We start from the raw sequence: 64,493 nt of genomic DNA, 5'->3' as shown, positions 1-64,493 counted from the left end.
GGAGTGGATATAGGGAGTAGGTGGGGCTACAAAGGAAACCAGACTGGCCAACATTGAGAGGGGCTACGATATGGTCCTCTCTTGCTCTTACGCTTGAAATTTTGCACAATTAAATATTTAAAACAATCAATACAGAGGTGAACAGTCATTTCTATAGAGAAGGAGAGCTAACAGTTCACAGAGAACACACACATACAAATTCCCAATAGTATTTGACAAGATGCACAACACCTGTCATAATTAAAGAACTACAAGTCATTTTGTATCTAGAGCTTGGCTTATGTTGATAAGTCTGATAGTACTCAGTACTGGCAAGGACACAGAAACAGACCTACTGACAGTGGCTGGGACAGCCTCGTGGGGGACAATTCAGCAGCATCTATGATCATTTTAAAGACAAAATTCCACTCGCAGGAATTTATTCATCAGATATACTCACATAAATGTACACAGAAGTATGTTCAATGATGTTTTGAAGCAAGATTTCTGAGAGTAAAAATAGGAAACAACTTGAGTGCGCATCCATTAAATAGTAAGTGGATTCACGTGTACTGGGTATCTCTGATAACCTAGAGGTATCCTAAAGAGATTATTAAAGGGAAAGACACCAAGTTTCAGAATGGTGTGCACAGGATGATCCCTAGATATATATGTCTATATATAGATATATAGGTATATAGACGGTAGACAGATTATATATATATATATAATATCTATATCTATCTATATAATATATAACACATATCTATATAATATGTATATTACATATATTAATAATATATATATCTTTTAAGGCAATAGTCAATCGTTTCTGGAGAATACGGCTGGATAGTTGGGGTCATGGGGAGTAGGAAGGTGGCTTATTTTTCACTGTGCACTTCTGTATTTTTTTTAAACATGAGGGTGTGTTCCTTTTACAACTTAAAGAAGTGTCAGTTTTAGAGAAGTATTTCCAACATCTTTAAACTCCTGAAGCCAATCAGAACAAATCAAAGTGCCTCTCCTGCACTCCAAAGAAAAGTGGGCAGGGAACCCAGAAGGGAGCTCACAAAAGTGGTCAAGAAGTAAATGAAATGTCTACTCACAGCACTGAAGTAAAGTCTCTCTCCTCCCTGGATCCCAGTGCACTGGTTCCCTTCTGCAAGGCACCATTTGAATGTTTACCCTCCTAGAGATAATGCAGTTCATACACCAGCACAGGGCCCTTGCCCTTTATTTTGCAAACCCATAACATATCACATATGGCATTTCACCATGCTTTTTACTTAACACTCTATCTTGAGGTGTTCTTCTGTGGCTGCAGTGTTTCACTCTGTGGATGCATCCTAATTTATGTAATTAGTACTACTGATGGACACCTAGGCCGTTTCCCTGTGCTAGAAACAATGGTGCAGATGGTTGCATGGTGACCACTGTGCACAGGGTGTGCAGGTCAGGCACATTCCCAGGTCTGGCCACTGGATCAAAGTCGAAATTATGAAATTTCCCCTTAAAGCTTTGCATCTATTCAATACTCAATTCCCCACAGTATGAACCATACTGAAACTTTTTCATCTTTGCCAATCTGGTAAAAATGGTCTCCTGCTACAAACTTTCTGGTAGCAAATATCAAAAGGCTTACTACACTTATGCATCTCCTTGGATCAGAAATTCCACTTCTAGGAATGTGCCCTAAGGAAATAAGGGAGAATAAGGGAAAGTGGGCATGATGTTCACTGCAGCCAATCTGGTGGACCAATGCCTAAAAGTGAAAAATGAATACATTCTCTCTCCTCTTCTTCCCCACCCCTTGGCCCTCTCCATGGCTTTCAATCACCATTACTGTTTAGCATGTCTCTTTTGTTAACTTTAAAACTGCCAGTTATTTACCAACAAAAAATGGGTTTATCTGGGAATAGTAGGGAACTGTAATCCAAGACAAGCACGATCGGTCAAAACCATAGGAAAGTCCAGAGAACAAAGGAGAGGAATGGAATGCTCTTTTACAGAGGAAAATGGGAAGTTGGGAGGGGTGCTCTAAACAAAAAGTCCATGCAAATAAACTGGGAGTTCAAAGTATAGTGGCTTTTCATTGGCTGAGTTGTGACTGTCTCTCATTGGCTGGGCTGTTGCCAGGGTAGTAGAAAACCTTTCTCCTGCAAGAGGATGGTGGGGAATAGCAAACCAGCAGCTAAAGTAGCAAGGGACTTAAAAGGTTTTTCTTCCAGTTGGGTCTGCAGTTAACAAGGAATGGTTGGGGGTGAGAACACCCCCTGCTGGCCTATTAACCTCATTGTATCTGAAGTTACCTTTTATTTTCACACCTCAATTTTTTTGCTTGAAGATTTTCAATAACTTAAAAATATGCTTTAAATAACAACAGAAGGCATTTTTAATTATTTTCCTTTTAAGCCTTTACTGTGAAAAATTTGAAACATACAACAAAGTAGAAAGAATGTAACAAACCCTCTGCTAAATATGACAATTAGTATTTTGTTTTAGCTACTTTTCCCCCCTCTCCTGAAGCATTTTCAAGCAAGTTATCCAGCTGATATTTCACCTCCAAATACTTCACCATGTCTCTAAAAACTAACGAAACATTTTCTAAAGGAACTCCAATATTGTCATTCAATAAGATTAGCAGTAATTCCTTTAAAACTTCTACTTTTGAAATGTCTCATTTATATATAAAAGTTACAAGAACAGAGCACGGATCTCTCATGCCCTTGACTTGGATTCGCCACATGTTATTATTTCTGAATATTGAGAAGAATACTAGAACATGAAGATCAGTTGCAGACATGAAACGGCGTTTCCTGAGCCCAACAGCCCTCTGCTCTCCCTGGGCCACTGCTCCCTGGCCAGGAGAGATGCTCCAAATGGTAGGCACCAAAAGCCCACACCCACTTCTGCCTCCTCTCTTGTCCTTCACATTTCAAAACTGTATAATTTATTAACTGATTTTCTAGAAAAGTCAAACAAAAGATGCACAAATATCCCTTTAATTGCTGTACCATGCGTCAAATTGAAGGATCCCTGAGTCCTCAGATATTATCTGTGCAATACACAAGTGCTACAGTGGACGTTTCCCCTAACTTGTCTCTTGCTTTATTTTAACTACTGTTATTTTATTGACAAACTTTACAAGCTCCCCTGGTCAAACATCCAGGTAAAGCTGTCCAGGCCTAACATTCAGGCCTAAACTGTCCTCAGCAGCATCACAGGGACCATTTTTGACCCTAGCATGGTGACTCAAGAAGTAGAACCACATTTTAAATGCTAAGAAACCTACCAAACTGCCATCTGAAAAGACTTTACTCACAGGTTCTTCCACCAGCACAGTATGTTTTTCCAGGGAAAACAGGACTTAACATTAACTTGGATTATCCCCCCATCTGCAAAGACCTTTTTTTCCCCAAATAAGGTCATATTCACAGGCGCTAAGAATTAGGCTGTGGCCATACTGGGGGGGGAGGGGAGAGGGAGGGGGTGCCATTCAAACAACTGCGTGTCCTCATGCCTCACCTTCAGTAGGTGTGGGGCTCCTGCCCTTCCTGTTTTCTGTATCTCCCTGTACCTCTTGCAGACATGGCAGGCCCGAGGAGGATGCCTCCCTGCTTACTGAGTATCCTCCATTAACTTGGATACTTAACATTACAAAAGTTAACATTTATACCACTCATCCCAATGGCTGAATGCAGCTGATAAGCAAAACACACACCCAATGGTCTAAAGCCCTCCACTACCAGTGAGCCTGTGTGGATTTTCTCAGGAACTTGAAACAATTACACTTGAAGGCTAATTTTAGCACAAACTCACAATGAAGGGAATACTAAATACTTTGCATCTTATTTTCTGCCTGTCCCTGGCTGAAAATTGGCCCTCAGCACAAAGGCAGCTGTTCTAAGTGAGACTTCTGTGCTATTAAAAAATAAGGAGCACCTGGGTGGCTCAGTCCGTTAAGCATCGGACTTCAGGTCATGATCTCATGGCTTGTGGGTTTGAGCCCCATGTCGGGCTCTGTGCTGACAGCTGAGCCTGGAGCTGCTCCGGATGTGTCTCCCTCTCTCTGTCCTTCCCCAACTCACGTTCTTTCTCTCTTTCTCAAAAATAAATGTTAAAAAAAACCCTTGATTTTCTGATGGGCTATAAATCCAATGACAAGTGTCCTTATAAAAGACACAAAGGACACGGACAGTAGAGATCATGTGAAGACAAAGGCAGAAACCACAATGCTGCAATCACATGCCAAAGAACACTAAGGATTGTTGGCAGCCACCAGAAGCTGGAAAAGGCAAGTAACGGAGGAGGGGTTGAGAATACAACCAACACCTTAATCTGACTTCTGGTCTCCAGAATTTAAATGAATTTGTTGTTTTAAGCCACCCAGTTTATGGCAATTTGTGACAGTAGCCCCTGGAAACTAACATAAAATATTATACTACTCTGCTTTGTATATATTTTGGAATTTCTGTAACTTACACAAAAACTTTAGTGGCATATTCTTCATGAACCGAGGCGATGGCAAGGTGAGAGAGGCTCCAGAAGCCTCTGGATTCACGAGTGGAGGCAAAAGCCACAAACATCACGTGAGGTCCTATCACCAGCCCCCCTCAAGCCCCCCCCCCCCCCCCCCCCACTAGGCCACTCCTGCTCCTGGGACCCTCATGAGTACGTCCAGCTCAGGGTCTTTACACGGATCATCCAGATGGCCCCTGCTGCTTCACGCTACCCTGTAGCTCTCCACTCTCCATGCCCCTGCCTGACTTGTTCTCAGGCCGCCCCATTGTGGTTTGATGGATTTCTCTCCGAAGGTTGTTGCTTGGGTGCATGCTGTCTTCACGAACATTCTGTGTAAAACCCGTACCACTGTCCATCCCCAGTCTGAGATGAGTTCTCAGAGGGCCTCTGACTTTCCAGTCACAGCAGCATCAAATCTCCCAAACCTTCCCTATGGCTAAGGTACAAGCCAGCAGGATGGGCCTGCCTCGTCCTACACACAATATCAATACCAGGCCTCAAAATGTCCCTGAGCTGTCAGGTTCCCCCCGAGGGGACCCCAGGAACACTGTCCCTCACATTCAGCCTGACAGTGGGCTTGTCCTGACCACACAGAGACAAATGTGGTAGTGTGGCACACAGACTTTATTCTGACCCCTCCCTTCCTCCAGGATCCAGGTCTATGTCCTTTTCAGTGAGTGGGCTCACTCAGCACTCAGAAAGACCCTCTTGCGTGCGGTGTTGGTATACGGGTGCCAGCGCCACTCCACATCTGCGGTGGCCTCCTGCTCCAGCGTGCCCAGGCGAATCATATACACTGGGGGGATGGAGATTGGAACATTGTCATCTATACTGCCAGACTTCCTCCCCATCCCTGACCAGAAGTAGAGTAAAGCCCCAAACTCACACTTCAGTTCAAAGCGAGGCCCAACCTCAGTCAGCTCCACACTGCGGTGGTTGGTCTTCCTATATACATGGTGCCTGGGGCGAGGGGAGGCAGGGCAGGGATGAGGGGAGACACGAGGCAGATGTGGGTCGACAATAAACAGCAGAGGGACACAAAAGTCAGGACACCATTCTAAGGCCAGCCCATGGACCCACCGGAAGGAGATATAATCATCTTGGTTCGCAAAGGTGATGACCCGGTGGCTGTCATCTTTGGGCACAGGGAACAGGTAACGGAGTATGTCAGAGACCTGGGTCAGAGGGAAGGAGAGCGGCAAATGCCCAGCCTGGAACTCCCTGCCCCCAGCCCTCACCCTTTGGACCCAGACTCACCCGCTTGCCTAGGCGGGAGGAGAAGCCATGCATGATGAGGTGAGGCTTGGCCTCTGACACGGTTCCCAGGTCAGGGATGTCATGCCGCATGACCACATTGCACAGTGTGAAGTAAGCAGTGGGGCCGAAGGGCAGGTGGCTGACAATGAACCCCACTGGCGGGGCCAGGCAGGCCGTCAGAGACCCACTCTGCTCTCAGACCGTCACCCCAGCAACCCCAGCAGACACCTTGGTGCCTGCCCACCAGACTTACCAGGTGTGCCTCGATGCTCATGGACAACCAGCAGGTCAGTGACCCCGTTGGCTTTGCAGGCTCGCACCAGAGCCCCCACCTCATGCCGGCCACGGTTCATGCGCTGGGCACCCGGGAACACCAACTTCAGCTCCTGCACACGAACACACTAGAATTAGGACTGGGACCACTAGTGCCTTAGCATCTCCCACTTGCTCCCCACTACTGGTACCTTTGCAAACATCTTCAGGCGAGAACTGGGATCTCGAGAGGTAGTGATCATGACCTTAGGATCCTCAACCCCTGCCCATCGATATTCATCATCCATGTGGTTGGTCACACCTGTCAGGAGCATGAGGGGCAAGAACAGTACATCGCCTTGGGAAGTAAAACGCTAACTTGAGGGAGCGTGAATCTGTCTAGAGCAATGCTGTCTGGTAACACCTTCGACAATGAAAATGCTCCACACCTGCACTGGGCAGGAAGGTGGCTCCCCAGCCACACTGATCACAAACACAAGTGTGACTGAGGCACTAAGTTTTTAAATATGATTTAATTTTAGTTCATTTTAATTATATTTATCACACAGGGTTAGTTGCTACCATACTAGCACAAGTCCAGATTGTTAGGCCAAAGGTAACAGACTCCTTTCCTTCATAACAAAAATTTATGTCTTTGATACCTTTAATATCTGTTGAATAACGCAACGAATGAAACATGTGGATGCCAAGGAAGTACCAGGAGCCGGGGACATGGCAGTGAACAAAATGGACACTGTCTTGCCCTGGCAGAGTTCCTATTCTAGTAAGGGAAACAACAGACAAAACAGAAAGTGGGATAATATTGTATGTGTTACATAAATGGAATTGGGAGCAGTAAAGAAGAGCTGTTCTGAGGTGCCATCTGTGCAGAGCCATGAGGGCACTTGGGAGAGTTTTGGGAGCAGGAGCTGCAGAGCCTTTCCTTCAAGGTGTCTGAGGAATGACATGGAAGCCAGCAGGCTCAAGTGCAGGGAGAAAAGCTGGCCCAGTGTCAGGACAGTTCACCTTCACCACCGGCATCATCAAACTCCAGGGATCCCTGTAAGGCCAGAGCCTCCCTGCGTAACTCCGTAGGAATCAGGCGGTTCTCTGCAGGGGGAAGACAGAGGGGCTGAGTAAGACACAAGCATGGATCCTTTATTTGAACAACACCGTGGCTTACAAAAACTGTACAGACTTGATGAAAAAGTACCTTTTTTACTCCTTTCTGTGCAGAAAGAAGATTCATGATTTTTTGGCAGGAGGAAGGGAAAGACAAAACAATTTGTCTTACATGCCAACCCGTTAACAATGGTTACAGGTTGTTTCTTGTTCCTGAGTTTCATGGTTTGAGGGCTTTCTACAAATATTTAATCGCAAGTATATACTGTTTTTGTAATTAGAAAAAAATTAACAAACTAATTTTTTTAAAGAATAAATCCAGAGTGCTCTGTACAAAGGTGGACCAGAAATCCTGAAACCCTCTGATAACAAAACTGCTAATCTTGCAGGGTCTGCATACTCAGTGTAGAGCCTGAGGTGGGACTGGAACTCACAGACTGTGAGGTCATGAACCGAGCTGAAGTCGGATGCTTAAATCCGACTGAGCCACCCAAGTGCCCCCAAACTGCTAATCTCGATGCTTTGGGTCAGAGGTTTCTTCTGTGAACTAAAGCTGTACTTGGCAAAAGGGCTGGGCTGTAGGCAGAGCTGAAGTACAGAATATGAACATGCCCTTGGACCCAAGATTTCTTTCCAATATGCCCTGGAGAAATTCTTGCACATGGAAGAAAAGGTTCATAGCAGCAGTGCTGTTCTTAACTGCCCCAAACTAAAAATAAGCTCAATACCAAGCACAGGGAAATGGGAGCCCCCACTACACTCAACTGATCTTAGAAACAATGCTGAGTGAAAATATAAAGCTGTGAAAGAATACATACAACCTAAAAATTACATTTAAAACTAAAAATCGAGCCATATGATTTAGGGATACAAACAAGTATGACATAAGCACAAAGAAAAACAAGGAAATGGTTTATTTTCAAACACTATTCAATGTTGTGGTTATCTGAGTTGGGATAAATATTCTTGAATTTCAATATATTGAGCATTTTTAATTTCTAATGTGGGCAGATAGGTCACAAGTGTTTAACACAATGCTTAATGCAAACATATATATACCAAACATACGCACTTTCTGTCTAAACCATAAGAAAATCAAAGTGAATTTAAAATAATTAGAGGTATTAAGCTAAAGTACTATCAGAATAGAAAACAAAGTTCCATCCACACAAGAACCAAGAAAATAGGGATGGATACGGGACTTCCCATTAGGCATCTGTAACACTCTTCATTAGTATGACAAGTAAAAAGCAGAGAAAATACTTTTTTAGAAAAAGTGGAGAAAATACTGCAAAGTTAGATCCTAATTAACAACTCAAATAAAATTAAGTTCTCTGCAATTTAACAGTTTTAAAAAACAAGGGAATCATAACAATACTAAGACAGTAAGATATTCTTGCTACCTTGTACTGAAGGTAGCAAAAAGAAAAATAAGGGCGGTGGGAGCGGGAGGTAAAATATCTATAGGACAACGTAAAGAATTTAAATTTGGTAAGAACACACTGTAAACAAAATTAATAGGCAAACTGTAAAATCTGGATACTGCAGCACAAATGTAAGTAATTCATACCATCACGGAAGGGGCATCTGCAAACCAACAGGAGACCCAACAGGCAAGGAAAACGGCCCAGTGTTTTAGCCACACTAAGAAATGCTAATAAAAGGGTTTTATTCCGTTGGGTTTTAAAATGCAAACCAATGGTCTTTATAATGACGTGTTTAGAGCTGCCTAGGGGCGGCGACCGGCATACCTTCGAGCGCGCGCCGAACCTTCTCTTTCTTCTCCTGGGCGGCTCGCTGCGACTCCTCGCGTGCCTTGCGGTACAGGTACTCCCGGCGAAGGCGGGCCTCACGACGCAGCTAGGGAACAGCGGGTCCGGTCGACCTCTTTCTAGCCACACACGGCCGGGCCCCGAGAGCCACCCGCCCCAAGTCCAGGAACCATCCCCAGCCCTCCGCGAACCCCCAACATCAAAAACAGGAGCTCAAACATTCCTCCTACCATTCTGAGCGCGGCTTCCACGTGGGTCCCGGAGAATCTGCCGGCTCAGCCCGCGCAGCTCCACCCTCGATTCTGCCCTCAACCAAGAAGGTAGCCAGAAGCTTCACTAGACTCTGCTACTGCTAGAAGCGCCCAATGTTAAGATGGTGAAGGGTGGGGTGGAAGTCGCAAGGCGATTGGCCAGCCTGGAAACGCATGCTCACTGGAGCAGCCAATAGGCTGGCGTCAAAGTGTTGTCCCACAGGATAGCAGTTAATAAAGATGTCTGTGTGTGGCTTCGCTACTTTTCACTGCTGTGCAGGATGCCCAGTTTTAAGATGACGAACCGTTAAAATATTCATAACTGGCGGCCTTAAATGACCCAGCAACTGTAAAAGCAGCACAGCGGTAGACCAGAGGCTCGCCTCCGGGTTCCGGGAATTGAAACCCTTCCTCCCTTAAAATGGCTGCCTCGTCCATCGCCACAGCTATAGCCCTACTTTTAAAATGCAGCCGTCGCCAGAAGGAACTCAGAACTACCCATAATTCTAGCCGGCTGTTCGGTAGGCTGGCCTACTTCAGAGAAACCGGCTAATCAGTTCCGTGCCGCTGCTCTAGGCGCGCTTGCCTTTAGAAGCGACTACCCGGCGACCTCTAAACGTCGGGAGACTAGGCCCACGTCTGGGAACGCCCCTTGAAGGTGGGTCTCGGGGGCCTATTGGCTGTCATGCCGGCATGGCGAACGGCGATTGGACGACCTGGGAAGAGGCTGGTTCCAGACCTCAGTAGCTTGGGCCCATGGCTGCGCCGGACCTACGAGCGGAGTTGGACTCGCTGCTTCTGCAGCTGTTCCAGGACCTGGAAGAACTGGAGGCGAAGCGGGCGGCACTGAACGCTCGGGTGGAGGAGGTGGGAGGCTGGGGAGGGAGGGCGAGAGGGCATGCGGAGGTAAACTGAGTTTCACCGCTCTCCTCTCATCTCAGGGCTGGCTCTCGCTCTCCAAAGCTCGCTACTCTATGGGTGCCAAATCGGTAGGTCCCCTGCAGTATGCCTCCCTCATGGAGCCCCAGGTCTGCGTCTACACCAGGTGAGGAGCTGTGCATGCTGGAGCGGGTGGGCGCTGGGGTCCAGGCTGGGTCCAGGCTGGGGCCTCCAAATGTCGACCCTACCTTCTCGTTCTTCAGCGAGGCCCAGGACGGACTCCAGAGGTTCGGGCTGGTGAGAGCCAGCGCCCAGACTCCAGAGGAGGTGGGGCCCCGAGAGGCAGGTGGGTCCCCCTCCCTCCCCCGCTTCTTCCCGCCTGGGCGCTCTCCAGATGTCAAAAACAAAATGTACAGGATAATTGAGGAGATGATTTTATTAAGGGTGTTGCGATGGAGAGAGCGGCCCAGATTGGAGGATCAGAATGTCTCAGCAGGGTAGACAAGTTTTAGATGAGGTCCTTTACAGTTGTGATAGTTTTGCAATCAGGGTAGGTTTCAGTCAGTTGGACAGAAAATATTTATATGTCTAACTACCTTAGAGGGACAAAATTCTAATCGCAATCACTTATGAGAGGAATGGGGAGTTGGAGGTTCTGTCTGGCCTTTCAGCATGTTCAGGCAAATGAGAAAAGTCAGTGTGTGGTTCTGTCACAGGTTAACAAGGGGGTCATTTGCTGATGTTATGAGAGTCTTGAGAAAGAGTGGTCAGGGCCTCTCATCTGAGTCACAAAGGGAAGGGTTGTTCTTTATGGTAAGCTGCTTTCTGGAACATAAATGGTTGGGGGAATTTTCCAACCATCGGTTTTTGTCAGGATCATGAGCTCAGATCAAGTTCAACGTTGTCACTGAGAAGACAAGGAATACTTAATGAAACCCCCAACCTCCAGTCTTTCTTTACCCAGCTTTGCGAAGACGCAAGGGTCTCACCAGAACCCCAGAGCCAGAGTCCTTCCCAGCCCTCCGGGACCCTCTGAACTGGTTTGGAATCCTGGTTCCTCACAGCCTACGGCAGGCCCAAGCCAGCTTCCGGGAGGGTGAGTGGATCCTCTATCTACTGGAAGGACTTGAGCACTAATGCAATGACACGGCTGCGCTTAATCTGCAAAGGGTTTTCCAGATTTTCTCCAGCAGACTTTTGTTGTACACCTGCTGTTTTTTCAAAAAGCATTTGCTGGCTGTTGGTAGTGTTCCAGGCCCATGCTAGGTGCTGGGGATACAGCAGGAAACAAAAGGGATAAACACCCATCATGGAATGTTTATTCTGTTGAGGGGAGAAAGAGAACATGCAAGTAAATAAGTAAGCCCTATACATAATACCAGGTAGGGGATTGTTATGGAAAAATAAGATAGGGTACAGTGGATGGAGTTGGACAGGAGTGGGTAGAGGAGTTATTTTATGAAGGGTGGTCTGGAAAGGCTTCTCTGAAGAGATGGAGAGAACTTTGTGGGTGATCTGGGGGACTGGTGTTGTTGGCAAAAGTATTAGCCAGGGCAAATGCTTTGAGATGAGATGGTGTTTGAGATGGCAGGGAGGAAGCCAATAGGTTGGAGTGGAATTAATGCAAGGGGTAATGCCAGGAGCTGAGGTCAGAGGGGGGCTGGGCCAGGTGATTTGAGGCTGTGTAGACCCTGATGAGGACTTTGGCTCTGAACAGAGGGAGGTGCACTGGACCCACAGAGTGGTAGGAAAGTTGTGGGTACTGGGTGGGAAAAGACAAGAGCAAAGGGAGGAAGCAGGTGCCAGGGAGCAGCCATGCTTGAGATACAGGTGAAGGCTGTGAAGGAGGGGGTAAGTGGTGGGAACCTGTATGTTTTGAGAGTAAAAGCCATAGGATTTGCTGATAGATCAATCTGAGAGTAAGGGAAGGAGAGGAGTGAAGAATGAGCCCCTAGATTCCACCTGGGGATTCCACCTGAGCCAGACCACCTGGGGACTGAAGCTGCCCTCACCTGTTGTGAGAGGGCTGCAGAGTTGCAGCAAGGGTAAAGTCAGGAGTTGGGTGTGAGTGTGTTCCCAGTGCTGGGTGGTGGAGACTTTGATCAGGTGTCTGGGCACACGCAATCTGGAGTCTGGAAGAGACCTGGCCTTGAAAGAGCGATTTGGGAGCCCACTGCATGACACTGGTGTTTAAATTCTCAAGCTGCTGACACATGGCATTAAAGCTGAGATCAGCAGAGGGCCTTGGAGTGTGGAGAGGAGATGGGAAGAGATAGGGGAGAAACCAGATGAGGAGACTGAGAAGCAGTGGTGAGGCAGGAGCATCACCCAGAGGGTAAGGGACCCCAGAAGAAAAGAAGAGAAAGTGCTTCCTGGAGGGAGGTGATCAGATGCATGGCCAGCTCTGCTGTTAGGCAGGTAGGCTGAAGACTGAACTGGCCAGTGGACTAGGTAGCATGGAGGACCCAGATGACTTAATAGAGGCGTCAGGCAAAAGCCACCTCGATGTGGATCCAGGATGTGGAGCACTCTTGGAGGCAGAGAATACAGATAGAGGGAGAGAACAGTGAAGTACTGTGATAATGAAGGAAAGAAGGAAGGAAATGAGGGCATGCAACAGTGTTATGATCTGTGAATTTTTAGTTCTTGATGGGTGATAGTAAGGGGGTCAAGGAGGTCTGTTGAAGAGGTAGAATTTTGTGTGTCTGGTGAAGTTCTGAAGTAGCCAATGCAAGGCTCTTCCTGGAATATTTTAGGAATAGCATGGAGGCCAGAGTTCTGGAGCCTTTCCAGTCCCTGGGGATGTCCCCTGAGTCATGTGTCACATCACAGATACCATGGTGACAATCGTATCTCTTCATTTAGGCCTGCAGCTGGCTGCAGACATGGCCACCCTTCAGATCCGCATTGACTGGGGTCGAAGCCAGCTCCGGGGGCTCCAGGAAAAACTCAAGCAGCTGGAGCCTGAGTCTGCTTGACCTGTGACCAGAGACAGAGGAGTGAGCGCAGCTGTTCCTTCATGTGGCTGGCTACCTTATCTCAGGCCTTCCTCCTTCACAGATTGCCCCTGCCCCTATTCCCAGCTAATCCCTACTACTTAAAATTTCTCTGGTTTGCATGTTTTCAGCTTTGTTAGATGTGAAAGTTTGAAGAGGCAAACTGATTAATGTTGAAAGTCACTACTGTGAAACCACTTCTAGGCTTGTATTCTCCTAGGACACAGTCATGTGGGGCAGAGGGCAAAGCTGTTAGGTTAGTTCATATTAGTAAATAACCAGAACATCCTCGTGGATATATCAGCTGCAGTTTCTTTACAAGATGCAATACTATCCAGCTAGTGGCAGGGAAGGGCAAAAAATAGGTGCTTCAGTTTCACTAGATTCTCAAAACTGATTTTGATGTAGGAAAAAAAACCAAACATGGATAACAGATCAGGACAGCATGATTCCATGTCAATAAAAAACACAAACACCTGACTAGATAGGCAGTCCTTGACAGGTTTTAAGCCAGAAAGTAAAAAAGATTTGACTTAGATTTTCAAGGGAACTCTAGGAAGGGAACTCCAGGAAAAGACCTTTCAGATTTTTAAAAACCTTCCTTTATCTTTACAGAAGTGAGACCAACCCTCTTAATTTTTGAAGGTCCAGTTGTATTTCCTGTGATGGGAACTGTGTCCATGCTTCATTTTCCTGCTGGGTTGTTGGTATTTTTAGCAGTTTCCAGGAGGTAATCTTTATGTTTGGGGAAAATTAATCCTTTGTTCATATACGAAATATAAATATTTTTCCCAATTTGTCTTTTAACTTTGCATATGGTGTTTTTTTAAAGCCTTTATTATAAAATAAAACACATTAAACTGCACAAAATAATTGAATAGCTTAATGGATAACTAAGGTGAAAGCTGTAGTAACCATCACCCAGCTCTTGTATTTTTCTTTTTAGTCAGTTTTCTTAATAGAGTTGAATTGATCAATCAGCTGTTTTATGATTTCTGGACTTGGGGTTGTAATTGATGTGATAAAGGAATTCTCCAGTGTTTTCCTCAAAAACTTTCAGTTGAGGTACGGAGTGAATCTTGCAACCAATTTGTCTTTTCTACCATAGGTCTACATACATATATACATTATGTTGATTAATCTACCCCTACCGCTTTGAGATGCCACCTTTTATTCTTTCACTTAATCCCAGTGTATACCCCTACCGTATTTTGGACTTGTATTGTTTCATTGATCTTACTGTCAGTTAATAATCCTTGAGCCTTTCACATATACTTTAATCGCAGTGGTCAGATTTGTGATTGGATTGGGGAGAATGTTTTGTTTTGTTTTTGTTTTTGTCACTTTGAGCTTAAGCTGTCCGTGAAAAGCCTGTTGGAAGCACTCAAAAGTAAAGTAGAGAAATTTCAGAACAAAATACGGCTGCTACCAACGAAGAAGCTAAAATAAGATACCATAATCCGTTTTTGCTTTTCACGGAAAAGATATCAACGTGGAACTCCGGTCCTAGAAGGGGTCCTTTATTTTAGATGTCAGTAAATGACCGTTTATTGTTTGGAGTTGGGCTTCAGGTGTGCCTGCAAACGCGGACTGTGAAGACCTAAACGCTCGGCAATCTGCCCTGGCCCTAGTCCTTTAGATTTCCGGGACCAGGAGTTCCCGCCCCTGAGGAGGCCCGGATGTTCCCACCCGGGGGCCGAGTCTTGAGAAAGGGGTCTTGAAACTGGGGCTGGTGGAGCTGCGGTCAGAGCGAATCTCCATGGGCGGAGCGAGCCCGGTGGTGCGCCGCTGTCGTGTGGGAGTGCACATGACAAATTGACAGAAGTGATGTATACGAGATGAGAAGCAGGCTAGCGCTGACTCCCATATGGTCTAGCGGTTAGGATACCTGGTTTTCACCCAGGCGGCCCGGGTTCGACTCCCGGTATGGGAAAAGAGGTGCTGTTTTGTTTCTTCAATTGGCTGGAATTTTGTTTCTTCTCCCAGTGGAACACCTCAGATAGAACTGGGCATTTCTCTCTATTTAAACCTGGAGAAATTGAGGCCCAGGGAGCTCTGGGCCCCAGCTTTCTGTATTTTGAACGAAGTGTCAATTTTCACCATATCAGTAACTGTTTTCTCTATCAGCAACTTATTAATTATAGAAGATACCATATACATTATAGAAGTGAATACTATTATATTTAAATATTAAATAATATTTAAAATATTCAAAATTTATTGCCAATCTCGGTGGAGGGTGACCACTGTCTGGCCCCTCCCACACACCTCTGGGTAAGGACACCCTCCAGGAGGAAGGAGGGGCTGGGTGGAATCAAGACACTTGCAGCCTCTGCTCCAGAGACAGTCCAGAAGCTGGGCTGCAAGGGTTGGAGCTGAGTCTCTGGAGGAGCACAGGATGAAGTGCATGAATGGACTGGAGAGAGCCAGTTGGAGGAAGCCTCTGACAATTTAACTTTCTCTGGTCTTGTGGCCGCTTCGTTTGCCGAATGGTCCAGTGGTTAGAGTTCCGTTTTTTTTTCACCTGAGCAAGCCGGTGTTCCCCCTACCCTTTATGAAAGTTACTTAAAACTTTAAAATAACCCCTCACTCAGCCCCCCCCCGCGCACGTGCACAATTCCCATCAAAAACTACAAACATGAGTCACTAAATGCCTTCCTCAATTTTCCACCTCCTTTTCTCTGGTTCACTTAGTCAATCCAGGGAGGTTATGTGCAGGTCCTGCCTTCAGGAGCAGACCACTAGACTAGTTTATTCATTCACACATTTTGGGGGGAGAAATTATTTCTATTATCATATTACTTTAAAATATTACATGTTAAATATTAATATTATATATAAATAAAAATATATAATTAATATAATATTAACATATTACATGTTAAAATAGATACAATGGAGTTTGGAAGTCATCACTCCTGTCTTCACAAGAAAAAAAGCTGAAGAAACTAAAATTTAACAACTCTTCTCAGATCCATGAGAAAACTGAAATCACAGGGCAAATTGCTGCTTTGAAACCTGGAAAGAAGAGTGAATACAGAGAGTCATAGTATACCAGGCTCGGAAGCCGCTGCTGGAGCCAGCAACAGGTAGAAAAACTTAAAGGCTAGTTGACCCTGCTGAGAAAAAAACTCTCTAAAGGCCTGATATACAAGGGAAGCCATTTTATTTTATTTTATTTTATTTTATTTTATTTTATTTTATTTTATTTTATTATTTTAAATTTTATTATTTTACTTATTTTGACACGTTTAATATTTATTGTACTTTTGCAGAACAAGAGTCCTAGGTAGTTGCTACCTTGGTGGCTTAATTTAGACAAAAATAGCCAAGAGGCATCAATTTATTACTATAGCAGATTTAACAGTGACTCACTAAATTATTTAACGGAAGCATTTTCTAGAAAGTATGGATCTAGTCACACGCATACTAGAATAGGTGAAATATAAGAACACCATATACATTTTGTACAATGCGCTTTTAGTTCTCCACAGTTTTGTTTGGTATAAAGCAAATGTAACTTGGCTCTGATATAGACCATTATTGATATGATTTTCAAGTTTTTCAGTGTGGGAAAGTGTGGCCCTCCTCAACATGGAGCCCATAACACCCCCTGGGCAGGTTCAGATTCAACTCACATATCTGTAAATAGACTAGAAATAGCCAATCAGGTGAATGCTGGTTTTCCTCAAATGAAAACTGAAAAGAAGAAGAAAAAGATTTTGCCAGTTGCATCAGTTTGCTACTCCATTTGGAATTTAGGCATGGATCCACTGGCCATGAAACTCAGAGTCAGAGCCCTCAGGAAAACTGGAAGAAATTCTTTAGAGACAGCAAAATAACCACACAAGTCCCCCCCGTCACACACACCACAGACACTCCTTATTTACCACACTCACACACACACATGCACACACACACACATACACACCATATGCACTGCCCAGCTCATACATGTCACACAGAAACACACGTTCACCACACCCACACCAGACACATACCGCATATACATCACATATATACCACACACATGCACACATACCCTGCATATCAAACTTCCATCACATATACACATACATATAGTACACACACTCTTACTAATACACACCACACATACTGAACACACAGGCATACCATACATATACTAGAAACACACCAATATATACCACATATATACTACACAAAATAGCACACACTCACCAATCATGACACATATACACCACAAATATTGCAAATAGCACATATATAACACATGTACCACATGTATGCCAAACATTCACATGATATACAACTCACAAACAACAAATACACACACAAATGCACACCAGCAAATCTGCAAAACAAACATCAACACCACACATATCCACACACCATACGTAACACACACACACACCACATATGCATGGCACACATACACAACACAAACACCACACAAATACCACACACAGCACGCATGTCACACAAACACCAAATAAACACACACTACATATGGAGAATAAACACGCCAGAGATACACCACCATCACAACTCACATCCCATACATACAGCACACATGAACACACATAAACCTTCTATATAGCACTGATACACCATGCACATTCCACACGCACCACACAAATACCATTAGCACACACACACCACACATATGCCACACATATCATACATATAAAACACAGAAAAACACTTAAATCACAGCCACTTTAAACAGACGCCACACACACCACACATATAACCATACACCGACACGCCACACATTTACCAAATGAGATATCACATAGATATACCACACATACATCACACAATAACCACACATACAGAACACTCACTCCACAAGTAAAACACACCAAATAAACTTAACAAATCCATACCACACACTGCACATGCCATACATATACTGCAACACAGCACACACATCACATATACACCACACCTATATTTCACACACACATTCTGCATACTTACAACACAAAAGGAACTGTTACATCATGTGTATCCTGCACACGCACCACATAGTCTGCCTTCACACAACATGCATCACAAATATACTAAATATACAGACTACATCTATACTACAACAAGCCACACATATACCACACACGCAGCACATATCACACCTTCACCACACATACAATACACATATGCCACAAATACACACACAAACACACTTCAAGTACAACACACTCACACTATCCAGAGATACCACAAACACACCCCACATTCCCCACACAATAACCAGGTACTTATAACATTCACACACACACACACACACACACACACACAATCTTCCACATGCAAATCAACACACAACTCATACAGCACTGCCACACCACCCATATACCCCATACACCACCCATATACCCTTCACAGACCACACATAGACTCCACACACACATACACACACACACTCCAAGCACATACATGACACATGCACTACACAACCCCCAACATATAAAATAACTATGCACCCAACACAACCCACACTTGACAAAAACACCATAAACACACCACTCACACACACATCAGAGACACAACATCTACAGCATACAGACCACAGGCTGTACATACCATACACACAACACAAACCAGAAATACCAGAAACAACCCCACGAAACACAAATCAAATACATACCATGGAGACAACCACTATTATCATGCATATGCCACACTCAATGTACACACACATGACACAGAACACACACAGGCCAAATGTACACCACACAGATAACACACACACGAGATATATATTACACACTCTGCACACGGACCACACATTTACCCCACACACAACCTACACATACACCACACACAGGCAATGTACATATTACACAAAGACTGCCACAAAACACAGCCCTCACAGTCACCACAGACACACTACACATATTCCACACACAAACATACACCACACAAACACCACTCACACCACACATATGCAAAACTCACAAGAGGATACATGCCCCAAACACAACATAGCTACACTATTCATGCACAACACATGTATCATACACACGCACTACACGCACACGTAGAACTATTAGGATGCACACACCACATATGTGTCACACACACAACCTGAACCCACACACCAGGTAACACTGCACATGCAGCACACACAGACTCCACACACCCTGCACACACAACACACATCAACAACATGCCCACATGCAACACATGAACACATGCGACACTCACACTGCATACATAACACACATACAACACACACCACGCACACACGCCATGGACCCCCAAGCCAAGCATACACCACACACACACCACATACAACACCCTTTCACTACATACCACACGTACATTACACATTCAAGACGCATATTTCAGAGACACCACACACACAAAAGACGTGCAGCCCTTACACCACACGTACCACATGCACCACGATTTCCACACGTATGTGTGACACATCGACCACGCACACATACCTCACATGCACCGATCCTCACCACACAGATACTACACGTACCACATATACCACATACGCACACCGCACATAAACCACACACATGACATACAAACCACTCAACACACGCAGAACACATATTCCACACAAACTCCCACACATATTTGCCACCAAAAACTATACATAACCACACGAACGCCACACATCAGCCACCTGACACCACACATACACCAGGCAAATATTAGCACATGCACCACACACTCACCACACACACTGCACTGCTAACACATACAACACATAAAAGACACAAAAAACCTCACACATACACTATATCCAAGTGTATACCACACACAAATCATAGACCAGCTTTTAACCAAAAATATACTGGGCACACAGAAATAGCACGCGCACACTTCACATACACCACAAAGACCACTCATGTCTCACACGCCATACGCACAACACGCATATTCCACACACACAATACACACATATGTGACACACATTTGCCATGCGGACGCTACACATACATGACAAGGAAGCCACATACATATCTCACAAATACCACACATACCACAGTCAAGCCACACTCACATGACACGCACATAATACACGCACCATGCCTATATCACACACCCACACAAACACATACACACACACACACACACACCACAAGCCATATGGCACATAATGAACTCAGCACACACACCACCCTCACACAAACATAAGCACTAACGACACATATAATGCACATATATCACACACGCTCCCCACCCACACACCACATAAACACCACAGCCATCACAAAAATACCAAACACACATACCAAATATACACCACACATAACAAACACATTCATCTCTCACACTCACACCACACATGCAGCACACACCCCAAAGACACAGACCACACATACAACACACACGCACAGAGCATGCCACAAAAATACCACCAACACACACACAAAACAGATACTTGGCAGACGCCTCACATATAACACTTCCACAAACACACAAGTGAAACCAAAGGAATATGTCACACACACACACCACGCATATGCCAAATATATACCACACATGCCACACACACACACAAAACAGTCAACCCACAACTCCACACATATACCATACTCACAGCGCACTTTCACAACACCACACACTTACCATATACACACATAGTAAAGGTATATCGCACACTCAGTCACCACAGAGATACCCACACACACCAAACATACACCACACACAGACACCAAACACCATACATACATCACAACTGGCATTTAAATAAAAACTTTAAAAAACATTCTCTACTAGCCATAGGGAAAGGCCCCATACTTAAGTGCCCAAAGCATTATTGTGCTTCAAGTGACAGTCTTGTCCCTCATAGACATATGGAGTAACACTTTCCCCACCGCCTCTCTGTGTAGATACTTGTGCTTTACTGCTGAAAAGTACCCTTTGCTGCAAGAGGGTTTTAGAAAGCTTCTTGGGGATGTGTAGTCAGAAGTATTCTTAAACACTTGTGTAGAAGCACCAGGAAATGGCCTAGTGTTAGGTGCCTAAAAGTACAGTGGCATTATTCATGCAGCTTTCAGTGTAGATCCAGTAGGAACTTTTGTTCAAACCCTCTATATTTGCACAAGGCAACGTCCATGTTCTTAACTCACAGAAAAACACTTTTCTTAAAGCATTTGTGAATTACCTTCTCAAAGGCAGGAAGAAGTGTGCTTACACCCATCTGTTCAAGCACTAGGGAATGTCCATGTGATGAGCTGCCTGATAGTTGTGTTCTAAGTGAGTATTTCAAATTCCTTTTAATACATATAATTACAAGTGTTCTTCCACCTGTTTGGATAAATGCTATGGAAGAGACTTCTTTTTGACCGCCTAACTATGCTGTGCTTAATACATCTTTCATTTGGCTTTCAACGTGCATCTAGTTGGGTATTTTCTCTAAAATCTGTTTATTATCATAAGGGAATGGCCATGCACTTAATTGCCACAACACCATTGTGGCTAAGGCATCTTTACATTAGTCTTTTAGAGTCATCCAATAAGAGAATGTGCTTAAATCCTTCTAAATGATCACTAGGGTGTGTATAGGTGCTTAACTGCCTGAAACAGCCATGCACTTGGTGAAATCTCCAAATATTTTTAAAATACATGAAGTGACAAGTGTTCTTAAATCTCTTTATAGAAGCACTTAAACTTAATGGCTTAAAACTACCCTGTTTCAAGACTGGCTGATGACTTTCAATATATGCGAATAAACTTATCAAAACATTCTATATGAGGAATAGGAAATGTATGGGAGATGCAGGAGAGAAGCATCAAAGGAAAAGACTTCCAAAGGGAAGGGCTGGAGAAGGTGCAAGGCCTTAGGACACGTTTACACAGCAGAGGCTCATAAGGAACGCCCAGAGCCATTAACATTGTCCAAGGCCGGATCCTCCTTCACACCTGACCCTTCCTAGTGTTATAGAAACCATTTAACTCGAAATTCAATCTTTAAAGGCTGATTAACACACTTGCTTAGCTGACTTTATGCACATAATCTTTAGCAATTATCCTAATAAAAAGAAGCTTCATTCTGGAGTCGGGGCCTCATTCCGACTCCATTATGAGGACCTTCACTTAACTGCACTTTGCGGACTCATCTTTTGGGACTTCGGCCATACTCCCTGCAACAGAACTGGCCAAGTGCTTCACTGCTTAAAAGTACAGTGTTCTTCAAAGGGCTTTCATGTAGAATTTCATGTACATGGAATAGGACCATTTGTTTAAATACTCCATATTTGCGAGAGGGTAATGGATCTGCATGTATCTTCCTAAAGGTAGAGGTTGTGTTTCAAGTGCCTTGCATAGGCCTTTTACACAGAAAAGATGTGCTTATAGTAAGGCACTAGAGGATGGACATGGCCTTAACTCCCTGAATCTGCAGTGTGCTTAAATTCAGTTAACGTTTTTGGTCAGTGTTGGAGGAAGTGCTCCTAACTCCTGTGTATACAAACTAGGGAAGGGCCTACTGCTTAATTGCCTAAAGCTACTCACTGCTGAAAGTGTCTTACATGTACCTTTTCACAGACATCTCATTGGAACATCTGTTGCAAAAGTGTATACGAGCAATAGGAATGGCCACGTGCTTCACTGCCTAAAACCACACTGTGCTTCAAGTGGCTTTCATTCCCCCCCTTAAAGGTTTTTTTTTTTTTTCATTTTCTTATTATTACTTGAATTCCCTTAGTTAAAATACAATGTGATCTTAGTTTCAAGCATATAGTAGATTGACTCAACAATTCCAGGAGCACCACTCAGTGCTCATCATGACAAGCTTACTACTTAACCTGTCCCTCCATCCTGTCCACTCCAGTAACCAGTAGTTTGTTCTCTATAATTTAGAGCCTTTTTTTGGTTTTCCTCTCTCTCTCTTTCCCCTTTGGGGGTTATTTATATCTGTTTCACTTAGATCTCTGCTTGTTCTTTCATTTGGGATAAATTTCTCTGTCTTCTCACTTTCTCCAAGTCTCCGTGCCTGTTTCTGTGCCAAAAAGTATGTGTTCACAATACAGAAAGGCCATGTGCTTAACTGCTGGAAAAAACTCTACCAGAAGCATCTTTGAGTTAGTTTCTTAGATTTTTCCCATAAGGAGGGGGCTTAAATAATTCTGTATAAGACACAGGAAATGCCTATGTGGTTACCTGCCTGAAAAAGCTGTGTGCTCACTGAGGATTCCATTCACTTGTAAGTTCATGCAGTAGCAAGTCTTGCTAAACTTCTTTGTATACACAGAATGGAAGGGCTTTATGCTTCATGGCCTAAAACTACACTGTGTTTAAAGTGTCTTGAGAGCCTGTCTAGACATTGTTCCAACGGCCGTGATCATAAGAGCCTAAAACTGCACTGTGCTTAAAGCAGATGTCAATTAGTGTTTCAGATGAATGTAGCAAGGAGTGTTTTTAACCTCTCTGTAAACTCTAGGGAGGGGGTTTGGGCCTAAGTGTCTGAAACTCCATTGTGCTTATAGTATCATTCATGTAGCCATCACATACACAGCATAGGATCTCTTGTTGAAACACTCTCTATTAGCAGCAGAAAATGACTGTGTTCTTAACTGCCTTTTACAAAAGGAGCTTTTGTTCAAACATTCTGTTAGCAAAGGGAATGACCATGTGCTTCTCTGCCTAATTGTGTTTTGTGTCAAGCCTAGTTCAAAAAGATTTTGGATACACAGTCATAACTATTCCGATTCTGGTGTAGAAGCACTGGAAATGCCCTAGCTCTGAAGTATCTAAATCTACATGGTGGTTAATGCATCTTTTGTGTCACTCATAATGGACATCTAGTATAAACTTTTGTTTAAACCCTGTGTTTTTAGCCTTAGGGAATGTTTTTATGTTTAATTGAGGACAAATGCTCAATTAATGCTTAAAGCATTTTTGAGTTAGTTTCTTGTATTTATCCAGTAAGAAGTGTGGTTAAATCCTGGTAAGCACTAGGGATTGCCCATGTGTTTGTTTAACTACCTGAAATCCCTGTGTTCTCAGTGAGGGTTCCAAATGTCTTCTGAATAAAATGTTCTTAAACTTCATTAGATCAACAATAGGGAAGGGCCTTCTATCCAAGTGCCTAAAACTACACTGTACTTCAAACATTCTTTATTAGCCTTTACACTGATCTCATAGGAAACTTTGTTGAAACACTATACATTAGCAATAAACAATGGCCATGCACTGAAGTGCCTAAAACTATACTGTTTTTCTTGTCACTTGCATGAACCTCTCACCATTTAGTAAAACGTGCACCTGGGGTGCCTGGGTAGCTTAGTCAGTTGAGTGCCTGACTCTTGATATCAGCTCAGGTTGTTATCAGTTGCTGGGATCAAGTCCCACATCAGACCCTGCACTGATAGTGTGGAGCTTGCTTGGTATTCTCTCTCCCTCTGTCTTTACCCTTCACACCTTCCCACACTTGCATGTGCCCTCTGTCTCTCCCTCTCTCTCTCAAAAATAAACATAAAAAAGTAAAAAATAAGTCTTTGTAAAAAGGTGCTCCTTATGTGTACTCCATAAATATTATAGAAATGGCTTGTCTTTTTTTAAGTTTACTTACTGAGAGAGAGAGAGAGAAGAGAGAGAGAGAGAGAGAGAGAGGAGAGCATGCACCCGTGGGGGCAGGGGCCGAGAGAAAGAGACAGAATCCCAAGCAGGCTCCACTCCGTCAGCACAGATCCCAAGGCCATCAACACAGAGCCTGATGTGGGGATCGAATGCTTGAATTGTGAGATCATGACCTTAAACAAGATCAAGAGTCAAATGCTTAACCGACTGAGCCACCCATGTTCCCAAGAAATGCCTTGTCTTAACTGCCTTGAACTACAGTGTGCTTAAAGCAGCTGTCAACGAGCATTTTAGATGAATGTAGTAAAAAGTATTCTTAACCACTCTGTTTAAACCCTAGGAAAGAGCTTTGTCCTTAACTATCTGAAGCTACATTGCACATTAAGCATCTTTCATGCAATGTCTGAAACAGCCAGCTTGCTAGGAGAATCCCTTCATCCTCACCATTGTCCAATTCTCATCTCTCATAAAGAACGCTGGTCTTCCATGTATCCATTGTCACCACTTTGCTAAATTTACGGGGGAAGTTATCCCTAGGGTCCATTCAGAGTTGGGCTCTGTGAGGAATATCCCCTGCTTGGAAGTGGGGAGTCTGGCGATGTCCCTGTAACTGTGGGGTAAATGTTGCACAACAGTCCCTTTGAATTCTGTTTCAGAACAATTTGGACATCCAGAGGCCTAGGCCATGTGAAGGTGCCTTGTGTAGGTTTGTGGGTAGGGTGAGCCAGAGGTTTCGGAAGGGAGCTGGTCTCTTTTCTGGGGTGAGTGGAAATTAAATTAGACATCTTCTTTCCAGTTTGATTCCATTCCCATTGAAAATGTAGAATATTGGCCCTCCTGGGGGCCCTCCCTTCCCATCACTGTTTTTTCTAACTAGGTCTTTGCTCACACTTAGGAGCCATGGGGCTCTCACACACTCAGCCAGCACCCAGGAAGAGGCAGGGAGTTTCTACGTTGGTCCTGTGTTCAGTGAGAGTGACCAGTGACAAATATCCAAAGAGAAGATGGTCTGTTAGTCCCTGAGCACGTGGTGCTTAGCCAGTTGTGCTATGGAAGGTGAAGGAGAACCAGTTTGCTTCATTCCCCTGGCTGCTTGAGATGCCCTAATTTTCACTAGCAGACAGTTCACACATGGGCAGTATGCTCCAGAAGCTGGTGAGTGCAAGAAAAGCCCTTTCCAGGAAGACAATACCAGGTTCTGGTTCCAGATGCCTGAGCAACAGGCAGGAGCACCCAGCAACTACAGCTCCACCACTGCTGTTTCCATCCACTGATGGCAAAAGTGGGAAAAAGAGACAAAGCCAGGGATTTCAGGGTCCTGCTGCAAGAAGAATTCAGGACAATTGCTGACAGGGATCCCAGGTGTACCTTGTAGAGGGCTCGCTTTGCTTAAACTCTCAGGCTTTTAGTATTGGTAATACAGTCATACTGCTAGGATATTGTGCTGGGTACTTCATTTTCAACATTCCCCCATTAACATTTCTAGGGAAGAACTCTGGCCATCTGTGGTTTCCCTTTATACACCATTGTCTTTTCTCGGGAAACAACGTTCTGCATGGAATCCAAACAGAGATAGTGTCTCAGAGTCATATTTTATGCTTCCAACTTGGGAGTCTGGTGGTATCCTTGTGACTGTGATATGGATTTGGCATTGGGACTTTCTCAATTTGGTTTCAGAACTATGTGGACATACAGAGGCCTAGGGCATTTGAAGTTACCCAAAGGAGAATGTTTGTATGTAGTCTAATTCAGAGGTCTGGGGAGGGAGCCAGGATTCTGCATGGGGTAAAAAGAAATGAAGATATATATTTCCTTCCTGAAGGAGTATATGGACATCTAGAGGCCTGTCATTGAAAGAGGTCCAGTGGAGAATGTTTCTATGCTGGACCAGAGGTTGCTAGAGAGAGCTGACCTACTTTATGGGCTGAAAGGAAATGAAGTGAGACATCTGCTTTCCAGATTGATCCTTTTCCCATTTGGAATGTCAAGCTTTGGTCTTCCTCCTCCTAGCAATTGCCAACCCATTGCTGTGTTTCTAAATACAGTTTTATTCACATATAGGAACCATGGAATTGTCACTGACTCAGGTGGCACCCTGGGGTAGGCCACATACTCCCATTCTGTCCATGTGCAGAGTCTGATGTCCCAGAAGACAGGTATCCCTCCTGTCTCTGAGCCTTCCATACTTAGCAGGCTAGATATCATGGGAATGGGTAACCACATAGAGCTCCTGCCCCTAATTGATGGTGATACCCTCTTATGGAAGAACAGACAGTCTGTGCTAGTGCAGCATGCTCCATGACCTCATCAGTGCACAAAAAGCCTTTTGAATAAATGGTGCACTTGGACCTCGTTCTCAACTCTTGATCATCAGATGGAAGCATATTCTTCATATCTCAGAACACTGCTGCCCTTACATGCTAATAGGATGGGGAGGAGCACACCAGAAGCCAAATTCCAATTCTCATCCTTCATGAATGACTATGGCCCTCAGATTCATGGCATTGCTTTATTTCCCATCACGGTTTGACATGTGGCCCATAGAAACTCAGTCCTTCAGGGTACTACCTCTGTCTTCCTAATGTCCAATGTGGACTAGCCATTATGACTGTGGGACAAAGGCAAAGGGGCCCTAGCATTTTGGTGTCAGGACCACATGGACATCCAGAACCCTAGGGAACTGGAAGGGTTCCAGCCAAGACCTGCCTGTGTGGAGGCTGTGCCAGACATATAGAAGGGAGCTAGCCCCCTGGCTGGGCCTAAAGGAAGAGAAAAATCTCCTTTCCAAATTGATAACATGCCCGTTAGATGGAAACATTGAATGCACTTTGGTCCTTGCTGCAGCCATTCCCTCTCCCTTACTGTGTTTCTGACTGCCTCTTCATCCATCCTTAGGAATGATGGAGCCATCACTCACTTAGCTAGCAACTCTGGGTAGGCTGCAAACTCCCACGCTGTTCCTGTGCTCAGTGAGAGCTATCAGGCTCTACTCTACCAAAGGAAAGGGTGGTTGGTGCTTGTCCTTCTGTGCTATGGAGGGTGAAAAGGAGCCTGCTTGCCGCACCCACCTGGATTGAGTTGCATTCATTCTCAGAAGCAGACAGTATGCACATGGGCAGTATGAACTGGGAGGGGGTCAGCATTGGAAGAGCCATTGCCAGGAATTAGGGAACCAAGAACTTGTTGCAGATTCCTGACCAGGGGCCATCAGGACCCAATAACCCCAGGTCAAACATTGTTATCTTCCTCAACTGATGGGAAAAGTGGCAGGGATAGACCAAGCCAGAAATCACTGGCTCCTAAAGAATGAATGCAGGCTTCTTGCTGACAGGGCTCCCAGGTGTAGTCCCTCAGAGGGCCTAAGCCCACAGGTCTTTCTTATTCCAAATACAACCTGGTTGATAGGAGACTGCTCTGGGTAAGTCACTGTCAACTTTCTCCAGATCACATGTGTGATGAAGAACTCTGGCAGTGTGTGTCTCCATTGTCATTCATTAGCACTTTTGATCAAAGAAGGTAAAGTATTCTGAGACAGTGTCTCAGAGTAATATATTCTTGTTTCATCTTGGGGCTTTGGTGGTGAGCTTGTGATGGTGATAGAGGTACTGCATAGGGCCCTTCTCAATTTGGTTTCAGGATTATGTGGCCCTCTCCACACCCAGAGTGTGTGAAGGTGCCTAGGAAGAATGCTTGTGAGTAGGCTAAGGCATAGGAAGTGGATGGATCCCTGTGTGGAACATGTGTGGAACATGGGGAAGGGAAGGTTGGGATCACCCTTCCCGGTTTCCCTCGTGCCCATCTGAATGCACTGTTTTGACTCGCCTTGTAGTCATTCCTCTCCCATTGCTGCTTTCCTAACTTGGTCTCAATTCACACACGGAGACCCTGTGTCTGTCCCCTGTGCCAAGTGAGATCCCTGGTTTGGAGGTGAGTTTCCAAACCTTTCCTGACCCAATGCAGGGCTCTCAGAGGCTGATGTCCCAGAGGACAGTTACACCCCCTGTCCCTGATCTTCTGGTGCTAGTCAGGATACAGTATCATGGGAATGAGAGCCATGTGGATCCCTGCCCTTAACGGATGGAGCTACCCTCTATTGAAAGAACAGACACTCTGTGAAAATACATCAGGCTCCATGACCTGATAAGTGTACAAAAAGTTTTTTGAATAAATAGTGCACCAAGGCCTCGTTCCAACCTCTTGATTGTCACATGGAAGCACATTCTTCGTATCTCAGAGTCTCTGCTGCCCCTCTCGATGCATGTGATGGGCAGAAGCACACCAGAAGCCAAAGATCCCCTCTATTTCTTAAGGGAAAATGTGGGCCCCTTGGTCACAGGGCTCCAAAGGCATCCTTTTGCAGCACTCCTGGAGCCAAAGCCCACAAAAGGTGCTTCTGATACCTGAGCAAGCCAGCTTGCAAATACATTGTGCTAGTCAGATTCTTCTAAACATGAAGAACTATGACCCTTGTTGTATCCAGTTTCATGACACTGCTTTATCATCCATCAAGGTTCATTTTTGTGTCCATACAAATTCGGTCTTTCTGAGTACTATCTCCACCTTGCAGATTTCTAATGGGGACCAGCCCTTATGACATTGGGACAGGTAGAGCCAAAGTGGCCTTGGCCTTTAGGTTTCAGGACTACCTGGACATCCAGAGTCCTTGGACATCAGAAGGGGTCCAGCTGAGAGCTGTGTGTTGGGGGGCTGGGTCACACGTTTTAGTGGGGAGCTGGCCCCCTTGCTGGGCCTAGGGGAAATGAAGATAAACATCTCCATTCCACATTGATCTCATTCCCATTGGATGGAAATATTGAACACCCTTTGGTCCTGGCTACAACCATCCCCTCTCCCTTCCTGTGTTTCTGACTGCCTCTTCTTTCACCCTTAGGAGTCATGGAGCTGGCACTCACTCAGCAGGCACCCAAGGACAGGCATCATATTCCCACTAGGACTGTAATCAATTATAGCCATCAGCATCAGATAGCCATCCCAAAGGAGTATAGCCCTCCTGTCCCTGAGATTGGTGCTAGTCTGTTTGTAGCAAGAAGTGGGGGGTGGGGTGGGGGGAGTGGAGCCAGCTAGCCTCTTTGGTCTGCCTGATTGAGGTGCCTTCCTTCTGAAAATCAGACAGTTCACACAGGAGCAGTAGGCTCCAGAAGCTGGTCAGCACAGAAAGAGCCTCTTACAGGAAGAGGACATCAATGCCTGTCTCCACACTTTTGAGCCACAGCTGGGGCATCTCCCAGCTACAGCACTTTCACTGCTCACTCCATTGAAAGATGAGAAAAGCAACAAAAGTAGACCAAGTCCCAGGGCTCTCTAGGTCCTTCTGAAGGAAGAAGGCAGGCCTGGTGCTGACAGGGCTCCCAGATTGAGTCCCTAGAGGGCGCTATTGCCTAAACCCTCTGGTGTTTCTCCCCACATCCAGCCAGGATGCCAGGAGCTGGTGCTGGGCACTCTCTTCTCCATAGAATTCCCCTTCCAAGCAATGAAGAGCCCTGGCCCTCCTCTTCTACCTTGACACGTCATTGCCCTTTTGTAAAAACAAGGTTCTTCACACATCTCTTTAGAATCAGTGTCTCTGATTTAGAGGCAGTGTCTCTGCCTTCCACTTGGGAGTCTGGTCCAGTCCTTGTGACTGGGGGAGAGATCTTGCCACAGGGCTCCTTCTTCATTAATTCTCTGGGTTTCAGAAGTATGCAGCCATTCTGAGCTAAGGGATTTGAAGGGGCCCAGCAGAGGATGTCTGGTATTTAGGCTAGGCCAGAGATTTGGGCAGAAAGTAGGCCTCCTTCTGGGCAGAGACAAATGAAGAAAGCCATCTTTCCAAGTGTATCCGTATTCCCACTGGAAATGTCAAGCTTTGACCCAGTGGCGCCCATTTCCTTTCCATCATTGTGTTTCTCACAATGAATTTTTTTCTCCCTTAGGAGACACTGAGCTGTCACTCACTCAGCTGGCACCCCTGGGTAGCCTGCAAACTCCCACTCTGCTCCTGTGCTCAGTAAGAGCTATCAGGATCTGCTCTACCAAAGGAAAGAAGGCCTTGAGTCCCTGGGTGCTTGGTGCTTGGCCTGCTGTGCTATGGAGGGTCTAGGGGAGCCAGCTTGCCTCACTGACCTGGATGACTGAGGTGCCTTCATTCTGAGAAGCAGACAGCTTGCACATAGGCAGTATGAGCCAGGAGGGGTCAGCATTGGAAGAGCCCTTGCCAAGAATGAGGGAACCAATTCCTTGTTGCAGATTCCTGAGCAAGAGCCCTCAGAGCCCTATAACTACAGCTCAAACAGCGCTGCCTCCCTCAACTGATGGGAAAGTGGCAGGGATAGACCAAGCCAGAAATCACTGAGTGTAAAAAAGAATGCCAGCTTATTGATGACAGGGCTCCCAGGTGTAGTGTTCAGGATGCTCCTGTGGCCTAAGCCCACAGGCCTTTCTTATTCAAGATACAACCTGATTGATAGGAGACTGCACTTGGTACTTCATTCTCAGCATTCTCCAAATCTCATGTCTGATGAAGAACTCTGGCAGTGTGTGTGTCCCAAGGCCACCCCTGAGCCCTTTTGTTCAAATAGGGTTTGGATGGGGATAATTCCCAGACAGTATCTTAGAGTAATATCATCTTTTTCAGATTGGGAGTCTGGTGGTGTCCTTATTATGGTGACCTCATATTTCCAGGTACCACAGAGTTGCACTGAAGTACCCTAGTCCTTCCTCTGGAGTCTGGGCCAAGGATGGCCCTGGATTCAGGAGAAACCTACCAATTTCAGGAATTTCTGGCCCATACTTGGGCCTTTGAGCATGCAGCTAAGAAAATGGATGCTGGTGCCCCATGGCAGAGCTCTCTCTGACCTCTTTCTTCTTTCTGTCTTGTCACTTCCCCAGTGTCTGCTTTTTCCTTTCAGTGTGTGTGTGTGTGTGTGTGTGTGTGTGTGTGCCAGTGCACATGTGGGATTTTGGGTAGTAAAATGACCCCAAATGGAGAGCAAGTGGGCATGTTTCCTCCCAGAAAATTAAAGTCTTTCTTTTCTAAAGCAAACATGATGGGAGGGATTTGAGCCAGGGCCTATAAAGGCAGAGCCCAGCTTTATCCTCTGGACTCTTCCCACCTCCTGTGATCTGGGCCAGTCCTAGTGTCTTGATCATTTCAGTCACCCCACAGTACAATGAGAGCTTGGAAACATAACTACAAACTCCAGTTCTCAAGAGGGTGTGATGTTAGGCTCCATTAACACTGGGGAGCGTTCAGGTACACCTGTATACTAAGTATACCGGTTTATTTTAGACAGGTATAAAAAACTTCATAAAACAGGCAAATTTTTGGAGCTGATGAGGAAAATGTCAGGTCTGTGTCCACCACCAGATATGCAGGACATCACTAACCCAGTAGTGCATGAGTGTGCTCCCTGTCTTATGAAGTACGGTAAGGAAAGACTCTTCTCAGGAAGTAGGTCTTATGCAACCACCCAACCCCACAACCACCTACTGTTCCCAGTAGAGAGGGCATGGATATCAAACAGGAAGAAGCACTGTATCTCAGAATCAGTCTACTTCCACACCTGCCTCTGCTGCTCGGCATATAGAGATCTGTCCTTCAGGACATAGATCCTTTCCAAAGTCACACAGTGCTCCAATGATAAAGTTCTTGCTTTGGTTAAGGAATCAGATTTGGGAACCTGCAGTAGATGTCAAAGTAACACAAAGTGGCACAAACAGAATACAGATGTGTTTCTTCTTCGTATAAATGAACCTCGGATGTGGCTAGTTTATAACTGATTATGGATTGCCCACCATGGGAGATCACATATCATTGATCTCCCTGCTCTAACATCTCAGTATAAAATTTCCTATTATAAAATTTTAAAAAGCAGAATCTATACCTAATGCATTATATTGTCACTGGAACATCAAGTCATTTACATAAAAATTAATTGGTCCTGAAAAAATTTTCATTAATTATAAAATAAATTCAGATAAACTAAAACTGTTACATTGAGCTATATTTTTAATTTTTTAAATTTTTAATGTTTATTTTTAAGAAGAAGGAGAGTTCACACACAAGTGGGGGAGGGGGAGAGAGAGAGAAAGAGAGAGAGAGAGAGAGAGAGAGAGAGAGAGAAGGAGACACAGAATATGAAGCAGGCTCCAGGCTCTGAGCTCTCAGCACAGAGCCTGATGTGGGGTTTGAACTCACAAACTGTGAGATCATGACCTGAGCTGAAGTTGGACGCTAAACCAACTGAGCCACCCAGGTGCCCTTATACCTTTTAAATTGATCAAGTAATTGAAATGTTTTCCTATTTTTCCCTGAAAAGCACTTTATCTACAGACATCCTATCTTCATATTTCTGATTTCAATGTTTATTAAGCACAGCCCCAAAACAAAAGTGATCATGTTTGTGAGCAATGTTCGAGATAAAATGTCTGAGTCAGGAATGTGGGGTCAAAATGGAAGTGTAAAAATAACAAGATCAAATCATCTGCTCATTTTTTTCCTAGTTTTATTTCCAAATTTTTATTTAATTCTTGTTAGTTAACATACAGTGCAATATAGGTTTCAGGATTAGAATTAGGTGATTCCTCATTTACACACAACACCCACCCTCATCATAACAAGTGCCCTCCTCAATACCAATCACCCATCTATCCCATCCCCCACCCACCCAGAAAAAGAAATCAATGAATTGATCCCATTGACAATTGCACCAAAGATACTTTGTAAGATACTTAGAATTCAACCTAACCAAAGAGGCATAAGCTCTGTACTCTGAAAACTTATGAAGGAAATGGAAGAGGACACAAAAAAATGGGAAAACATTCCATGCTCATGGTTTGAAAGTACAAACATGGTTAAAATGTCTATACTATCCAAAGCAATCTATGCAGGTAATGCAATCCCTATCAAAATCCCACCAGCATCTTTCACACAGGTACAACAAACAATCCCAAAATTTGTATGGAATCACAAAAGACCCAGAAGCGGCAAAGTAATCCTGAAAAAGAAAAGCAAAGCTGGAGGCATCATTGTTGAACATATTCCAAAGAGCACTTAAAAAAAATAACAGAGAAAGAAAAAAAATGCTTAATGATTTATTGTGACTGACTCACTTATTCCAAGGATGCTTGTTTTTATTTTGTCTTTATGCTGATAGTTCAGCAGTAATATCATTAAATCAAATGTTTGCCACTCAAATATTTGGAATAAATGAAGAAAAAAATGGGAGCAGAATGTGTTGTCATGAAGTTTCAATGTTTCTTTATGACATTTTCTAATCAGAAGAATTTCAAAATATTCAAACTCATCATTCCTAGGTGATAGTAGAATTTGACAAAATTCAGAAGCCACACATGACAGACTGCCTTTCAAGTGAATTTAGATATTTCTATATTTGTGTCAGATATCACTTACCTGTTTGGAGATCACACAGAATTACTCAAAGCTCAACCTCTGGAAGGCTTCCCACTTTAGTCAAACATGTTATATTAATGTCTATATAGCCAAAGACATAAAAGCAAAGAGTGATGTGCTCTCTGTGTTTAATGAAATCCAAAGAAAGGTATCACGCAGCAAAGCAATCCAGTTAGATGTGAAATAGAGTAGAGAATATAAAACCCAAATACACTTCAGTGCAGGTGGTCCTGGAAAGAGCCCACCTCACTTCAGGGGCAAGAAGAGACTGAGATCAGAGGTCAGAGTCAGGAGCAACTGGGCTGTCCTTAGACAGTGACAAGAAACTCTAGGCAAGCTCCCACTCGGGTGGTGTGCTGCCACACAGCAATTAGGTTTTGATTGCTTCGTTGGGGAAGAAAGGTTTTTCTTCTGTTCCTGAGAACTCCGTGCTTGGCAGGACTGTGTTGGCCCAGATGGTCACTCCCTGCTCTCTCCACACCTCCTGGAATGCCTGAACTTCCTTTATTCTGAGACACTAACAGTTTGTCCGTGCAAAGTCCATACCTTGGAGAGGCAAGGATAGAAAAAAGTAAACTCAATAACTACAAGAACAGAGCCCATTTCCACAGACTTGGGTGTGAGCCAGGAGCCAGACAAGAGCCCCCAAACTACCACTGTTCTATCACTGAAGGAAAGGAATGGAAAAGAGTGACTGCCCTTTTGCACACAGGGCTCCTAAGTGTAGCTCAAGGATGTTCCCTTTAGATTTGGCCCACTTATGTTGGTGACACCAACCTTACCTTGGGAAAAGTGCTAGTGCCCTCATGTGAAGCTTGATACCATTTTCCTCTGAGATGAAGACATTTGGCCCTCGGTGCATCCCTTCAGATTCCCTTGCTGTTTCATTAATGAGGATTTCATTAGGGGACATACACAGACATAATCGGGGAACATTTTCTGATTTTAATCATGGAGTTGTGACTGGTTCCCAGTAACCTGGAATAGGCTGGGCAACAGGTGTCCATGGAACTCTTCTGCAAGATGAAGGAGGCACAGGGCCTTTGAAACTGTTCAGCAGAAGAAGTTTGCATGTGCACGGGGTGGATGATGTTGGGAAGGATCCGATCTCCTTTCTGGAGAAAGGGCCTAGGGTCAAATTCAGGAGCTACAGGGCTGTCCCTCAGACAGCACCCAGTAATTCCTGGAGAGCCTGCACTCACACCGTGTGTCATCACATAGCAGTTAATTTCTGCTATAGAAAAGGAAAGGTTGACCTCCTGCCAGGAAGAACTCTGTGTTTGGCAGGATTCTGTTGGCACAGGACCATAGTCCTGCTCTCTGTCCACCCCTTTCAGGAAAGCCTGAGCTACTGACCTCCTGACACACTCAGGGTTCATGCATGTCAAGTGCATTCATTGAGCAGCTTAGGGCACAAAAATACTCAAAGACTAAAATGTAAGAGCCCGAATCTGCAGACTTGCCAGGAGCAAGATCCTATCTTGTTAGTAACAACTGTGTCTGTCCACAGATAGGAAGGGCTTGAAAGCTGGTGATGGCTTGACACATTCCAGACCTTATTGAAGCTCGGGTGCATGACTTTGCCTACATAATTCCTTGGTATAGCCAATGCATGGTCCACTTCTCTTCAGGCCACAGGTCTTTCTTACTCCTTGGACACCAAACGTGCCCAGAGAATTGTGCTCGTAGCATTATCTACAGCTTCATTCTGTTCTAATCTGAGATGAAGAACTTTAGCCCTCAGCATACCCTTTTTAATTCCCTTACACTTGACCATGTTTTCACTGTGAGACATCCAGTGCCAGAGTCTGGCAGCCTTTTTCTCCAATTTTATTTGTGGAGTCTTGCCAAGTTCCCATTAGTTTGGAAGATCTTGAGGAAGAGGTGTCCCTGGGGTTGTCTGCCAGGTCTACCTTGAGAACAGGAGGTATTGGGGACTTGAATGTGTTAAGCACAGGAGGATTACTTGTGAGTAGGGGCCAGTGATATTCAGAGATAGTTGGCCTCACTTCTATGGCAAAAACTGATGGAAATGTGGCCTTCAGGGTCACAGTCAGAAGTGAAAAAAAAAAAAAGCCACACTGATAGGGCTGATTAATTCAAGTGAGCGTACATGAAGGTTGTCTTCTACACCCATAACAACTAATTTCTGGTATCAAGGGAACAATGTTGTCCTCCTAAAAACTTGGGGCACTGAAGTCTTATGTTTGTTCAGTGACTATTACTGTGCTCTGTGCCCCTGCCATAGACTGCCTGAAAATTTTGCTTTCTGAGACTCTAAAAGTTCCCGCATGCCCAGTCTGTTTCCAGAGCAGGTGAACGTGAAAGAAGCTGTTACGGAACCAGGCTGGAATGCTGGCAGAAAAACCAAGCAGCACTCAGACATCTTGGTGTATTGGAGATTTATTTAACACCAGCGGGCTCAGAGGAGACCGTTTCTCCAAAGATCCGAGCCCTGAATGTGAGTGGGAAGGGTAATTTATAGTTATCAGCCTCCGTATTTGTGTGTGTGTGTGTGTGTGTGTGGGGGGGGGGTGGTGGTTTGCGTGTGCAGCAAAAAAAGGAAGAAGAATCCAGAGGAGGGGTCTCTAAGCCAGAGACCAGAGTTTGTTTTAGCCCATTCAGCCATCTTTGGTGTACTTTATTCACTTCTCCAACATTACCCCCTTTGATGCCTTTAAAAAAACTTTTAGTAGGCATCACCTTTCAGTTTTACAGTTGATACTCTCGGAAGGCTAAGATACATGCAGTTTGGCGAGCAGCAGTGATTTCAATAAAAGATACCATGACATTCAGTATATGGGGGCCGATGGATACAAGTAAAATTATGGAAAGGAGGGGCCCCGCCAGGGCAGGAAGCCAGGATGCCCAATCTGTGAGATCCCATCCTTTCCACTGATTGATATTTTCCTGTTGTCCATATTGAATTCTTTCCTTGAGTTCCTTAACCTTAGTTGTAACTATTCCTGACTGGTTTACAAAATAGCGACCTTCCTCCCCCATAAAGATGCAAGTCTCTCCTTTTTCTGAAGTGAGGAGGTCAAGGGCTCACCTAGTTTGGAGGGTCACTGTCGCCAGAGAGTTTATTTGGCTTTGTAAGGTTACCAGAGAATCTGCCACCTGTTCCATGTCTTCATTTAGCTCTTGAGATAGTCTAGGGTATAGTTCTATGGATGAACCTATGCCCCCTATTCCAGTTCCTATTCCTGTCGCAATTCCTTCAGCTATCAGAATGGGTAGTGGGATTGCCGGTTTAGCCCAGGACTTGGGGCTAAAGGCTGTTAGGAGCTGATCTTCAGTGTACACGGATATCTCTGGAGTTAGGAAGACGGAATAACATATCAGAGTCGAGTTGGCCTCTAAGCATCGGTAGACCAAATGAGAACATAGATAGAACACCCCAGGGGTTGAACATGGGTTGTATTCCTCTTTAAGGTTATATTTCTTCCGTATAGAGAGGTACCATTCATACCTTCAGGGACCGTACAGGTTAGATTGTCGGCATTTGTGAGATGGATCCCAGTGGCCAGGGATCCAATTAAGACAGAGGTGTTGGTTTTGAGAATTTCAGGAGATTCCCAGGTCAAAGGGAGAGGAGTGGCTAAGTAAGCCCTCCAGCTGAGGGGCAAGCACATCCAGCAGGTTTGGGTGTGATTGTCTATTTTATGGAGGACTTGTAGTGTTGACCCAACACTGGAGTGGGGAATTGGTAAGCATCTGATTTAGGGCTGAAAGGTTCAAACCCTGGGAGTCTGCTGGGGGAGTGGTCACCTTTATGGCTTGTATTACCTTGTCCTGGGTATGCTTAATAAGGAGTATGCCCTTTTGAAGGGCCCTGTCTTGCCTCCCTCCCCTGTCCAATATCCCTCGAGATCCCCCATTGAGGAAGGTAAGTGTAGCAAGCACTCTGGAGGCCCTTGTTGTGACATGGGTTCCTGACATTTTGGGTTATCTTTACAGTCCAATACTTAGTCCTTGGGGCACCAGGTGACTGACAGAGAGTGGCTGTTTTTCCCTTGTAGCACTCTTTGTGGAGGGAGGTGAAGGCACTGAATGCCCTTGACCCCCCTTATTGTCGTATAACAATCCTGGGGGCAAAGTGGGTAAGTGGCAGTTGTGAGGGTGAGACAGGTTATAATATACAGGTAATACTTAATAATCCTCCCATCCAGAGGAGGTATGTGAGACCCGGCATGCATCTTTGTCCCATGCCCAGCTTGTTGGTGCAGTCTCTATCAACCCAAAAGCAAGAAGATCAGGGCTATGACACCAGTAAGGGACAAGGGCTGGCAGAGTTGCATCCAAGCCCCTGGGCTCCGTCCATATGTTGATTCCTCAAGCTTCTGCCATGCGCAGGCCAGCCAGCTTCTGGGGTGTGACTGGAGCAGGGCTGGAGATCTCAGGAGCCAGTGTCTTTTTGAGGGTCAGTTTAAGCGGGTTGGCTGGATGTGGATCACTTCGCCAGGTCGAGGGTTCCTCTGAGTTGGCCTTCTTAGCTCTGGAGTGATGGACCCATGGGGTGATACCTGAAACTGAATCCTCTATTTGGTTGTTTGTCTGTAAAGTCCACCTCCAAGTCTTCGAAAGGGGCGGGTTTCTGGTAACTGTCAGATCAGGTTTAGGGAAGATATGGTTTGCATATTTAGAGATCCATCCTGTTTTCTAGTTGTTTAAATAATCATATGCTCATGGGGTCTTATTATTATCCCCATAGAATAACAAGCATAGAAGATTGCCTATACATGAAATACTGTGACAATTTTCTGAAGTTTACCTCAAGTTGTCTAGTTTAGGCAAACAACAAACATTTAAATGCAATCATAACTAGAATTTAACATCCATAATGGTGCATTGTTGAAACATAGTTGTTCTCTCTAAACACCCCCCCCCTTTCCAGAGATAGCCAAATTGAGACCAATGCATTTGTAGAGCAAATGCAGTCTTAAAAAATCTGGCCTAATTATTTACATAAGCTCAGCAAGAATAGCGATTGATCATGAGGATCTCTTAAAGTTTACTTTGTTGGAACCTTTTATAAGGAATCTCCAGGTTGAACTTTTAGTAGCCTCTCCAGGCCAGAAGCCAAGCCAAATACTTCTCATCAGACAGGCCTGCAATACCTGTAGAATTGGGCGAATTCCTCTTCATGAGGTCCCCAAGATATCCTGAAGTTCCTGCACCTGCCAGGAACTGACCTTCTTTACCTATCTGGTGAGGCTGCTGGGAACTCTGTAAGCAAGGCACCAGGCCCACATTTCCAAGGGGCTTTATGGCTCCATGTTTTATAAAGCCAACCCTAATTCCTTAAATCTGTCTGGTCATATCTGAGTCTATGAATGTCATCCTCAAATATGACATTCCAGTCAAAGCTTTGGTAAAATAACCAGTATTTCCAGTGGTGACCTGTTACAAGATGAACAGATTCTTACTGAACTTATGCAAACAATTGTAATTGCCATGAAAGAAAGAATACTCATTGAGAGTTTTGAATTTCAGGGGAGTTATGTAGAGAGAAGAGATAAATGCTTCAGTTTACAAATGCATACTTTATGACATTTTTGTATGTCATAGATATCTTAAGAGAAAGTTTTCTTAATCTGGAAGATGAAATATTAGAGAACCAGCAATATTTTCAACAAGAATCACAAAACTATAATCTTCCTCAGTTCATTTAATCCCATGTTCCTAATTCTTGTTCAATTTGAATGCAGATTTTTAGTTCTGGAAATTTTTACCCATTTTAGTATTAATCTTAAAGATGTCAAATACCTGTATTTATCCCCAAAGTTCTTTTTATAAACACGTTTTGTGAGAGAATAAGAACAATTATAAATGGCAAAATCTCGGAAATAGACATCGTTAAAGATCTGAGAGTTCATTATGATGCAATTGACAAAGAAATTCGGTTATTTCTGTAGCACACAACATCTCAAGTAATCAGAATATTAAGTGATGACCTTATATCAAAACACTAAAATTTTAGGAATTGCATATATTCGGGCAGTTACAGAATTTACCTATGCAATCTAAGGTTTACTATTGTATGACAGCTTTTCCAAATAACTTAACATCCCAAATAAAAAGACCTAATTGGTCAAGAAGACTTCATTTACCATTTAAATCCTGAGAAGTTTGTTAAAGCCCCAGAAGTCATAAGTGCATCCTAAATAGGATTACAGATCATTACAAATCTTAGCATTTTATATATTCAACCAAAGTGCCAATAAAAGATCCCAAAGGTGAATGTATAGCATTATACAGTTGTTATCAAAACCTAGCTCCTTTAACATTCAGAAGTTTTAACTAAGTAATCAAAGACCTGATAGAGATGAGACCTAAAACTTTGATTTTCCCGGAGGATAAATCTTTGTTTGCATTGTCTTAACAAGAGCAGATCAACAGGTCAAGAAAACTTTGTTATTTGAGCAGAGAGAAAAGCAGGACTTCAACCTTATACTAGTGTACTTTTAAAATTCCATTCATCTCAACCTTCTATAACTTTCTTTTGCTTCTAAAATTTGGCCCAAAGCTATTTCTTTCCAAATAACCAGTCCCATTTAGGACAAAATTACTTTCTTCTACCCTCAACGAAACTGTATTTCCATTCCTTATATTTTTCTTATATATGTCCTATTTTCCTACATACAGAGTTGCTTTCTTTATTTTCATCAGTCTTAAGTACATTTAGCAGAATTTTAACTCTTAGGAAGCCTTAGTCTCCAATTGAGGACTTAGTAACCAGTTGAGAGGTGTTTACATCAGAATTTTTTTAGATGGTAAATTCATGAACCAATTAAGTACAAAGCATGTTTTCCAATAGGTCCAAATAGCCTTAATTTCTCAGCAATAAGAAGTTAAAAACGCAAACCTATGTTCAATAATCAAAGCTGTAGCATTCCATCCTATTTGGAAAGTTTCAGGTTACCAAGGACCTTGAAAGTTATCTTAACAATTACCCATAAAAACTTTGAGACAAAATTAAGTATCATTAGCAAACTGCAACAGAGATAACATGAGCTTATTTGACCTTTGCTGATAACTTTAAAGACAGGTCCCATAAACTTAAATTAGTTTAAACATCGAATATGTTTCACCTGCATCCACCTAAAAGTCAATCAATTTTTCCCCATTGTCAATTTTCATTTGGGCACCAGTGGAGATATCTTAAATGGGTGATCCAAGGGGGAGGTACACTTTGCTCCTTGACTTGGAGGGTGGGAGGAGGAACCAATGGTACCTGAGACACTGAGGATGGTACAGGACCACACCCAAGTTGGTGCAGAAACATGAGGGGGAGGGGAAGGCAGAAGCAGCAACTGCTTGGGAATATTCCTTAAAGTCCCTGTCCCGAGGTAGACTAACCACAGTTGGCTCCAATTATAGCTGTTAACCTGGGAAATGAGGGAGAATCCCTCACATCTATTAAGCAGAGGAACAGGGAGAGTCAATGTCCCCTTTTAGTCTGGTTCTATCTCAGCTAGACCAATAAGGTCCCCTTCTCCAGGTTCCTCCTGATCTCCGCTGGCTTTTTGGGACTTCCCCTGGTTGGGACATTTATTCTTTTTAATGTCCTTTCCCCTTGCAGCTGGGCATATTTATGGCCTTCTCAGCCACCTGCTCTGATCCTCCTGATAGCCTCTTGATATCAGTGGATGTGGACGAGCATCTGGAGAGTGCCTGCGCCTGGCCTTGTGGGGGAGGGTCTTTTGGCCTGGAAGGGGAGGAGAAATGGGCAGCTGCCCTGGCAGCACCCTGGCAGCAGCAGCAGCGAGTCCACCGGGGGAGGATTTTCAAGCTCAGGGGAGAGGGGAGGGATCCTAAAGAGTCATGAAGTGGGGAACATTAGGGGAGCTGTGAGTCGCTTCTTTGGCTCCCTGGGTGAGTCTCTGGATAAAGCAGTTAAAACCTTTGCCTGGCTCTCATGGCTCCATCCTGACCCCACAATGCTCCTGTGAGGCAGAGTCACAAAGACAGAGGGACAGGGACGCCCCCTCCAGTGAGGAGACCAGCCCGATGCCCACCTGGCAGTGTCCTGAAGGAACCCAGGCGATGCTCAGCTCCACAGGTCCCAGCCCTGCGACCCATGATCAGAAACATTCTGATATCGCCACAGACCGAGCCCCATCCATCATGGAACCACAGATGGGCCCACTCAGACTCTGTAGCCCCCTGGGGACCCCAAGGGCTCCTGCCTGTGGAGCCACAGAATCGGACTTAGCAGGCAAGCTAGACCAAGCCGCATATTCACATTCACATCCACACCAGAGGTTATTATATTTCCTACCATAGATTCCCTACCTGTGAGACTTCTGAAGTATCAGGGAGTGATCAGGTCCGCCTTCCACCCTTGGGAGTGGGCCTGACTAGATTGGGCCCCAGCCTTACCGGTTCCAACTTCGGGTCCAGGTCCTTATATGCCAAGTCTCCTCAAGTCTATCAGGAACGGCAGAGCAAGGCCGGCCTGAAGGGGACAGAGAAGGTGACTGCCGAAATTTAGGCAGGGTGCGTGCTCTCCCTTGTGATCCCTCATTCCATCACCACCTCGCTGTTCTCCCAAACCAGTGGCAACAATGGGCCAGTGCGGTTGGGTTTCCCAGTCAGGGAACCAAGTACGTTAGGGAACCAGGCTGGAATGCTGGTGGAAAAACCAAGCGGCACTCGAGATCTTGGTGGATTGGAGATTTATTTTACACCGGCAGGCTCAGAGGAGACTGTTTCTCCAAAGGTCTGAGCCCGGAATGGGGAGGGTAATTTATAGCTGACACCTCCATATCTGTGGGGGTTTTCACGCACACAGCAAACAAAGGAAGAAGAACCCGGAGGAGGGGTCTCTAAGCTAGAGACCAGAGTTTGTTTTAGTCCAATCAGCCATCTTTGGTATACTTTATCCACTTCTCCAACAATGTCAAAGGTCCCAGCTCCATTCCATTTTCACCTGAGGTGAACAACTTCGGTCCTCAGGGTGTTTCTTCAGATTTATTATTATTATTATTATTGCTATTGTTATTGTTATTAATAGTGTGAAGACCGGTTATATAATATGGGTTTGGGGAAGGTAAAGTCAAAAGGCAAGTTTACAAGGGGACTTTTATATGCTAAGGACTCACAGATTAGTGGAGGCCTAGCTATGTTGTCAAGCTAAATTTGTTTTGTTTTTCCCTCTGGCAAAACATTAACATTAAGACAGTAGAGAGTTCCTGGAGAAGCATTTTACTCTGACAGCCTCAAGTATTTGTCAATGGGCTGCAGGTGACAAGGAAATTACATTTTAATTTTTTTTAATTTTTATTTCTTGAGAGAGAGGGGGAGAGAGTGAGAGAGAGAAAGAGAGAGAAAGAAAGAGAGAATATGCACCAGGAGAGCAGGAGAGAGAGAGAGAGAGAGAGAGAGAGAGAGATTATGAAGCAGGCTCCAGACTCTGAGTTGTCAGCAAAGATCCCCACATGGGGTTGGAATGCAAGAACTGTGAGATCATGACCTGAGCCAAAGTAGGAGGCTTAAGGGATTCAGCCACCCAGACACCCCAGGAAATTCAGTTTTATATGCCATTTCCTTCTTGCCTTTGTTCCTCCCATCACTATGGAGGACAGGGTGCTGTTGGGGCTGTAGAAAACTGAGTCTATAGGTTTCTGGATATTAGCCCTGCATTTTTCTTGTAATTTACTAAGATACTTGTAAATTAATGGAGGCTCTATCAGTTTACCCATTTGTTTTCTGCCCTTTCCTTTGTCCTTCCGCAGCCAGGAGTGCCTGAGGAATGTCACACATATCCCTCCTGGGGTTGGGGCAGGTAATGCTAGCTTGTGTTTGGTCCTCAGATTTCCTCCTGCTCCCTCATGAAGCAGATGGATGCTTCCCATTTACCTAGGCCACGTGTGTTTTTTCCTTCAGAAAACAGTGAGCTTGCCAGGAGATTGTGCTATTCTCTTTATTCCCAGAAGTATCCCATTCTCACCTGATAAGATCTTTAGCTTTCTGTGTATCCATTCCCATCCCCTTGCTATTTTTAAAAATAAGTCCCCATGGTGGGGAATTCAAGGACAGACCTAAGAGCAATGTCCCTTCATTTTAATTGGGGGGCTTGGCCAAGTCATCCTGACTCTGGCATAGATTGGACAAAAAGCCCCTTGGAACTTTCCTCTTAGAAATATTTTGACAATAAAAAGACAGGGCACTTGAAGCTTGCCAGACAAAATGTTGGTGTATAGGCAAAGCCAGAGAATTGGGAGGAAGCATCCTTACTTGTGGGGAGAAGAGCAGCAGAGCTAGTCACTTTCTTCTCAGTTTTGTCCCATTCTCTGCTGAAATGAAGGCCTTTGACCCATCATGTATCCATTTTGATCCCCTAGCTGTTTTTCTAAGGAGGACTTGAGTCACACTGAGATATGATAGGGCTTTCACTCACATAGCGTATGCCCAGGAATTGGTGGTCAGCTCCCACTCCATTCATATGGTAGCCTAGGGCAATCAGTTTCTGATTTTGGGGATCCAAATAAAGATTAACTACCTGTTCCTGAGAATGTGGGGCTTGGCATTGATGGTTACCCAGTGTGCCTCCATCCCCTGGCTGCTTGAGAAAAGCAAAAGATTCCCAGATGGTCATTTAGCTCCCAGAACTGGCCAGTGCATTGCCTATTCCAGGAATACTTCCACAGAGCCTGATTCCAAACACATAGGTATCAAAACCCATTACATCAAAACCATTGGTGACTATCCAATGTAGAGCAGAATAAGAAATCCACTCAGTGTCAGAAGCTTCTCAACCCTTTCTGAAGTCTCAATGAACAATTCTTGCAAAACTGGTTGCCAGGGTAGCCAATGATGGTGTCCTTTGCCCCAGCCACGAGGTTTTTCTTATTCTCAAGACCTCCAGCTTGCCAAAAGAATGTTCTGGTCACTTCATTCTCATATTTATCCCATTTGCATTTGATAAGGAGAACTTTGGCACTCCATGTATCCATTTCCATCATTTTACCCTTTATCAAACCAGGTCTTCCCAGTGAAATATTCACAGACAGCATCCACGAGATATCTCCTTGGCTTTTAACTGGAAGTCTCATTGAGATTACCTTACTCAGCCATAGGTTGAGCAACGGGGCCCCTTGAGACTTGCCTTTCCTAACTATGTTGACAAGGGGAGGCCTAAGGGTTTGGAAGGTGCCCAGAACAGAATTTCTGCCCATAGGCCAAGTCCAGAGGAGCTGGGAGGGAGCTGGCCTCCCTTATGGGGCCAGAAGAATCTTACCTACTCATTTCATTCTCAGCTTTATGCTATCCTCATTTGCAGTGAAGAACCTGGGCCATTGATGTCTCCATTCCTATCCCCTTGCACTTTTTCTACCTAGGCATTCACTGTGGGGATTTAGGGCCAGGATGTAAGAGCAATGTTCTCTCATGTCACGTGGGGAGTTGGGCCACGTTCTCCCAACTTTAAGAAAAGTTGGACAACATGGGCCCACCCACAGGGCTTGTCTTTCAGCCTTACTGTTGGCCACAAAAGACATAAGGTATCTGAAGGAGCCCAGCACAGAATGTTTGCATGTAGGCAGGAACAGAGGGGTGGGATGGAGCTGGCCTCAGTTCTGCAGAAAGGGGAAATGAAGCTAGGCACCACATTCAAAGTTATATCCTATATCTCTCCGAAAATAAAGAACTCTGGCCCTCCATATATTACCATCCTCTTGCAGATTTTCTAACAAGGTCTTGGGTCACACTTAGGAGAAATGGGGTTGTCACTCACATAAAAGCACTCAGGGATTAATGGAGACCTTCCCCTCACTGCCTGTGCTAGCCAAGAGCAATCAGTTTCTGACATCCAAAGAGAAAATTGCTCTCCTTTGACTGAAAGTGTGATGCTTGACAGGCTGCAGGTGGCATGGTAATGTTTACCCTGATTGTGTCCCTCACTTGGCTCACTGAGCTGCCGTCATTCTGAAAAGCAGAAGGCTCTCAGATGGGCAGTTTGCTCCCAGATATGAGTCAGTGCAGAAAGAGCACAGTCAAGGACTCCTGCACCAGAGACTTGTTCTAAACACTTGAAGGTCAGCAGGGAGACCATGAATCACTGAATGAATGTTGCATCTATAATTGATGGAAAGGGCAGGAGAAAAGGTAATGGCCAGAAGAATTCCTGGCTTACCAAATTTCTGCATGAACATTTTTTGCAGTAGGGGCATCATGTGTAGTCAGTATACATTTCCCTAGGCCCAAACCATTGGTGTGTCTTACACTTGAGATTGTGCCAGTCACTTTTTTCTTTGCTTTATCCTATTCTCCTCTGTAAGAAAGAACTTTGGGCCTCTGTATATCTATGTCCATTTTGGATTTTTTTTTCAAACTAGGTTTTCTCTGATAGGCATTTGGGGCCAGATTTTAGGAAGAATTCCCTCTCATTTAACCGAGGACTTGGGTCAAGTTCTCTGGACTCTGGAATACTTTGGGCTAAAACTTGTGTTTTAGAACTATGCATATATGAGGAAACCTAGGGCATTTGAAGGTGCCCAGCATGGAATGATTGCATGTAGGCAAGCCCAGAGGAGTTGGGAGAAAACCAGTCCTGCTTATGGAACAACGAAACACTGAGCCATACAGTACATTTTCAGTTGCATCCCATTCTCATTTGAATTTCAGATGGTTTCCTCTGGAATGGGATTCCAGGTAAAACCAGTAGTATTTTCTCTTCCCCCAGTGCAGAGGTGCTTCCTATTCTGAAGACAGCCAGCTTCAAATAGATTATACTAGTCACTTTATTCTCAGCTTGATCCCAGTCTCAAAGGAAGAACTTTGGCTCTCCATGTGCCCATTTACATTCCATCACTGGTTTTCTTTCCTTTTTTAACTTTTAAAAAACATTCATTCTTTTTTTGAGTGAGAGAGAGAGAGAGAGAGAGAGAGAGAGAGAATGAGCTGGTATGGGCAGAAAGAGGGAGGCAGAGGATCCGAAGCAGGTTCCACACTGTAAGCACAAAGCCTGATGCAGGGCTTGACTTCACAAGTGTGAGATCATGACCTGAGCAGAAATCAAGAGTTGGCTGCTTAACCAACTGAGCCACCCAGGTGTCTCATCCCTTGCTGTTTGTCTAATTATTTCTTGGTTCCCACTAGGCACAGTGGGCCTGTCAAGAATTCAGTGAAAAACCAGAGATTGGTGGAAAGCTCCCATGTTGCTCCCATGCTAACTGAAAGCATTCAGTTTCTGATACATAAAAGGATTCATTGAGCCCCTGTCACTGATAAATTGATACTTGAAAGCCTGGAGTTGGCATGGTAACAGTTAGACAGCAGAACTCCAACCACTGGCTGCTATCAATGTCTTCATCTGAAGAGCAGACAGTTCACCCATTTGCAGTATTCTTCAGGACCTACAGAATGTGCAGAAACAGCCCATTCAAGGACCAGTGCTCTAGAGCCGCTTTCCAAATACCTGAGGGTCAGCCACAAGACAGAAACTGCTAACTATGTATTACGACTGCCTCAAAGAACAGGGCAACAGAAAAAAATCCAATGCCAGAAACTTTCCCCCTCCTTCTGAAGGAGCAATGCAGGAGGTTTCCCTTGGTCCTAACCCACACAGTGTTCTTATTCCTGAGACAACCATCTTGCCAGGAGATTGTGCTAGTCGCTTCATTTTTTTTGCTATATCCAATTCTCTTCTGTTAATAAAGCACTTTGGCCTTCTGTGTATTCTCCTCCATCCCGTTGCTGTTTTTAAAGCTAAGTTCTCCCTGTTGTCCATTCAGGCACAGTGTCCCAGGGCCATTTTCTCTACTTTTAACTAGGAAGTCTGGCCAAGTTCTTGTCACTCAGGGGTATGCTGGTACACAGGGTCCCTTAAAAATTGCCTTTCAGTACTATGTTGACAAAGAAAAGCCCAGGGAATTTCATGGTGCCCAGCATGAATGCTCGTGTGTAGTCAGGGTCAGAGGTTTCAGGAAGGAACTATCCTCACTTCTGGGACAAGAGGAACATGGAGCTAGACAAATCATTCTCAGCTTTATCCCATTCTCAGCTGAAATGAAAACCTTTGGCCCTGTGTGTAGCCATTCCAATTCCCTGGCTGTATTGATAACTATGTCTTGGGTCCCAGGCAAGGCTAATGAGGCTGTCCCCCACATAGTGAGTGCCCGGCCATTCCTAATGAGCTCTGACTCTGGTCTGTCCTAACCAAGAGCAATCAGTTTCTGATATCCCAAAGGAAAGATTGCCTTCCTGGGAGTACTTAGTGTTTGCCTGGCTGATAAAAGAAATGATGGTTAGCCAACTTGCCTCCCTCTCTGGCTGTTAAAGATGCTTTCACTCTGAAGAGCAGTTTATTCACCCATGTGCAGTATTCTCGGTGACCTGTTTACACAGAAAGAAACCATTCAAGAACTACTGCACCACAGCCCAGTTCTTTTTTTTTTTCTTTGACTTTTGATTTTACTTTTTTATTTCTGTTTTCATTCCTTTCTTAAAACTTTTTTTTTCAGTTTTACTGAGACCACAGCCCAGTTCTAAACACTTGTGCACAAACCCACTACTCTTTTTTAAAAATATAATTTATTGTAAGATTGGTTTCCATACAACACCCAGTGCTCATCCTAACAAGTATCGTCCTCAATGCCCACTACTCTTGAATCACTGCTGCCTCTATCCACTGATAGGATGGGAAGGGAAAACAATGAACTCCAAAAGCTTTCCCTCTCTTCTTTCTCAAGTAGGCATACAGCATCATGCCATGAGGGCTCCCACTGTAAACGATGGCATTTTCCCTTTGCCCTAGCCCATATGTGTTTCTTATTCCTGAGACAGTCAGTTTAGCAGGAGGTTTTACTAGTCATTTCATCCTCAGACTTATCCCATTCTAATATTTCATAGGAACACTGTCCCTCTGGGTATCTTTCCATCCTTTTACTGTTTTTTAATGTTTATTTTTATTTTTGAGAGATAGAAAGAGAGTGAGAGAAAGAGTGCAGGCAGTGGAGGGTAAGAGAGAGAGGGACAGATGATGCAAAGCAGGCTCCGTGCTGACAGCAGAGAACCTGATGTGGGTCTTGAGCTTGCAAATGAGATCATGACCTCAGCCATAATTGGATGCTTAACCGACTGAGCCACCCAGGAGCCCCTTCCTTTTTCTCTTTTTATTTTTTTCTTTTTTAAATATTTATTTAATTTTGAGAGAGAGAGAGAGACAGAGTGCGAGTGGGGGAATTGCTGAGAGAAAGGGAGACGCAGAATCCAAAGCAGGCTCTAGGCTCCGAGCTGTCCCCACAAAGCCTGAATTCCTCTACCACAAAAGTGTGAGCTATTAGATATTTGTAGGTTTGTTTCAAGGTGTGTGGATAATGCTGTCAGAGAAATGGATAACTAGCAGTCTACTAGGTCCCAGCATCTGCTCTATGCTCCGCTTCCTCCCTGCCTCTCCTCTCCCAGGATCCCACAGCCACATTTTCCACTTTCCTAAACAAAATCAGCATCTTTATGTGACTGATATGAAGGCAGTGGCCCTTTAATGTTCCAGGATAAATCTCAGGAGCTACAGGCTCCAGGGCTGTGCAAGGGATCTCAGGCTTCTGCCATTTCCCTTTCTCTGTTCATCCCTGGTTAATTCTCTGGTTCATCCTCTTTACTCATGAGGCATCCTCATGTCAGCTGGGACAATGACCCTCTATTTCCAAATGAAGACCCTGTGGGTCCAACAAGGAGTGGCATTGTACTTGGACTCTAGACTCAGTGTACAGTGCTCTGACATGTCCCAATCCCAGGTCCCCTATCCTAGGTCCTCACCTATCCCTAGGTCCTCACCAACCCAAGTCCCCAAGCCTCTAGGCTCTCAAAGATTTCTAGCAAGTATAAAGCATTTCTCTGGTATCTCAGAACACAGTGAGTCACTGATGTAGAACCAAGGCCAATTGACGTTTGTGATTATATGGAACTCTGGAGAAACCTACTTGTAACGTAACACTCTATGGGAGAACACTGAGGCCTTTTCTTCTGTAGCTATTGTCTAACCTAATAGGAGTTACTCATCCTAATTCCAGGTGCCCAAAGAGTTGGACTGCAGGACCCTAGTCCTTTCCTCTGGAGGCTGGACCAAGGATGGCCCTGGGTCCAGCAGAAACCTATGAACATTAGGAAATCCTTGCCCATCTTTGGGTCTTTGTGCATGCAGCTAAGAAAATGCATGCTGCTGTCCCGTGGCAGAGCGTTCTCTAACTTCTTTCTTCTTTCTCTCTTGTCACTTCTCCTGTGTCTGCTCTTTCTTGAACACAACTTCAGTATGTGTGTGCCAGTGCACATGGGGATTTGGATAGTAAAATGATCCCAAATGGAGAGCAAGTGGGCACGATTCCTCCCTCCCAGAATATTAGAGTCTCTCATTTCTAAAGCAAAGTAGATGGGGGAGGGGGGTTTGAGCCAGGGCCTAAAAAAAGGCAGAGCCCAGCCTTATCCTCTGGACTCTTCCAACCTCTTGTGATCTGGGCCAGTCTTAGTCTCTTATCATTTCAGTCACCCCACTGATTCTAAGAGGGTGCACCTTTTACCAAAAGAACAGATTTGGACCACATGATGGCCACTGAAATATCCATCGAGGATCCCTGGAGTTGACCATGGGATTTCTAAAGCCTGAAAGGAATTTCAGAAGGGGATCTGGGGCCAAGTGCTAAGCATGGAACACATAATGGACTGTCCACTGCACCCAAATCCTATGCCTGTCCAGCCACTAACAGTGGCTCCCAAATATGCCCTGCTGGGAGATCACTGGACTGGTGAAATCCACATGACCTAACTATAATCCTAGTCAATGCTCTTTCCTGATGGGGGTACAATTCCTTGGTCTGAGAGCAGAATGGTTTTGGGGCCCATAACTGGTGCAGGAATATTCAGCATGGGATTTGGAAAATCGCTATGCAATTTCCAAAGCAGAGAAGGAAATGCTGACAGGGGATCATGAGGTCAAATCTAAGCTCTGACACACACAATGCCAGACTTTGAACTCAAAGATTAAGCCTGACCTGCACCCTACAATGCACACTCAACTCAGCCCTCTGGGGAGACCACTGTACTGCTGGGCATTCAGGCCCTGGTGCCTCTTGAGACCTAACCTGAACTCCTGGCAGGGCTCTGGCCCTAGGAGGGCCCCACATGGAGGTCTGGGAAAAGAACAGATTTGGTCCCAGTGGCCAATGGGGAATATCTCAGTGTGGAAGACAGAATATTGCCATGACATTTCCACAGCCAGAATAGAGATGCAGGAAGGGATCCTGAGACGTTGCCTAACCCTGGCCCACACAATCTTGTGGCTCTTAAAACCAAACTCTAAGCCTGACTGGTGTCAGACCATGTGCCCTCAACCTAGCCCACCTGGAAGACCACTGTGCTGCTGGTGGTTCAGCCCCCAGTGCCTCCTGGGTCCTAACCCTAACCCTAAACAGGGCTGTGGCCCTAAGTGGGCCCACCATTGAGGTCTGAGAAAAGAATTGATTTGTCCCAGTGGCCAATGGGGAATATCTCCGCGTGGAAGCCAGCATTTCACCACGACATTTCCACAACCAGGATGGAGCTGCAGGAGGAGATCCAGTGTCCTTGCCTAACCTTGGCACACACTATCTTGTAGATCCTGGATCCAAACCCTAAGCAGCTTAAGCAAACCAGGTTACATTTGCCAGTAGCTTGCTGTGCTATTTGGAAAGACAAAATAAGGATAATGAAGAAAATAAAAATCCTGGCATTCAAAGACAGTCACAGCCTATTTTTCTACATATGAGCACTATTTTCACAGAGTGGAATCACAATGTGAATTTGGTTATTTGGTTGGATAAACTGTTTTTGTGTTTGTGTTTGTGTTTGTTTTGTTTTCATTTTAATGGGGTAAACACAAGTCCATATATTTAAATATCCATTTATATTGGTTTTCCACCTTTTTTACTCTAGTTATCATAGGGAATAATCTTCACCTGCAGACAGTGACCTAAATAGTTCACAGAAATGAGAGCAACAAGTAACCATAGAAGGAATGCTAACATTTTCCTTAAAACAAACAAACAAACAAACAACAAAAAAAACCATAACAGAGTGCCTGCACCAGTTTGCATAAGGGGATCCTGTATTATTTTGAGAGAGTGGGAAAGGTATTGGAGAAGAAGATTTCTGTACAGTAAATATTCAGAAGATTTTATTCTTCTGACCTTTCAAGGCAATGCCAATTTTCATTTCTTCCTGTGATTTCATTAAAATAGCTTCCATGTTTGAACCAGTGAGTTTCCTCTTTTAAAAAACATCTGAGCTCTCTCACTACATTGACTGTTGGAGTCATAACTAAAGACTTTTAGGAAAACTTTTGCAAGAAGTTGGTTCTTAGGCAACATGGCTACTGGAGTTTTTCAATTCAGGTGAGAAGCTAACTTAGAAGTCTTTCCTGAATTGTGCTAATTCTACCCCACACATCAATTCTAAAGCCACAGCCCCTGACTCCATTTGTTTTGCCTCCATTTTCTGCTGAAAGCAAAATCTATTTTCATTGACTATGGATAAAAGAGGATGAACATACACACACATATACACATACATCCACACAGCTCAAGTTCAGCTCTTCTGGTCATTTTCTTTTCTTCACTGTGTCTATTCATTTGGAATGCTTTTACTTTTTTTTGGCTACCCTTCTCTTGGTCTCTTGCCCTGTGTCCAGAGCTCTCATTTCAGATACACAACAATGTAATAACAACAATGACAATTTACAAAGCACCTTCCATGGCTGTTTCCTATTTGACTTTTCACTCCTGTGAAGTAGACAGAGTGGAAATTATGCCATCTTATCAATGAAGAAACTGAGGCCCAGAATAGTTACACTCATTTAGCTAAGGTCACTGCTCAGGGCCAGAGTCAGATCTAGAGTCCTGGATGAGGTGATCTGGGAGACCCAAATCCCAGTGCAAATTCAAATGGAAGTCACATGTCCTCATACAACTTGCTAGGTGTCATCTCTGAACCTAAATGTCCTAGTTGTAAGAAAGAAGGGATAAACTAATCAGTAGCCCTAAATCTTTGTGTGTATATAAAAATTACCTGGAGTGTTAATTTTAGGTACATATTCCCAATTTTCACCTCTCAGAGAGTATGATAGACCTGAAGTAGAACCTAGGAATTTACATTTTAATGATTTCCCAAGGTATTTCTGATGCAGATGTTCAAAGTGCATTCTCTGAAAAACAGAATTATATTTTATCCGAGTCCCTCCAGCTCTGACAGTGATAAATTCTATGATATGACCATCACAAGGCAGGGCTGTAAGTTGTACTAGTATTTTGTGATTTGGCGACCAAGGTAGTCAGACACAGAGAACAGCACCCTGAACATGTCAATTTCCCTAAATTCTGCCATCTCCTTTCTCACACACAAAATGTAGATAATAATTCTTATGTGGGGGCAGGGAGTGGGGTGGGGACTGAAATCTCCAACCCTCTGTAATCACAGGGTTTGTGCCCCTGGCAACCTGCCCCCATCCTCAGGTGCCTCCCAAAAGTTGCCTCACTAACACATTACAAAAGACATCTTTATAGGTCTCTTCATAGTAAATTCCAAGAGTTTTAGGAGAGCTCTGTGCCAGGAACAAGGATGAAGACCAAATATATATTACTTATAAATGACAATACTAACTATCATCTAGACTGCTGTGGACTGAATTATGTCCCTTCCAAATTCATATATTGAAGCCCTACTCCTCAGTATGATGATATTTAGAGTAGGGCATTTGGGAGAGAATTAGATTCAGATGAGGTCATGAGAATGGGCCTTCATGATATTGCCCTTATAAGAAGAGATGTGTTCTCTATCTCCTTGCTATGTGAGGACACAGCAAGAAGGCAGCTGCCTGAAAACCAGGAAGAGGCTCTCAGCAGAACCCAACACTGCTGGCACCCTGATCTGACTGCCAGACTCCAAAACTGTAAGAAAATAATTATCTGTTGTTTAAGCTACACAATCTATGGTATTTAGCCCAAGATGACCAAGACATGGATTTTTTGACTACTCAGTAGATAACTAGCATTTATTTGATAAATGAATAACATAAGCCTTCTCTAAATTCTGCATCCAGACCCAGAAGAAGCAGTAGCACCTGGACAGTTTCCTTCAAAGTTATATGTATGTGTGTGTGTGTGTGTGTGTGTGTGTGTAATGGAATATTACTCAGCCATCAAAGAGAATGAAATCTTGCCATTTGCAACTATGTGGTTGGGGCTAGAATGTATTAAGTGAAATAAGTGAATCAGAGAAAGACAAATATCATATGGTTTCACTCATATATGGAATTTAAAAAACAAAACAGATGAACATAAGGGAAAGGGGGGAGAGAAGAGAAGGCAATAACCCACAAGAGACTCTTAATGATAGAGAACAAACTGAGGGTTGATGGAGGGATGTGGGTGTGAGATAGGCTAGATTGATGATGAGTATTAAGGAGGGCACTTTTGACGGGCACTGGGTGTTGTATATTAGGGTTGGATCACTGAATTCTAATCCTGAAACCAATATTGCACTGCATGTTAACCAAAATTTAAATAAATATAAAACTGAAAAAAATAAGCCAAAAACCCCCTAAATAAAATGAAATAAATCATTGTTTTTGTTTTTGTTTTTTTTAAATCTGCTCTCTCTGCTCCTGAAGAAAGCATTTCAAGGTGGGGAGTTCTCTGTTGCTGGAAAGTCTCACAATATTCTAGTGTGTGTATGTATGTGTGTGTGTGTGTGTGTGTGTGTGTGCATGTGTTTAAAATTGTCTGACCTACCAGTGTGATGTGCCAGAAAGAGCCCAAGATGTGCAGTAAAATAATCGGATTTGGGGACACAAGTTTTGTAAGCCTGTGTGACCGTAGATAGATTATTCAACCTGAGTCTCTGTAAAATAGGGGCAATAAAGTCCATCTCACATGACTGCTGTGGCACTCTTAGTTATAAATCCCTATCAAGATAGAAGGAAGTCATTGTTGCTGCTTTACAATTTCAACCTACTTGAGAGTCCCTGACTCAGTGTTCCTGCTTCCTGCATCCCACACTGGTGAACACAAACAGACTCTCCTGCCTCCTACTAGTAAGCAGTAGCCCTGCACCTTCTCTATATGTCATTTGGAGCGAAAGTTTGGAGGTTTCCTTCCTAGACCTGCAAGCATTTGCCTACATTTGACACTTTACAGGTACCCTTGTGGTATTTTCTGACAAGGGCTCACAGGTCTTTGTCATAGTTTCCACAGAAGAGTGGTAGAGTACCCCTGTATCTCAACTGGACGTCAGATTAGAAAAAAGTACGCTGGCTTTGAAGTCAGATGGGCTTGTTTGCAGAACCTAGTCTGTTCCCTTACCAGCTGGGCCATCTTGGGCTCCTCATTGGCATTTATTGAGACCCACTTGGTCATTACCTTTATGAAGCCACTTTCTTTTTTTAAGAAAATACAAAAATATTAAGAGAAATAAATTGTGTTAATTAAGACCAACAAACAATTTCATACTACTAAAAGGATTGTCATTCCATCACTGTTGTAAACAAAATGAATCTCCCACAGCAACTATCTTATAGATACAGATGAGGAAACTGAGGTTCTGAGAGATTAATCTATCCTGAGACACCAAGTTTATTTTTATTTCTATTATTTTTGTTGTCTATTTTAACATCACCTTAGAATTGAGGAAAAACCCATCATGGTAGAGGAGGAATGGATAGGTGTAGGGACAGGGGTTGGAGGGAAAAACCAGGAAGTCATTCCCATGGACTAAGGCAATTCTGCTTCAAGGAACTTCCAGCAGACTCCTAGATCTTTTTGCTGGGATCTAACCCAGTCTGATCCCCTCACACTCTAGGATCATCCATGCAATTTTAACCTGAGGGCATCCTTTTACCCTTATTCATGGGCTCATTTTCTCACTTTCCTGCTCAGTCACACAAACTATTAAGCAATTACCACATTCAGGAATGGGCTTTACCTTGAAGACACAAAGATAGATGGACACAGGTCCTAGCCCTTCTGGAACTCAACTTCTAGTGGAAAAACAAATAGATAACAATACCATTAGTTTATGAACCATGGCACAGATGTTTATTGATCCCTTATAAGCTGGAGGAGCATCTCAAAATAATACAGAATGTCACCCTCCTCAAAGCCCACAACTTCATAGGTGATATTGGGAAATAAGGTAAAATCCTAACACAGAATGAAAAGCAAGAGTTCCCAGGGTCTCAAATCAAGGACCTCTGTCTTAGAGGATGGAGGAAGGATAAATAGAAGATGTGATGTTTGTGCTGGGTTTTTAAGGACCATCAGGTTATCAGGCAGAGGAGCAAGGGAAGGAACACCTAAGGAGATGGAACAGCATGTTCAAAGGCAGACCTGAGCATGGGTCTGGTATATTCAGGGAACAGGTGTGTTGGCTTAGTCAAGAGAGAATCAAGGGGATGAGGAAGGAAGGGAGGGAGGTCTGAGAGCAGAGAATGAAATGCCTGGTATCCCAAGATAAGAAGTTTTTATATCATCCTATGGGTAACAAGAACCCAACAAGGGCCTGACAGGTCACACTTTGTTTCTTGTTTGATTGCTTTCTTTGTTTTAAGAAAGGTTGCACCATCAGCACTATGAAAAATGAGGAGGCAATAACGTGGCTAATGAAGTACTTGGTTGAGAAACAATGGCATTAACTCAGGTGTGGGAAAGGAAAGGAGAGTTTAGAGTCAGGAGACATTTCTGAGCTCAAAACCAGAAGACTACAGCTAATTGCTTGTAAGCACTTCATCTGCATTATCTCGTGAAGTCCTCATAATAACTTGGGGCTTAGATGTGGCCCCAGTGTCAGTCCAGCTCCAAACTGTACACCCTGAATCGGTAGCAGTACTGCCTTCCATACTAGCTGTGGATGAAGAGGAGGAGGAAAGAGAGCCATGGAGTTTTCCATCTATGGAAAGGCTTTGGGGGAAAGGAGGTACACTTACTGCTGGACACTTGAAAGCTAGGATGGTCATTGCTCAGTCCATTGCACAAATGGATCTGGAGCTCAGAAAGGGATCACCATCTATCATTAAGGAATTGCAAACTAAAACAGCCATGAGAGGGGTGCCTGGGTGGCTCAGTCGGTTGAGTGACTGACTTCGGCTCAGGTCATGATCTCACGGTTTGTGAGTTCGAGCCCCGCATCAGGCTCTGTGCTGACAGCTCAGAGCCTGGAGCCTGCTTCAGATTCTGTCTCTCTCTCTCTCTCTCTCTGCCCCAACCCCACTCATGCGCTGTCTCTCTCTGTCTCAAAAATAAATAAAACATTAAAAAAAATAAAGAATAAAACAGTCATGAGATACTACTACATATCTGTTGGGTTGCTTAGAATCTGAAAAACAAAACAAAACAAAAAACTGAGCTGGAGAAGATGAGGAGCAACAGGCACTTTCATTCACTGAATGCTTTGGAAACACAAAATTGTATAGCTCTTTTGGAAGATAATAATCTCATAAAGTTAAATATAGCATTACAATATTAACTAGGAGTCATGCTTCTAGGGACCTGATTTGAAAACTTATATACAGACAAAAACTTATAGCAGTTTTATCCGTAATCTCTAAAAACCAAAAGCAACCAAGATGCCCTTTGATAGGTGGCTATGTCACCTGTGGTACGTCAGTTACCCATCAATTAAAAAGAAATGGACATGGGTGGCCCTTAAATGCATATTGATAAGGGGGGAAAGCTAGTCTGAAAGGGCTATCTACCATATGATTCTAATTATATGGCATTCTGAAAAAGGCAAAACTACAGAGATCGTAAAAAGATCGGTGGTTGCCAGGAGTTCAGGGTTTGAGGGGAGGGTTGTGTAGGTGAACCAGAGAGGATTTGGGGAGAAGTGAAACTATTCTGTGTGATACTGCACTTGTGCTTTGTCAAAACCCTTTGAACTATACGGTAGCAAGAACGATCCTAAGTGTATGAAACTAAAAAAAATAATTTAGGAGGTAAGAAGAATTCCAAAATAGAATGCATAGTGTAATTTTTAAATCTAACTGTATTACAAATGGATGAAACAGCATCACTGAAAGGAGTGTGTGTGTGTGTGTGTGTGTGCGTGTGTGTGTGGTGGGGGAGGCCAGTAAGGCTGGAGTGAAGTGAGAGAGAGGAGAGGTAGTAGCAGAAGTGGCTGGAAGCAAAACAAAGCCAGTTTGTGTAGGATCTTTGAGGCCATATAAGAACTTGGGCTCTTACTCTGAGTGAAATGGGAAGCTTCAGAGGGTTCGGAGTAGAGGAGAATTGTGATCTAACTTGGATTTTAATAGATCTCTCTGGCTTATGTGTTGAGAATAGGTTCCAGGGATGAGGACAGCATATTCAGCAGATCAGTTAGGAGACCAGTGCATCATTCCAAGTGACAGATGGTGGTGACCTGAACCAGAGTGGCAGTAAAGGAGGTGCTGACAAGTGGCTGAATGCTGAATGCACTTTGAAGGTAGAGCTAGCCAGATGAAGAAAATGAGAGAAAGAAAGGTGTTTCCCAAGGGCTTTGGCCTGAGCAACTAGAGGCATGGTATTTCCCTTCACTGAGCTGGGGAAGACTGGTAGGAGAAGTTTTAGAAGTTTTATCTGGATCTCAGTTTCAGGCATGAATGTTTATGATGCCATTAGATATCCAAATGGAGAAAAGCACAGATTTAGAATTGGAACTTTGTGTTCAGGAAAGATGTTTTGTCTATAAATACAAATTTGGGAGGTAAAGTGATGAGTTGAAAAGATCCCAGGGGCGCCTGGGTGGCTCAGTCGGTTAGGCGACCAACTTTGGCTCAGGTCATGATCTCACAGTTTGTGAGTTTGAGCCCCGCGTTGGGCTCTGTGCTGACAGCTCAGAGCCTGGAGCCTACTTCAGATTCTGTGTCTTTCCCCCTCTCTACCCATCCCTTGCTCACACTCTGTGTCTCTCTGTCTCTCAATAATAAATAAATGTTAAAAAAATCAAAAACAAAAAGGAGGATTCCAAAGGAGCACAGCAGAAAATCAAGGGAAGGTGTAGAAAGTTGGACCTTAATGAAGAGGGGACTCATCACCCCAGAGGCTGATGTGAAGAGAACTTTGGGAATGGGGTTGCAGGCATATTTGCAAAGTTGCAGGAAGGTGACAGTAAGAGGGTGGGGAGCGAAGCCTGGAGAAGGCAGTGGAATGTGGGGCTGTTTGTGAGGGCCCAGGAAGCAGAAGCCAACCAAAGCAAGCAGATTTGCCCCAGGGCAGTGCTGGGAACCCACCAGGATGGCAGGCAGGGCTCCCCTGTGACCTCCATCTCAGGAAAGGCCACCTTGCCACTAGTCATCTGATGTGCCAAGAAGTTTTGTGGCCACAAGTACGAGATGCCAACACATGATACACCGTGATAGGCCCCTGTAGCAACTGGCCCAGGAAGTCTGCACGCATCTCCTACCATTCTCCCTTCCTCCCTGTGCCTGCGCCTGTGCCTGCCAGGACCCTTACGCTGGCTCCAGGTACTCCAACTCCACACCCACCAGGGCTGGCATGGCCCCTGCCCTGGCCAGGGAGCCAGCCCGCCTGCACCCCTTCCTGGTCAAGCTGGGGCAGGATTCCAGCTCCCTTCTGCTGTTGTTCCCTCACCCACCTTCTACCCTAACCTCTACTGGAGTCAGAGCACACACTGGGACCCTTATAACTGGAAAATACCGGGGTCACCTAATTCAACCTCACAGCTGCAGAGAAGATACCAAGAATATTCATTCATTCCACAAATACATGTTGGACTGCCATTATGTGCTACTGTACCTGACACTGTCTCAGGAGCTAGGGATACACTGGGGAGGTCCCTGGCCTCGTAAAACTAATGTCTAGTGAGGAAAACAGTATAAAATGAAGATCGCAGAATTAAAAATATAGTCCCAAATCATGCAGTGTTGGAAAGTAGCAAGTTCTGAAAGAGTATGTGGTTAGTGGATGGTAGGGAGAGAGTTCCTCTCTGAAGACATGATGTTTAGACAAGGAACTAAAGAATGTATAGAAATTGGCCAGGCCAAAAAAAAAAAAAAAAATGGAGGAAGGTGTGGGAGAACATTTCAGGCAGAGAAGGCCCAGAGAACCACAGCCCATGACCAGTAGGATCCTGTCTCAACTCATGTCACTTCCTTAGTGTATCCCCCCTCCTCCTACCTCCAGATGGAAACCTCCGTAAGTGAGGTTACTCAAGTGTGAGAATATGTGTTTTATATTTCCACTTAGTTGTAACATTGCAAGTTCTTCCTCTTTTCTCTTTTAAATACCAACCCAGAGAATTTCATTACCTAAATTTGACAGAATATTTGTTTTTCAGGTGTGGACTTTGGTGAGTTCTTTATAGATTTTGGATACTAGCCCTTTGTCTGATATGTCATTTGCAAATATCTTTTCCCATTCTGTTGGTTGCCTTTGAGTTTTGTTTACTGTTTCTTTTGCAGTGCAGAAGCTTTTTCTCTTCACAAGGTTCCAATAGTTCATTTTTCTTTTAATTCCCTTGCCTTTGGGGATGTGTCAAGTAAGAAATTGCTGTGGCTGAGGTCAGAGAGGTTTTTTTCCTGCTTTCTCCTCTAGGGTTTTGATAGTTTCCTGTCTCACATTCAGGTTCTTTATCCATTTTGAGTTTATATTTATGAATGGTGTAAGAAAGTGGTCTAGTTTCATTCTTCTGTGTGCTGCTGTCCAGTTCTCCCAGCATCATTTGTTAAAGAAACTGTCTTTTTTCCACTAGATATTCTTTCCTGCTTTGTCAAAGATTAGTTGGCCATACTTTTGTGGGTCTAATTCTGGAATCCCTTTTCTATTCCATTGGTTTATGTGTCTGTTTTTGTGCCAATACCATGCTGTCTTGATGATTACAGCTTTGTAGTAGAGGCTAAAGTCTGGGATTGTGATGCCTCCCACTTTGGTCTTCTTCTTCAATATTACTTTGGCTATTCGGGGTCTTTTGTGGTTCCATACAAATTCTTGGATTGCTTGTTCTAGCTTCGAGATGAATGCTGCTGCAATTTTGATTGGGATTGCATTGAATATGTAGATTGCTTTGGGTAGTATTGACATTTTAACAATATTTATTCTTCCAATCCATGAGCACAGAATGTTTTTCCATTTCTTTATATCTTCTTCAATTTCCTTCATAAGCTTTCTATAGTTTTCAGCATACAGATCTTTTACATCTTTGGTTAGGTTTATTCCTAGGTATTTTATGCTTCTTGGTGCAATTGTGAATGGGATCAGTGTCTTTATTTGTCTTTCTGTTGCTTCATTATTAGTGTTTAAGAATGCAACTGATTTTTGTACATTTACTTTGTATCCTGCTACTTTGTTGAATTCATGTATCAGTTCTAGCAGACTTTTGGTGAAGTCTATTGGGTTTTCCATGTATAATATAATGTCATCTGCAAAAAGTGAAAGCTTGACTTCATCTTTGCCAATTTGGATGCCTTTTATTTCATTTTGTTGTCTGATTGCTGATGCTAGAACTTCTAACACTATGTTAAACAACAGCGGTGAGAGTGGACATCCCTGTCGTGCTCCTGATCTTAGGGGGAAAGCTCTTAGTTTTTCCCCACTGAGGATGGTATTAGCTGTGGGCTTTTCATAAATGGCTTTTGTGATGTTTAAGTATGTTCCTTCTATCCCAACTTTTTCAAGGGTTTTTACTAAGAAAGGATGCTGAATTTTGTCAAACGCTTTTTCTGCATCAATTGACAGGAAATAACCCAGTGAAGAATGGACAGAAAACATGAATAGACACTTCTCTAAAGAAGACATCCAGATGGCCAACAGGCACATGAAAAGATGCTCAACGTCACTCCTCATCAGGGAAATACAAATGAAAACCACACTCAGATACCACCTCATGCCAGTCAGAGTGGCTAAAATGAACAAATCAGGAGACTATATATGCTGGCGAGGATGTGGAGAAACGGGAACCCTCTTGCACTGTTGGTGGGAGTGCAAACTGGTGCAGCCACTCTGGAAAACAGTGTGGAGGTTCCTCAAAAAATTAAAAATAGATCTACTCTATGACCCAGCAATAGCCCTGCTAGGAATTTACCCAAGGGATACAGGAGTGCTGATGCATAGAGGCACTTGTACCCCAATGTTTATAGCAGTATTTTCAACAATAGCTAAATTATGGAGAGAACCTAAATGTCCATGAACTGATGAATGGATAAGGAAATTGTGGTTTATATACACAATGGAATACTACTTGGCAATGAGAAAGAATGAAATATGGCCTTTTGTAGCAACGTGGATGGAACTGGAGAGTGTTACACTAAGTGAAATAAATCATACAGAGAAAGACAGATACCATATGTTTTCATTCTTATGTGGATCCTGAGAAACTTAACAGAAGACCATGGGGGAGGGGAAGGAAAAAAAAAGTTAGAGAGGGAGAGAGCCAAACCATAAGAGACTCTTCAAAACTGAGAATAAACTTAGGGTTGATGGGGGGGGGGGAGGGAGGGGTGGGTGGGTGATGGGCATTGAGGAGGGCACCTGTTGGGATGAGCACTGGGTCATTGTATGGAACACAATCTGACAATAAATTTCATATAAAAATAAATATAAACAAACAAAACAAATAAATTTGACAGAATAACAAACCGAAAGAGTTCAACAAGTATCCTTGGCTTCACTGGGCTAGAATCCAAACCAAGAGTCTCTGATTTTAAGTAGCAACATACCTTTAATTTCCTCAAACACCAGAAGTCTACAGATCATGAAGCTCTATCCACCTTCCACAAACCACACATCACTCAGAAAAGTCCTTGGACTTGTCATTTCCGGCTTACTATATACATACACTATTCCCTGTGTGCCTGGGTCAGTAACATGGTGGGGTACCCAAAGATAACTTGAAGAGTTAAGGGGCCACATCCAGATCCATGGCCACCAGACCAGAAGATGCACACCTAAAATGTGAATCTCATGACATGTATGTAAAAAGAACAAGAAAGGAGAATAGTTAAGAATGGAGTTTAATTTAGTAAAAAACAAGAATAAAAACTCCATATTGGGGTTCATAAGAATGCTGACATAAAATGAAATAATGTCTATGGGTGCTCCATAATGAAATGGACTAATTGATAGAAATGAACAATGACATTGTCACACCACACACACACACACACACACCACATACCACACACACCACACACATCTTCCACACACACGCCAGCCATACCCACATATACCACATACTACACACACATATACACCACACATACACCACACACACATACCACACACACACACAACCACATACACACGTATATACCACACACATACCACACCCACCCACCCCCCCACATACCCCATGAACCACACACACACACACACACACACGCACACACTTTAGCCACAATTTGTGTCTCCCTTTAGCATTTGCAGAATTATAGGGAATGAATGATCAATAGCACTTGCTATCTATCATATTTGTAGTTTCTGCAACAAACAGCAGAGATTTGTGGCTAGAAGATGACTGCTAGATGACTTAATCGTCCTTAAGGTAGATTTCTGGAAAAACTATACAAGGCAATGGTGGTGCAGGGGGAGGGGCCTCAATCTAGGTTCTTGACCACATCTCCTCACTTATTCATCTGGGAAATGGGAGCACAGTGTCCTCCTTGCACCTTTTTGCAAAGGTAAAATGGGGCAATGTATGTAGGAGTGCCTGGATCTGGTTGTACAATGCCTGTGGATGTCTGGGAGGTGACCATGAAGGATTTGAATAAAATGCTGAAGAAGAAGAAGGAGCTATGACTCATAGACAATGATGAAATAAAAATCCAAAAGATTTCAATAGATTTTAACTATGAGGAAATACTGCTATTACACTAAATCAGGACAAACTGGAGTCCCACATTTAGGTTGAAAAATGGGCCTGATGAGGGCATGAAGGGGTAAGAGGTGGGTTAGTAGCAGTTGTGATGGAAAGACCCACTGGGCCAGTGGAGCAGATGGTGTAACCAAAAGGCAGTCTTGGAATGCATTGCTAATATTATTTTTTTATTGAAGCATAATTGACATGCAATGCTATATTAGTTTCGGGGATACAGCATCATGATTCAACAATTATGTACATTACTCAGGGCTCCCCACAGTAAGTATAGTCAACATCTGTCACCACATGTTACTACAATATTAGTGACTATATTCCTTATGCTGTATTGGCATCTCTGTGACTTATTTACTTTAGAACAGGAAGTTTGTACCTTTTAATCTCCTTTATATATTTCACCCATACCCCCCCACCAACCTCCCCTCTGCCAACTACCAGTTTGTTCTCTGTATAAGAGTCTGTTTCTTTGTTTGCTATTGCTATCACTATTACAACATGAATTCAATACTACACCACTTACACAGGATTTTTCAGGTATCACCTTATAAATTAAAGAATATTGTTGGATCAAGGGAAGTAATTGTTCCAATGAACTTTGTCTGAGTAAGGGACCCCTGGGTATTTTTTCCACCCATTGTAAAAGGAATGTGAGCAACCTAGAGAACAGCCTGGAGAACAGAAACTC

At 44.0% G+C, this 64,493-nt stretch overlaps 2 protein-coding genes and 1 non-coding gene across 4 annotated transcripts; 2 read left to right on the top strand and 1 right to left on the bottom strand.

Moving 5' to 3' along the window:
* Positions 1-5,106: 5,106 nt before the first annotated feature.
* On the bottom strand, positions 5,107-9,777 carry IMP4 (IMP U3 small nucleolar ribonucleoprotein 4). The gene is made up of 9 exons (XM_042927938.1): positions 9,134-9,777; positions 8,883-8,991; positions 7,036-7,119; positions 6,222-6,331; positions 6,011-6,143; positions 5,758-5,912; positions 5,581-5,675; positions 5,387-5,460; positions 5,107-5,296 (listed from the first exon to the last, which is right to left on the bottom strand). The coding sequence occupies exons 1-9, from the start codon at positions 9,134-9,136 to the stop codon at positions 5,184-5,186; spliced, it is 876 nt and encodes a 291-aa protein (XP_042783872.1). The 5' UTR covers positions 9,137-9,777; the 3' UTR covers positions 5,107-5,183.
* Positions 9,778-9,861: 84 nt separating this feature from the next.
* On the top strand, positions 9,862-13,836 carry CCDC115 (coiled-coil domain containing 115). Of its 2 annotated transcripts, none has more exons than XM_042938742.1 (5): positions 9,862-10,021; positions 10,096-10,199; positions 10,297-10,379; positions 10,983-11,129; positions 12,899-13,836. In XM_042938742.1, exons 1-5 carry the CDS (start codon positions 9,911-9,913, stop codon positions 13,009-13,011), a joined length of 558 nt encoding a protein of 185 aa, XP_042794676.1. In that variant the 5' UTR covers positions 9,862-9,910; the 3' UTR covers positions 13,012-13,836. The 2 variants fall into 2 exon arrangements, with proteins under 2 accessions (XP_042794676.1, XP_042801558.1); XM_042945624.1 differs by having other exon boundaries at positions 9,867-10,021; positions 10,998-11,129.
* Positions 13,837-14,890: 1,054 nt separating this feature from the next.
* TRNAE-UUC lies at positions 14,891-14,962 on the top strand. The gene has a single exon. It is a non-coding gene; the product is annotated as a tRNA-Glu (tRNA).
* Positions 14,963-64,493: the final 49,531 nt, after the last annotated feature.

This window comes from Panthera leo, chromosome A1 (genome assembly GCF_018350215.1).
Source record: "Panthera leo isolate Ple1 chromosome A1, P.leo_Ple1_pat1.1, whole genome shotgun sequence".
Taxonomy (NCBI): Eukaryota; Metazoa; Chordata; class Mammalia; order Carnivora; family Felidae; genus Panthera; species Panthera leo.
The sequence above is the reverse complement of the archived record's forward strand: the minus strand, read 5'-3'. Positions and strand labels throughout refer to the sequence as shown.

Bases quoted from the DNA above. Each gene is read 5' to 3' on its own strand.
- IMP4 (XM_042927938.1), bottom strand. The intron at 5,913-6,010 runs GTAAGTCTGGTG...TGGCCCCGCCAG, and splicing joins TGAGCATCGAGGCACACCTG to TGGGGTTCATTGTCAGCCAC. The intron at 5,461-5,580 runs GTGGGTCCATGG...CCCTCGCCCCAG, and splicing joins GATGATTATATCTCCTTCCG to GCACCATGTATATAGGAAGA.
- CCDC115 (XM_042938742.1), top strand. From the start codon at position 9,911: ATGGCTGCGCCGGACCTACGAGCGGAGTTGGACTCGCTGCTTCTGCAG. The intron at 10,200-10,296 runs GTGAGGAGCTGT...CTCGTTCTTCAG, and splicing joins CAGGTCTGCGTCTACACCAG to CGAGGCCCAGGACGGACTCC. The intron at 11,130-12,898 runs GTGAGTGGATCC...CTCTTCATTTAG, and splicing joins CCAAGCCAGCTTCCGGGAGG to GCCTGCAGCTGGCTGCAGAC.